A 64,748-nucleotide genomic window follows, 5' to 3' on the forward strand; every position below is an offset into this window, starting at 1 on the left:
AAAATATTGTCTGTTAGTATAGTAGGATTTATACTACTAATCATTTCAAAATATAGTCAACTATAAATGCAATGAATATTTAAAAACATACAAAAAAAAAAATTACATACCGAGCTGCCAGTAGACTTTGTTCCTTCATGTCAGATCATGCGGTAGAGAAGATGTTACCGGTAGAGAAGATGTTCGTTCCTATTGTACATCTAGTCCCTCCCTGACAATCGTCAGAGCAGAATCTGATTTTACCAAATATGACATGTTCCTGGATCAACATCTTTGTTGAACCTGAAACAACATTGTGATGAACCAATCAGATTTGAAAAAAACAGTTTATAGTTTTTGTGAAGTTTAGGCTTACAATCAGTGTTTGGTGCTTGTACATCAGTGTCATTCATCTATCATTTCCTCTGATTTTAGGGATTACTCATGGGTAAGGTTAGGTTTAGGTGTAGGGATGTGGTCAAGTTTAAATTTTTGGATTAAAATGTTGTTCCAGGGTCAACAAAATATGTTGACCCAGGAACACATCTAAATCAGGACGTGCATGGTCAGAGATGACAAAAGTACACACATCCTTCACTCAGGTAGAAGTAAAGACACTCATGTTTAAAAATGCTCTGGTAAAAGCAAAAGTATTGACTACACTTTTTTTTTTTTTTCTTAAAGGAACGATCCACTTTTTTTGAAAATAGGCTAATTTTTCAACTCGGACCTCACATCATATTGACACATTAATACAAAATAACTTACATTTAAAATGTGTTAGCTAATGAATGTATCAAGGCTAAACAACCACCATGTAAAACAGGTGCCAGGCTGGGACAAAATTTCAGGCCGGGAAATCTCATACTCATCCAGGCCATCCCATACACCCACAACAAATTCAGACAACCCTATTTTTTGTATAGCCATCATTTTTAAATAAATGTTTAAACCGTTAGGCTGGGGCTGTGGAAAATAAGAAAAAGGCTCCCTCTTGAACAGCACCTTCACTTCTATTTTCCTTTTCAGTCTCCTCAATTTCCATGATATCTCTCTGCATCTCACTTTGTGTGTTTGCTTTTTTCACAAATTTTCTTGTACCTGTCACTTTTCCCCTCAGCCATTTACTGTTATGAGCAGAACACAAATCGAGTTTGACCTAAAAACAATGTTTTTGTATTCAAGCAGTCTGCATGTTTATAGGTAAAACAGGTTAAAGATGAAAAGCGCCTATTTTTTACATTCCTTACTATAGCAGACTTACCAAGGGGTTTACGGACAAGAACTTTGCTGTGAAAAAATCACAGATCAAGCTGGTTAAGATGACACTGGTTTCAGTCTGCTAAGTTTCCAACTTTCAGAGCTATAAGCATTATAAAATTAAGAGACGCATCGGAAAAAAAACTGATTTCGGCCAAAAGGACAGCATCACCAGAATTCACAAATCATAGAGAACGACATTCGGTATTATTTGCATGATTATGACAGCGCACTGTGTTATAGCCAAAAGAAATCCGAATATCAAACAGCAAACTGTTTCGTTTTAAAGTACTGTTACTGTATATTTGTCTTTGTGTACTTAGTTAAGCATTAAACTGCTAGCAACTCTTAGCAGCCTGTTTACAGATGAAACTGACCTGCACTTGAAGTCCTGAACAGGTCAATAGTTTTGCCTCTATGATCCACCCGGGCGCTTCCACTTCTATTCTCGAGTCACTTACAGTGATTACTCTGATAGAAACCGTTTGCCGAAGACGCAGAGCGCGCGAGCCGTTGCCAGTAAAGACTAACCCAGTTAGCAAATTTCCACAGCTAAAGTGTGGCCCAGATTAGTTGTTGTTCGCTGGGCCAAAATTGGCCCATATGTTTTTAGCCAGAACTGAACCAAACCAGAGCCATAACTCCACCTATCATTAGCCAAGTAATACATTTTTATGTGGCCCATATATGGGCCTTATGTTTCATTTTAGTAAGTCTGAGTTCTGTTAAGACCTCATTGCCCTAATGTGGCCAAAATGCGGCTGACTATATATGTAAAATTCGTATTAACTAAGGAAAGGAAAGGACGTGACGTGACGTGTGGCCAAGTATGGTGACCCATACTCAGAATTTGTGCTCTGCATTTAACCCATCCAAGTGCACACACACAGTATTCACCTCAGTCGTGGTATTGAGAGTGGAGAGAGTGCTGGTTATTCACTTGAACCCACAACCTTTCGGGTTACAAGCCCGACTCCCTAACCATTAGGCCACAGCTTCCCCCAGAGAGAGTAAATGAGGGCAGTGCCCCCACTAGAGAGTAAATCACACACTCAACAACAAAAATGCAAATAAAATAATTTACTTTTGTGAGTGCAGGTTAGTGCAGGTTAAACGCGCTTAACAGTTACTCAGTATTGAGTTAGAAAAGTTCTTATAAAGATATAACAGATATTTAATATTACAGTTTGAGTTGGAATCAGTTTTTAAGAATATAAAACAAACACAATTAATATTTAAACCAAAAATGATGAAATGAACAAATCTGAGTTGGAATCAATTTTTATGAATATTCAACAGATATACATTTACCATTTTACATAGTTGCTTGAAAGTGTGTTGGTGTAAGTAATGCTGCAAACTGTCTAATGGGGGTCAGCAATGCACTGTTGTTTATTCATTCTCTCTTTCTTCCCAACATCTTGGTCTCCAGACAGGTACAGCCACTTTATAAAGTTAATTTCAATGTCTTTATCTGAAGCCCCTCCAGTCAGGGGATTCTGCCTTAAAGCACCTACAGTGAAGAGAAATGTAATAATTATTATCAGTAGTACAACCTGAAAGGTGGACCTGCAGGATTACACTAAAAATCAAAATGCTCAACAGTGTGGGGTAACCAAATTTGGATTATATGATCAAATTGTTACATTTTCAAATACATTTTCAAACTATACTTACATTTTACTTATTACATATTATTCACACAATGGCAACAAATTATTCATGATTATCTCTTGAATTCTTTTTTTATCTTTAAAAATGTCTTTCTTACTGCTAATATAAAGTCTTCAAGTTTTGTGGAGATTCACACAAACACCCTTTACTAGGCTATACTTACCTCCTGGGCACACAGCATTTGACTTGAAATACAAAAATTATTTCAATTTTCTAAGTATTTTCTCAACATTGCATCCATTACTGATGAACGGCAGAGTTGTGGCTCTGGGGTGCGTTTCCCAAAAGCATCGTAAGCTAACTATGGTAGTTAGTTCCACTGAAATCTATTGGTAACGACGGATCTTACGACCATAGTTGCTTTCGGGAAACGCACCCCTGGTTTGGTTCAGTCCTGGCTAAAAACATATGGGCCAATTTTGGGTTGGCAAACAAATACTAATCTGGGCCACACTTTATCTGTAGATTACGGCCAGATCCGGGCCAAAGGAAATTTGTTAACTGGGAAATCTATAGAAAGCTTGACATGTCTACTTTTAAATGAAGTAAGCCTCTCAAAAACAAATATCCTGTGTTCAAGTAATTTGCATGAAACCAATACCATGCCCAGTCTTTCTTTTTTTTTTTTTTATTCTTAATTAGTTTGAATACACGTTATTGCAGGCTCTTACATTAGGTCATTTGAGATAAAACGACCATTCAACAACAACAATATATATATATATATAAAATGTGTATGTTTTACCACACCTGACAGAGCAGTGAAAAACACTGAAAACGTGAAAAATGCGTTATAAACGTTTTCACAAATCAATCTCTATCTAAAATATGTGATTTTGCATTAACCCGGATTGTGTGATTATTGGAATGTATTGGAAACACCACATTCAACAAAGTAAAATAATCTAACTCGACGCTTTTCTCAATGAAACAAATAGCTAAACCTCTAATAACCACAAATGCTGATGTTGTTATCTGGACCATATACCTCAAAAGGAGCTGTGAACCAAGCGATAATTTCTCACAAATTCTAAACTTATGGCAAAACATATATGGTAACAATCTGGCCCATATCTGTTCAGCCATGCCATATCTAAGCCATATGTGCCAGCTATCTGAAAATTTGGCCCAAAAGTTCTTGCTGTCTGGGAACCGATCCATGATTTATTAGAGATTTCTTATCCAATGGTGATCCACCAAATGCTGAATAAAACTAAAGTAACGAGACTGGTTTGAAAATGTAAGTAGAAAAAAGTTTTAAACATGACTGGGTTTAAATTATTTTATTATGAGAGCAAAACTACAGAGAGTCGAGACATTAGAAGCGCAGAACAGCACATTTACACTAAACGACAGTCATTATACAAACATTTATTACCACAGAATGGAAAGACAAGTTATCATAAGTGTCCTCAACGTTAATGTCTAACATACGACTGTCACCAATTTCAAATGGACGACAACGACTTTGGTTGATCAGTTCTTTTATTCACCGCAGCAACGATGATCGTGTCTGAGAAATACATCAAAATGTATTAATACACCGATACAGACACAGACATAACCACAACAGCGTTAACCATTTTCTGCATTTTCTGCGATAACCTCTGCAATGTATTAACCACTAGAGGGCACCAAAACATTATTTGATTTAGTTCACCCTTCTAATTTCATGTAATTCAACAAAATGAATATTGTTAGTATTAATGTTCTTTTTAACTGCATTACATCAAATGAACACATATAAAGCATCGCAATAACATCTAGTGAGCTATGTGCTGCCTGGAGAGATATCTACATGATACCACATACTTTATCAGACTGAGCTACATGGAGTCTGTGGATATAGCAGGTCTTGTTTCCGGCAGCTGTAGAAGTGCAGAGTTGCAGGACTGAAACCTTTTACATAGCGTGGAAAGTCGACTGTGACATACTGAAAAAGCAAAGGGAAGCAGCGATACCATTTAATGTGCATGAAAATGTCCTGCAATTTCTTTAAACAGTCAGATATGCTCCAAAATTTTCTATACTGTCAGAAAAATAGTAGCTTTAATGGTTTAACAACTTGTCATTGTGGATCATTTGCCATATCTACCCCTAAAGGGTGCTAATTTAGTACACACTTTTTAAAGTTATCCTGTTACATGAATCATGGTCTTACTTGTTTTACCTGCACTTGTGTTGAGTCTTGAGATTGTTCAAAATCCATAACTTGAAGCTCTTTAAAATGTTTGTCTCTGGTTCCATATATTAAAGACCTTAATAATCCTTAAAGTGACAAAATGAATTTAGATTGGACATTATTACTCTGCTTATTACAGTTAAAACACATATTCTGTCAAATAACTCACCTGTGATTACAGTGATCAGAAGAACATTCAACAGCGCAGAGATGAGGATAGTAATATGCCAACGTGTCTGATTCTCCTCAGTGCACTCCACCACTGTATGAGACCATATCTCTGTAGTTGGTTCTGATATATAATACATTCATAGCTGTGTTATTCATTAGTGTCTTAAAAGCATACATTGTATAACATGATCACTGAATGGTCACTCACCAATGATGTACAGTCTCGTGCCACTGCTGTATTTTTGAGGAGGGTCTATTTTCATACAGTAATAAACTCCTAAATCATCAATAGTGACATTAATTATAAACAAATTGTTTTTACTTTGCACTTTATATTTGTCTCTAAATGTGTTATTTAAGTAAAAAGGAGCTGTAGTTGTGAAGGTGCGCAATATCAGAACTGGAGAATCTAGTTTCAGCAATGACCAAATAACCTCATTTACATCAAGATCACAGTTTATTGTGACATTTTGACCTAAATCTGTTAGCTGATCTGTTAAAGTCTCTGCAGCTCGACACCACATGAGCACATCTGTGAAATAAAACACGCACGCACACACGTACACACATGCAAAACATTTTGGAATAAAATTGTCATGAAACAATAAATTGATTAATTTCCAACGCACACTGAAAATAGTACAACAAACTCACAGAGAAGAAGCTGCATGATCTTCAGGATGTTCAAACACTTCAGCATGATGCAGTTTTGTTTCTTTCACACGACTTGAGAGGTGAAACTACTGTAGAGCTTTCAAGATACTGTGGTAATTTGAACCACAATCAAGAGGAAGTTAAGGCAGGTTTGCTCTGACCACACATGTAGTGTTTGCGTTATGCGTTCGAAGCTCATCCATTTTTTAACTATTAATTTTTAATTTCAAGACTGTAACAGGCAGCAGTGTGACCAAAAACAGTGAGTACAATCCAGATTGTCATCTTTCAGTTGTTATACAAACACTAATATGATGTTTTCTTCAGCTGTAGATCTTTAATAACTCTAATAATATCTTTATTAACTTTGTAGATTAAGTTTTTGGTTTCTGTCTTTTGAATTTCAATGGTTTCAGCAGTTAGAAATTTGCTGCACAAAACGTGCATTCTTAAACCTAGCATAGTTTTGTTCATGACTAATGGCCACGTTACACAATTTCCCCACTTATTTCTTACTAAAATAGTTGTTCATTTTGACAGTTTTGAGGAAATTATTAAAATGCAACAGTATAAGAAATGTGAAACTCATTAGAAAAACAGTCCCAAGTGAACATGTGTTTATAGTAATTTTAAAATGTAAAAGTTTCAAGTTCCACTGGATCCGTGTAACTAGTGTATATAATGTGATCAAAGAGTGGGAATCTTGTTTAAACCATGCTGTGTGTTAACCACAAATGAAACAGATTAAAAACAATTAACATGCATGTCAAAAATCTCTTTAGTACATTTATTTTGGTTTGCCCTCTTGATTTCCAGCTCTCTGACAAATGTCTATAAAACTAGCAGAAAATTTCAGTTTTATAAAATTTTTGCAGGAAATTTGGGGTAAAATGGTGAAAGGAATGAAATGTTTGTTTACAAAAGCCAGCTGATGCATGATTTAGGATGAATTATAATTTGCTGCATGAAGTTTCATGAAAGCTATTGCGTAGGGTAAAAGACCCAAAACACCTAATTTACCCTGTAATTTACAACTCTTAGTACTATTGTAAACTTGTCAGCACGCTTATGATAGATAAAAATGATTTACATGTAAAATGTAACATTTGATTCATGTAACAAGAAGACGCAAATTTCTTATTACAATATTTATTGATATTATTTTGTACATTTATTTATATATTTATTCATAATGATTATTACATCGTACACTGACTGTAGACAATCATGCTCTGCTCTGGACAATATCTGGTGTTCCCAGGAAAATTCATTTCAGCACACTGAAAAAGGAAAATATTAAATATCAATGGCCAGTATAGGTAAGACATGATGTACAGTCAGTTGGTCATTAATAATAAATCCCCACAATATGAAGGGGTTTATTTTGCAATAATAACAGGCTGACTGTACATTATTAATTTAGTTATCAATATACACATATAAGTATTTGAGTCATTTTTAGTCATGTAACAGCATAGCATATCTTAAATATTTCAGTTCAGAAAACAAGATAACATTTACTGAAGACATGTCTTTACCTGTAGATTATTTGAGTTTTTAGCTACAGTGTAATTTTTAGATCTTGCAGTTACGTCAATATAACGCTTTACCAAACCTGAAACAATGAATGAGCAAAGGCCACATGCAATATTATTACATTAGTGTAGATTTAGTTTGTAGTATAGCTCAATGAGACCCTTCACCTGAACATACCTGTAAATCTGTACGAGAACAACAATATAAAAAATATAAAATCTCAACTGTTTGTTTGTTTATATTCTTGCAAAATTACCTCACATCTGCTAAATGTGACTGTACTGCATGAAAAAATTAAGATATTATAAACATTAACGTTATAATTTTCTGTAAAACTGCTTTGAAACAATGTGTATTGTGGAAAGTGCTGACAGATAAATCTGACTTGACTAGTTACAATAATCATGAGTAAACTGTTAAAAAGTAAATTGTGTGCTAATGTGTCATACTTGAAGAACAATGACATTCAGATATTACAGTCTAAAGACAGTTATATTCTATATGGAGCCAAACGTTATCAAAGAACTCACCTATGATCACAATGATCAGAAGACCAATTATGAAAGCAGATATGAGGACAATAATTGGCCATTGTATTTGATTATTGCTTTCAGTCAGTTCTATGAAACATAGAAATGTTTATTTACAATTTACATAATGGACAAAAAGAAAAAGAAAGATGGTCACTCACCAGTGATGTGTAGTCTTGTGCCATTGCTGTATTTTGGAGGAGAGTCTGTGGTCACACAGTAATAAAGTCCTAATTCATCAACAGTAACATTATGTATGAACAGATGAGGTTTACGTTGCACTGAATATTTGTGTCTAAATTTATTGTTGTAGTAACGAGCTGAAGAGAAAGTGCGTAATATTACAACTGGAGGATCTGGTAGTTTCAGTAATAACCAGTTAACCTCCTTGACATCAAAATCACAGTTTACAGTCACATTTTGACCCAAATCTGTTAGTTGATCTGTTAAAGTCTCTGCAGCTTGACACCATATGAGCAGATCTGTGAAATAACACATGCACACATATATACAAAACAAACTGGATTATAACTGTGTCATAAAACACTAATTTGATGTATTAAATTACAAAGCATTAAAAAGTATTTATGAAGTACTATGAACTCACAGAAAAGAAGCTGCATGATGTTCAGGATGTTAAAACACTTTATGATTCTGTCTTGTTTCTTCAAGAGTTCAGAGAAAAAAAAAAACCCTCTTTCAAAATAGCATGGTGATTTTAACCACAATCAAGAGGAAGTTAAGGGAGGTTTGCTCTGACCACATGTGTAGTGTTTTCTTTCATTTGTTCCAAACTTAACAGTTAATGATTGCCTTTTCTAAATGTATTAATCTATAATTCCATACCTGTAACAGGCAACAATTTGACTCAAGTACAAACCAGTTTGCAATTTTTGTTACGTAAACAGTAATGTTTTCTTTAACTGTAGACTGCCGTTTTAACTAATCTCAATATTTAGGTGAGGTTTGGCTTCTCTCCCTTGAATCTCAATGGTTTCATGTGATCGGCAGCTGCTCATCTTTTGCACAAAACACATTGTTATTGAAAAAAAAAATAGCAACTGAGTATGTATTTTAATTAAATTAAAATGTGTTTTATGGTGTAGTTCAGTTCTTATTTATTTATTTATTTATTTATTTATTTATTTGTAGTTGCAGCACGTTACACCAGATTCTTGTTTCCTACTGAAATGTTTGTTCAGTATATGACAGTTTTTAAGAAATCGTTTGGATAGAACAGAGTAGAAGTGTGAAACACAGTAGTAAAATAGGTTAATGGTTTATAGTGTATTTGTGTTGCATGTTTATGTTTACTTGGTTAAAGTTTAAACCACCTGCTGCATGCAAGTGTGTGTGACTATGATCATCAAGTGACCAAACCAGTGGAAAACTTCATCTGCACAAGCCATGGTGTGTTAACCACAAACAAGAGCTGTGCAGAAGTAAATCAAGTATTAGAAGTTTAAAAAACACCCATAAATGAAAACAAAGAATAAACATGAAGTATCTTCTCTCTGCAATCTATCTATCTATCTATCTATCTATCTATCTATCTATCTATCTATCTTCTATGGTGCATCTATCTATCTATGGTGCAGCAGAAGTAAGAATAGTTTGAGTAAAGACAGATTCTGTAACTAAATTAACTTAATGATGCATTTATAATTATCTTCCCTATAGCTGTCTGCTACCTTTTGTCAAACAGACCAGCAAACATTTGTTGGGTCACTCTTGAAAATCAAATGACAGTTAATTACATATGACATTTAAAGGCTAAGCTAAATGTAATAAAAATATGCGCTCTAAATATACACTTTATAGAATATTATATTCACTGAACAAAAGCTCACACTACACATAACATGAATGCTCAACTGTTCCAGTTTAATGGAGTTCAGTGCACAGTAACGAAACTTCATAGCACATACAGCACATAGCAAAAAACTTTACTAAAACAAAGTAAGACTGAATAATCCACAACCTCTCAGAACAAGACACACCTGCCATTCTCAAAAACAACACTTCCTTTATTTTTACTGTAGTCCCTCCTTCACAAACATAAAGGATGTATAGTGATTTTAGAAGGGACAGTGCAAAATATATGTCAATTTAGCAATAGCATGATTCTGTTGTTCACTGTGGAAATCACTTTTTGCTTAGAGCTGTATAACTTGTTTTGCCATTTAATTTTAGATTAGTTTAATATTCTCACTTAGTTGTATTTACTTGAACAGAAATCTAATTTACTTGCTAAAACCATGCAAACCGATTGCCTTAAATAAATCAAGAAAGCGTTACTTTGGTGCTAGAGTAATGCTTACTTGGTTTATGTAAAGCTATCGGTTTGCATGGTTTTAGAAATAAATAAGATTTCTGTTCAAGTAAATGCAACTAAGCACTTAAATTACTAACTATTAATTTAAGTAGTAATAGTAGTAATTTAACTAGTCTAGTAACTTCAAAAATCTATTACAAATTAATGAAAACAATGTTCCATTCATATGACACATAAATTTAAGGCAGTGACAATTCAAAGTTAAAGGTAATGTATTACACAAACCAACAACAATCTGATACAAACCAACAACAATCTGATTTAGGGTATGCTTAGTGTAAGAAGTGGAGGTAGCAGTAGGAGGATGAGTTTAAGTATGGCACTGGGTAGGCTGCACATGTTACCAATGGATTATATAATTAAAGTTCAAATAGTCACTTTAGTTTCTGGGTTTTGTTTTGTCCCAAGTAAAGCACCACACTTTGAATGAATCTCCAAGTGTTTTTCATGGTATTAGGTCAATCCAAATGTAGCAGTAATCCAAATGTACCAAATGACATTCCAGAAGCAAACAGTTGATGTAGATTCTACAGACTGTTCTTTGCAATACCACCCTGAACAATGATGGCAGAAGACACAGGGTCAAGGCAGAGAAGATTTGGAGAAATACATCATCTTCAATGATGGTCAGCAATCCAACACATATTAGTGTCCAGACTGCATCAACATCAGACACCTGCATAAAAAAAAAACAAATACAATATTAAGTAGGGCAATGTGATGGTTATTTGTCAGTGTTATCTGTCCTGCCTGGTTCACCAAAAATTAAAATTTGTTATCATTTACTCACCCATGACTTTTGTTCATTTTGGAATGACATGAGGGAGATTAAATGGCATAGTTTTCTTTTTTGGGTGAACAAGGTATATAATCAACAATAATCTTATAGAAGTATCTCAGTAATATAAGAGCAAATACACATTACATTTTCCCACAATTAAGTGTTTGTTTAAGGTGTATTTTTTTTTTTTTTTTTTTTTTTTTAGAACTTACAAAGCGGGTTAGTAGTAGAAGTATCTGGGGTAATCGCAAAATGAAACAGGAAGGCCCGAGATGGGTGTGCAGTGCTGTCAAATCTGGGTTCTAGAAGAAAAAAAAAAAGAAAAAAAAAGTTTAAGACATTCAAGTGTTACAGTACAAATGTTTTTGTCAAAGTGTCAATAAAGAGGTCATTAACTGTTTATTTTAAAAATTTTGAAAACAATTAACGTAGCAACATACATTTTAGGGGTTGTAGGGTGTGAAGTGTCCTCCTAAATCTGCAAAAAAAAAAAAAAAAAAGTGGTTAGAGGTATACTGCATATGCAAGACTTTTTTTTTAAATGAAATTGTAAATAGTGTAGCGCAATGATTACTGAGTAAAAAAAAACTGCTGTACTGCTGTGTATTAGCTTGAAATATCTTACCTCCAATGTACTGAGGCCTGTGCTGATGAGACCGCTGTTCAGAGAAGGCAGTTGCCACAAACACTTGTCCTAAATATGACAAATAAAAGTAAGTTACACTAGTGTTGTGGATTCTAGATTACAGACACATTCATTCCTTGATAGTTGCATGTTTTAGAAGGGTTACATTAAGAAAGAAAGAAAGAAAGAAAGAAAGACAGTGTGCACATTTCTATACATATCTATTTGAGGCCACAGTCATAAAATCAATTCGGAAGCAGCATTTCCTCTGTATTACTGTAGAAATAACAATTACTGTGAGACAAAGAGCTCATTTAATTTAAACCACAAAGGTGTAATCATGCAATGGCAATAACTGTGACATATTAAAACATATATGATGATAAAATTGTAAATTAAAAAAAAAAAAAAAACTTAAAATCGACATGAGTTTGCTGCATCAACTCTGGGCAAAACAGAAAACTAACTACAAAGTTTTACATTTGTGACAGTAAAAAAGCATCTAGTGTAAACAGAATCACTTGTCTTTTGTCTACTTTACATGCAGCCCATGCACAAAATAGGGCTAAGTCAGTTAAAATTAGCAGCAGACAGAAAGACACATTTACACACAATTATTTTTTTGATAACTTACCTTAGTGTCTTTGTCCAGAGGTAAAAATGCAAGCAGTCTCTGCTTCTGTTCCCAGTTTCAGCAAATTCTTCGCCAATTAGCTGGAGCCAACCGATGTCAGCACAAATTCAAAACATTGCTTGTTGCGCATGCTCTAACCGTCCTCATTTCTTCTTCTGTGGTTTTGTTGCACATTAGCAACACATTAGCACACTGCTGCCTCTCACTGGTGTATTCATGTCATTGGTTTTGTTGTGACTACTTGAATATTTTAAGTAAGCCTTACTCAAAGCAGCAAGTAAACTGTTTTTTTCGCCTTGAAATTAGCTGTAATTTGATAAAACCTAGTAAGTAGAGCAACTAAGTAAAGATAACTAATTATATACAAGTAAAGTACACTATTGGATTTTACAGTGTTGAAACACACACAGACATCTAGAATCAGCATTTGAATCTCAACAATGGTGACATTCAACAGCTGAATGCTGGGTAGCAGCAGAGTTCAAAACTCACCCATGACTCCCAGCATGCAGCGTTTGAATGTCACCATTGTTGAGATTCAGATGCTAATTCTTGATGTCTGTGTGTGTCTAAGTAATGCTGGAGATTTTAGAGTAGTAATAGTAACAGTTCATGCAACTGTTGTAAATATCATGAAACTAACAAATAAACCACTGAATTAGATCAGTGAAGCAGGCCACTGGATGATGACTGCACCATTAATAATAATTAACCAAGAACATTTAACAAGACTTTGTTTTTTTTTTTTTTTTTTTTTTTGGCTATAACAAATGTGTTTCACACACAATTACAACAGCCAAAAAAAAAAAAAAAAAAAAAAAAAAGTTAAAGGTCAAGAGTCAAACTAAAGTAAACCCTGATCGCCATGATGGTAAGGTCAAATGAAACCTTTTTTTTTTTTTTTTTTTTAAAATAAAACATCTAAACCTCTGTTTTTGTTGATATATGACAGAAATCAAGTCAAACTGTAATGTTGTTTGTGTTTAGTTGTTTAATCAGAGATTTAATGTCTTCATTTATTCAAGTTAATTTAATCTTTGGCTGTGGGTGATTCTTGTGTTTCTCTTTCCTTCTGTGATTCTGCTTGTAAACAGCAGGTGTTCATCATTATTGGTCAATCATGACATAATTATCTCCTTAACTCCAACACTGTGTCAATGCTACTTGAACACCCTGTAGTGTGGAAACACATGAACACTGAGCAGGGTTTGTTTAACACTGGGAACTATTACATAAACTTTACCTGTTTCATTCACGTAAGACTGATGCATTTGATTCACATTAAGTTTAACTGACTTGTTTATATTAAAACTATGTAATCTAAATCAATGTTACAGTACTGATGAAACACAAACCAGCATCTGTTAGGCTTTTTTTCTAGCTTTAAACAGTTTCAAGATGCTCAAAAGAACAAGTTGGCACTTTGTGGATTTGTGTGTCAGCAAACATGTCTATTGGGTCAATAATGTGTGAAAAACATCAGCATCTTTAAAGGAAGTGAATTATCTGTGAGTGAGAAAATAACCACATGTACCACTCCATCTTACTACCACTGGCTTTACTATGTTTTAGAGGCAAACAGTCACAGCATATCTACATCAACATCATCATCTCCTGTAACAGGTACAGACTCACTGATTTCTGTCAGTCGGTCAGTTTTGACTCTTCAAAGTGATTGAGCGAATCTGTGGTGTTTTCAGGCTCTCCTCTGATCATCAGTGTGCCTGTGTTTCTGCTTCTGATCATCACGGGGATTCTGTGATCGTGACTCTCTGAAGGAGGCATCAGTAAAACTCCTGATCATTTATACACTTTCATATTCTTTAAATAATAAATGTATAGAGATAAGATATGATTTGATCTGATGTACACAGATATGAAATTTTGTTAATTGTTTATTTTTGACAATTGCTGATTCCTCATCCAAAACATCTCACATGACACCAGCAATCAGTGACGCGGTTAGTAGAATTACTGTAACTCAAAAAAGATGTTTGTTTTGATCAAAGGTAAGAACTAATTACAGTACCCTTATCCTCAGGTTTCTCATTATCATTGTGATTATGAGGAGATTGAAGATAATCAGAGACAATTACCCACAAACCCCTTTGATTCTACTAATACAGTCTATAGGTGTGTTCGACTTAACGCAGCGCTGCGCAGCTCGATCAAATTCTGACTTGAAGCAGTGCATGGCGGTTAGAAATTTTGTCCGACTTGAGGCGGCGCCGACGCCTCGTGACTGTCACGTGTGGCATCAAAGTACCGCGATAGCGATTCGAGAGCAGCTGGCTGACTCAGCCGGAGCAGATTCTTTAGAGCGGCTGCAGGAGCTCTGATGACCACATGGCTGTGTTTTTAAAACAATAAAAGTGTTTTTACTGTAGTTGCAATGTTATATTGAGTCAGATTTATCATAAAACACTGATAAAAGCATATATAACCCCACTTTATTATAGTATATATTTGTGTTTATCATTATTCTTGTTCAGATGACGCTGTATTAAGCAGTATATGAAACGTGTTTCAGTTGCTCATGAAAACGGTTTTGAAAAGTCGGTGCATTTGATAAATATTGCATTTAATTCACTTCGTCTGTGATAGTGCATGCAAATACCACGAGAGCGTCACTAACGAGAGCAGAAAGTGTTGACAGCTCCGTTTTCAACTCCGTCCTGGCCACCCTTGGCTGCTCTCGTTGATTGCCGTCTGTAGCTGTGGATGAAGTCAAACACACCTAATGCTACTCCACAATTACCCATAAACCCCTCTGATTCTACCAATACAGTCTACACTCAAAAAAATGATTTGTTGGCAAACTTAACATCACTTAGCAATACATCCAGTAAAAGCAAATATTCTGAGAATTATGTATCCACAGACCTTAGTCGGGTCATATTAATTTCAGATGGGAATAAATTAGGCTGTAAGTAATAGTTTACAGTGCATTCAATGAATTGTACTGTTATTTAACAACATACATTTTCAAGCTGAAAAAAAAAAAAAAACACTTTTAGTGGACACAAACTGTCTACATAGATTGTAAGGTTTAGTACATAAGACGAACATTCATACAGCAATTATAAAAACCATGAAACTAATAGGTTAACCACTGGGTGAGATCTGTGAATCAGGTTATTAAATGATGATTACACCACCAATAACAGTTAACCAAGGACACTTAATCAGACTTCTTTTCTTGGCTTTTTAGCTATAATAAATGTGTTTCATACACACAATTACAACAGCCCAAAAAAAGTCAAAGGTCAAGAGTCCAACTAAAGTAAACCCTGATCGCCATGATGGTAAGGTCAATTGATTTTTTAAAATAAAACATCTAAACCTCTGTTTAGATGTTCTCAAATAATATTTGTAGATATATGACAGAAATCAAGTCAAACTGTAATGTTATTTGTGGAGTTGTTTAATCAGAGATTTAATGTCTATTAAATTTATTTAAGTTCATTTAATCTTTGGCTGTGACTGATTGTTGTGTTTCTCTTTGCTTCTGTGATTCTGCTTGTAAACAGCAGGTGTTCATCATTATTGGTCAATCATGACATAATGATCTCCTTAACTCCAACACTGTGTCAATGCTACTTGAACACTCTGTAGTGTGGAAACACATGAACACTGAGCAGGGTTTGTTTAACACTGGGAACTATTACATAAACTTTACCTGTTTCATTCACGTAAGACTGATGCATTTGAATCACAGTTTAATTGATTTGTTTAAATTAAAACTATGTAATCCAAATGCATGGAACTTTCGTACGTAATTGAATTACATAAAGTTTAAGTTCAGGCTAAAATATTTTTTTGAGTGCAATATAAACATGCAATTTCTTTCCTAGCTGTTTACATTCATACGCAACTTACGTTTTTTTCTCCTCCTGTGTGTTTTTAACATAAACTTGCATGTTTTGGCAGTTTAAGAGCAATAAGACATGAAAGAGTTAGTTTAGTACTTACATGCCGTGTAAGAGCCGCTTTCTGTGTGCATGCCTCGGATGTGTGCACTGAGAAAACCAGATATCAGAAGTTTAAACTAACATGGCATCAAAACGCATGATTTTAGCATAATAGACATGATGATCAAAGCCAAACAGATGTGTTTTGGCAGAATATCTGAGGTATGAGTTGTAAAGGTGTACACTGTAAAAAACATTTTACTCCCTGAAAAGTAACAACTATAAATTTAACAGATTTATGCTGCCTGGCTTACAGTTGTAATTTTGACAAAACTGTTTTGCAGTTAATTTCAAAAACAGTATTCAACTTGAAATTTTACAGTAAGACTTAACATTTCCAGTAGAATACCGTTTTTTATTTTTTTACAGTTTGAGTTGAATGGAAAGTAATTGTTAAGTTACTTTTAAGTTACTTTTTAAATCTGGGTTGCTTCTTTGTTTTTAATATTTTAAGTAAAAGCCCCTTTACACCAAAAGTGAAATGAATTCACCTCAGGCTGAAAGAAAAGTAAATTTATGCAGGAGATTACTCTTCAGCTATAAAAAAAATGAAGCACAAATGTTAGTTTATCTAAAGTTGTTTTGAATTAGTATGGCTGAATTGTATCATCAAAGGTCAGCAGCAAAGACACTGGTTAACAAAATGGGATTAAATACATAAAGGATATTTGTTTCATTAAACATATTTAATTATTGCAGGGTTGCATCATATTCTGAGTTTGCATTTCACTGTTTTTAATTAATTTTGAGGAATACTGAATTTGTTTTTTGTGAGTGAGATGAATTAATGCATGTTCACATTTAGTCCAGAATACAGTAACATCATGTTTACTCCCAATTTCCCGACAGTAGACTTGTCAATTAATAAATGGGGAAAAAAGTAACTGGCATTACTTATGTGAAGAAGTAACTCAGATATTTTGTTAGAAATTCAAAAGTAATGCGTTACTTTACTAGTTACTTAAAAAAAGTAATATTATTACGTGATATGACTTTGTAATGATTTCAACTGTTTATAATAAAACGAAAGAATATGTAAAAGTATGCTATCTGGGGTGACAGTATTTTTTGGGGCTAAAAGGCACAAAATTAAAATAATAATTAATAGAAGGTTGACTTTTCCATTTGTTGACGTAACATTGTTAGATTCAGATGGTAAATATCATATATTATGTTGGGCACCCATCCTAGAGATAATCACCATGTTTAGAAAGAAACCATCATATTTAAAAACATGCTATTAATCAGATCATATAATAAAATATTATTTGTTGTTACTAGAAATCTAAGAAATTATTAACTGGGTGCTTTCAGAATCTTTACATTTTTAAAAGATTTTGTTTCTGTATTTTAAAGGGGTCATCGGATGTGAAGTTCAGTTTGAACATTAATGTGTGTTGGTAGTTTATGTATACATTTTCCCGTATAATGATAAAAATACATGCATGGCTTTTAATTGATCTTTAAAAATATATCCCTTTTTTCAAATCGAGCAAAATTGTCTGATCCTTGACATGATTGCAGGCAGCAGTGCAAAGTCTATTCTGTGCATACTTGCTTTAACTAACCCTAACCCTAACAAAAGAATATGTAAAAGTATGCTATCTGGGGTAAAAAGCACCCCTGCTTTTGGGGCTAAAAGGCACAATAATTAAAATGATAATTAATAGAAGGTTGACTTTTCTATTTGTTGATGTAACATTGTTAGATTCAGATGGTAAATATCATATATGATGTTGGGTGTCCATCTTAGAGATAATCACCATGTTTAAAATGAAACCATCATATTTAAAAACATGCTATTAATCATATCATATAATAAAATATTATTTGTTGTTACTACTGTAAATCTATATTAAATTATTATGGGATCTCTCTCAATGCTTTCAGAATCTTTACATTTTAAAAAGATTTTTTTTCTGTATTTTAAAGGGGTCATCGGATGTGAAGTTCACTTTTACATGTTGTTTGAACATTAATGTGTGTTGGCAGTTTATGTATACATTTTCCCGTATAATGATAAAAATCCATGCAGTGGTTTTTAATTGATCTTTAAAAATAATATCCCCTTTTTCAAATCGAGCCGTTCTCAGATGCCTGTTGGTGTGGCGTCACATCCACAGAGGCTGCTCCCTCTCTGTGTGTGGGGTAAAAGGCCCCCCTTGGGCCATTAGAAAATTTTTAAAATAAACAACTTTTATGATTTATTTTCACACAAAATCTGTTGCTCCATAAATGATTAATACAAACATATGTATTTTTCTGCAATCATACACTTTGGGCACAATCAAAGCACATATTTTTTTTCCTCAAGGGGTGCCTTTAACCCCGTTGTACACTATATATCTCCATTTCACCCAAAATTACTCACTTCACTTACTCCCTTCTGGTCGTCACCCCTCAATATTGCAGTTTGCTCTACACACATCTGCAGTCCTCGTGTTTCCCTGCAGCAAAGTAACTATATTTCTTCTGGTGTTTTTTCACACTAAGACTGCATCCAATTGTGCATACTATCCATCCTAAATTTTATGTGATACTAGTAGTTTTCAATACTATTTAGGGCAGATAGGGTGGATAGTATGCACATTGGATGGAAGGTAACCCTTTAGTCTAATGTCAGTAAGAGTGTTTTTATAAGTCCTGCGATTCTAGCTCAACACTGCTCTCTTGTGGTCAGAAGTATTTCTGTTAAGCTGTGGCTGTGATAGTAGAAATAGACAAATGACAAAAGTGCAGAACAAGGCCAACAAAAAACATGAAAATCATATTATTTCTGGTCACATATAGACTAAATTTTAATGTAACATATAATAAATAAACTGTTCACTCCAAAAACATAACTGTCTAATGTTTTTGTCCATTTTGTAGCAAATGCATACATCACAATTCAGAGACTGCATCCTTCTAAGGCTGTAAACGTCAGATCATTGCTAAATGGCACAGCCTAGCCTACAAAGGATTGATCTTGTCGTCTAGCACCTATGACAGCTGCCATGACGAGCATTAGTAACATTTGTACTGGACTTTTTTGAAGGTGATATTAATCTGAAAATGAAACAGGTAATTCATCTGAAAAGTAAACTATTTTTTGCAATAGAGTATGAACTTCAGGATTTTTAAACGCTTCATAATGCATTCTTGTTCCTGTCACACAACTTTTAAAACAAAGAAACTTTACCTTGCAGGTTTCTAAATAGCAGGGCGATTTTAACCACAATCAAGAGGAAGTTATGGCAGGTTTGCTTCTGATCTAGTGTTTAGTCTGTTTGTTCAAAACTCAACCATTGGCCTACATATAATTTGTTGTCTAAAATAAAAATAAATAAATAAAAATAAAATACAATAAAATAAAAACAACCCAACTGCAGTTTGATTGAGATTAATTGGAATGCACAATAAAAAAAAACATGATTTTTGAAAGATTTTTGAAAGATTTGCTGTTTTTGGATTCTGTCTCTTCATTTTATTGGTTTCATACTGGTTTCCTCTGAGGAGGCAAGGGAGGCAGTATATTTGTCAAGTCAGAATCAAACTTCAAATGGCTGACCATCATAAAATATATAATTGTTTAAGTAAAATGTATTGTTTAAATTGTTAAGTATTTATTTATTTATTCATTTATTTATTTATTACAGTAGTTAATGAAAATACAACTGTTTATTGTTAGTTTATGTTAATAAATGGAACGTCATAGTAAAGTATAGCCATAGTGTTTCCTGTCATGTTTGTTTGGTCAAACCACATGATGCATGCAAGTGTATAAGATCTTGCTGCTCATCAAGCTGCTCATCAAGTGGAAAACTTTATTTGCATGAAACCATGCTTGTGTTAACCACACACAGAAAGAAAGAAAGAAAGAAAGAAAGAAAGAAAGAAAGAAAGAAAGAAAGAAAACAGAAGTTAGTTTTTTTTTTCTTTTTTTTAATATGTGCAAGAATATTACAAATAACTAATATGCATGGCAAAATCAATCAATCATTCAATAAATATATGTAGTGTGCAAAATAAGTAAGTAAGTAAATAAATAAATAAATAAATAAATAAATAAATAAATATCTGTAGTGTGACACAAGAAGGGAGACTAGGCGCAGGTGTATGGGAGTGCAGGGCACAACCTAACACTTTTTGACTCTCTCAGTTCGTGTAAATCCACGTGAAGTTCAGAAAATAATTTTTTATGCACATTTATTTCAGACTTGCCTAGTACAAATATGTCACTTTTTTCATAATTACAGTGTATACACTGTATATACTGAAATGAAAAATTTACTTTATTTATTTACCAGAAATGTACTTTTTCTGTGGTAAAACAAATATTCAGCGATATATAATTTAAAAGTTTTTTGAATGTTGACAATTTTTTCCTCTATATAGTGTTGATATGGCAACTAGCATATAGGGTACGACAGGACTAAAGGTACACCCTATGAAAAAATGTGTTTTTCACTGTGCCCAAAGTGTATTTAATGGAGCAACAGATTTTGTGTGAAAATAAATCATACAATTGTTTATTTTGTTTAAAAATCTTAAAAATCATTAGTTTGTGTCCTGCACTCCCAAAAAAGAGAACAGAGTCACAAGCAATTAAAATGATTGACAAAGAACAAAGAAAACACAATAACTATATGTACACAGGAGCTAATCAGGCAAACAAGACAAACCTGGGAACAATCAGACTATTTAACAGGGAAAACTGCAAAGGACTACAAATATGGCGCTAGAAACAGGAAGTAGGGCTGCAGTTTATGACAAAAATCATAATTGTTGATTATTCCCTTGAAATTGTAATTGGGATTACTAATTACAATTATCATAATTTTCACTGAATGATGTTTTGAATAGCTTTATACAATTGTTTGAAGCAACTGCATGCCACATTTTTAGATATATAGTTTCTTCTTTAAATATATAAAACATACAAATTTAATTGTTTTGTTGTTGTTGCTGTTTTTTTTTTTTTTTTTTTTTGTAATTGTGCCTTTGAATGATTACATAATTGTGGCATCTGTAATTGTAATTACGATTAGAAATTTGATTAATTGTGCAGCCCTAACAGGAAGTACAACAAAAGGCCACACGTGGCACAGGGAGCATAACATATAACAATTAGTATTTTTTTTTCTTGATTTCCAGCTTTAAATTTGCAAAACATAGCTAAAAGCCATCTTGTGAAAAATGAGAACAATATAATCTCTAAAAATGTATTGAAAATATTTTTACATCCAAAAATACTTTTTCTTTAAACTCAAAAATACCAGCCTCAGCCCAATCAAAGTCCATTTCTTTTTGTACTTACATAGAAACTACATCTGAGCCTGATAAAAATGCATTTTTTTTTAAGAAAGATAGATGGCTTTTAGCTGGTTTTGCATCTGAACTCTTCATATAGATGTTTATAATGTATATTACATCATACATTGTCTGTAGACAGTCGTGCTCTGCTCCTGGATCAGCCTGGTGTTTTCAGGACACATGGAAAAATCAATTTCAACACACTGAAAAAGAGAAATATTATATTAAATATCAATGACATTTCATTATCACAAATAAATTTTCTCACAAGGGATAAAGGGGTTTATTTTTCAAGCATGAAGATGTTGCGTAACATCTTAAACATTTTAGATCATTCAAATGATGAATCTTGTTCATGCTGTTTGAAGTTGAAAGGACTTGCTGCAAGAATCACTATAATGGGTATTTTAGGAAAAAAATAAAACAACAGTTACTGAAGGCGTATCTTACCTGTAGATTATTTGAGTTTTTAGCTGCAGTGTAATTTTTAGATCTTCCAGTTGCTTTAATGTTTCTCTTCAGCAAACCTGAAACAATGAATGAACCATCACTCAATTCACACATTATAACAACTAAAGAGAAACAAACAAAACATATTTGCAGTAAAAGCAGTACAAACCTATTAATGCGATGATCATAAGCACATTCAGCAGGACAGATGTGATGATGGTCAGGTTTCTCCATGGTTTCTGGTGTTGTGGACACCCATTTGACTCTGTCTGGTTCCTGTGGACTAAGTCTATAAAACAGTTTTGGTTTTATCAATCTTTGTTCAATTGCAAACTATAACAGAACAAAGAAACTGCAAAAATATTATCTCTACATATATTCAATGGAAATCCATCATGTGGAATAAAAATACTGAATCTGAATGACAAAATCACTCACCGCTGATGTAGATTTTGGTGCTGTTGCTGAATTTTTGTGGTTCACTAGTTTTGACACAATAATAAACTCCTAATTCATCAGTGGTGATATTTCTGATGAACAGACGACTGTTAGTTTTCACTGAGTATTTGTCTTCAAAGATGCTGTTTTCATATTCAGCTCCTTCATATGTGCTATCAAAAGTGCGTAAGATCAACACTGGAGGATCTGGTGATTTGTGTTTGTACCAGTAAATCTCCTCTATATCAAGATCACAGCTTATATTCACATCAGCTCCTAAAGTTACTGCTATGTTTGTTAGACTCTCTGTGACTTGAGACCACATCAACAGATCTATGAGAGAAAGAAAAACACATTTTTTAAAGATAAAAAATCTAAAGAAACCCAATTTATTGATTCAATCAAATGTGATGTGATAAACTTACAGATGTGAAGCTGCACAATCTTCATGATGAATATTCTTATTTTGTGAAACAACTGAGCAAACATCTTTTTCTGTGAGCGGAAACACCACAGAGCTTTAGATGAAACCTCGACCAGAGAAGAGGGGAAGTCAGAGGTGGGCCTCTCTGATAGACTCTAATTAAAACCAATGTAGGAGATACTATGCCATTATTATATAAAACCATTTTTCCCTTTGTACAAAGTTGGGACATTTTGTAAAATGCAATATAAAGTAGAATATGTGATTTGTTAATTTCTTTGACCTTAATTTAACTGACAATTGTTCAGAGAAAAGATCGCTAATGTTTTCATTTATTCATTTATTAATTTTTCATTCTCTGACTTTATTGTATTTTATGGTACTTTCTCTTTGTGCAACAAAGATTTAAACTTGGACATTTTTTTTAGTTGTCTTTAACAACTGAGGTTGACTCTAATTTTTAATTCCAACCACCAGTATTTTTGTTTTTTGTTTTTTTATACTTTCTCTCCTGAATAAAGATTGAAACTCATTTTAGACTGCTTCTTAACTGCTGGTTACTTCCTGTTTGCCACATGTGTAGATGTTCCATACAGATGTGTTGGGGGCAGAGCATTACATGTAGTAGTTACATAATCATAATTTTTTTTTTTTTTTTTTTAATTTACAAGAAAATATCTGAGATACTGTTTCAAATGCCAGTTGTTTTCTCATTTATTGACTGACAGCTCTCCTGCCCCCATGTTGACAGAAAACATAAGTTCAGAGGCGTTGTGTGCACTGTGTGAACATGATGTTGCTGTAGTTTGAGACTAAATGTGAGCATTTACTCATCTCATTTGCACAAAAGCAGATTGATTATTCATCAGAATGAATAAAAACAGTGAAATGCAACTCAGAATAGGATGCAAACCTGCAATAATTAAATATGTTGAATAACACGTTTTATGTATTTAATCACATTTTATTACCCCTACTGTACACATGTGAATTTACACCTCCTTCAGCCTGAGGCTTATTCATTTCACCTTTGATGTGAAAGGGCTTTTACATTTGCCAATATATAAAAATAAACAAGCAAGCCCAGTCCAGAAGATAAAAAGTAACACAAAAGTAGTGTAACACATTACTTTTCATAAAAAAGTAAAACTATTAGTTACCTTTTTTAAGGAGTAAAGCATGTGTTACTTTTAAAAGTAACTTTTCCCCAACACTGCATGCCTCAATACTTTGTGAAGTATTGCCAGTTTCTACTGCCTTACTGAGTGTTTGGATTAGTCTACTGCATTAGTTTAATAAACTTCCAGCAGAAATTCTGCCTCCATGCATGCCCACTTCATAACAGAAAATACTATTGTTGTGTAAATATGAACTACAGTAGCTACTTCATATATTTTAGGCATCCCTATCCTTATTTTGGCTTTAGTCTATTAACTAAAATTTGCATTATGTTTCTTCAGTGTTTCGTTGTGTTATTTGTTTTTTTTTTTCTTTGTCTGTCTGTTTATAAAACAGACAGACGAAGTATTAAGGCACACAGTATTGGGGAAAAGTTACTTTTGAAAGTAACACTTGCTTTACAGTGTGTGAGAACAGTTCTTTGTTTTTATTTGACCAGATGAGGCACGTTAACTGAACAATCTCTTGCTGTTTACTCTAGATATTTTTAAATATATATATATTTTTTTTTTCTAATGGAGTGATGTTTTTTTTATTATTATTATTTAAAAAAACAGTAACAACCAATGGACAAAACCCTGCTTTTATGTACAGGGGTTGGACAATGAAACTGAAACACTGGCCAATATAGTGTTGGAGGTTTCATGGCTATATTTATGCAGCCTGGTGGCCAGTCTTTACTGATCGCACATTCCACCAATAAGAGCAGAGTGTGAAGGTTGACTATGTGCACCCAATAGCTCAAACATTGTACCCTGAAGGTGGTGCCGTGTATTAGGATGATAATGCACCAATACACACAGCAAGACTGGTGACAAGAGTGATTTGATGAACATGAAAGTAAAGTTAAACATCTCCCATGGCCTGCACAGTCACCAGATCTGAATATTATTGAGCCACTTTGGGGTGTTTTGGAGGAGCGAGTCAGGAAATGTTTTCATACACCAACATCACATAGTGACCTGGCCACTGTTCTGCGAAAGGAATGGCTCAAAATCCTTCTGGCTACTGTGCAGGACTTGTATTTGTCATTCCCAAGATGAAATAATGCTGTATTGGCTGCAAAAGGAGGCCAAACGGCATACTAATTGTGGTCTAAACCCAGGTGTTTCAGTTTCACTGTCCAACCCCTGTACTTTTACCTAATAATAACTTCAAAGATGTATAATATAAAAGTTATTTTTCTGTGTGTGTTTGTGTCTATTTTCATGAGGCATTTTTGCATTTTAAAAAAAAACAACAAACAAACAAAACCCTTCAAACTATTTAAATCACCGAGATTTATTCAGATTATATAAAACATGAAAAGCACATTGTTATTGTATAATTAGAAAACATAATTGTTAAAGATTTCCACTGGTAACCCAAAGATTTTAGACTTAAACATAAGATGGTGATTTATAACTGATTAACATCAAAGAAATTTAGTTGTACTGTAAGTTTTTCCTGCAGTACTTTGTTAAAATCACTCTTAACTGCTAAAAATGTAATTAACAATAAACAAAAAATATCAGGAGATTAAATCTAGTATCACACTTAAACAGTATTATTAAAAAGTGGAGATAAACAATATCTTGTTAATAATACTGTTACGGTCATGCTGGATGGACGAGACGGGAAACGAGATACGATACAAACAAATAAATTTAATATAAATCTACGTAGGAACAGGCAGGAACACAACGAGACATCCACACACTTCCAAATAACGTTAAGGACCGACAGCAAACTCAAAACTCAAGCAGACTTATAAAGGGAGAGACTAATTACAAACACAGGTGTAGGGGATGACGGTAATTTGGGTTAAACCAAAACAGACAGATCGGGGGGGAGACAATGGGAGGAACCAAAAGACATAAACAGACATAAATGTGACATTACGCCCCGCCTCCGAATAGGCGCGTCTCGCGCCGTACAACATACAAAAAAAAAAAAAACAAAAAAAAACAAACAACCAGACAAACGAGTAGGTGGGCGGTTCAGGAGGCCATGGCCGGACAGACAGTTCAAATAAACATAACATAGTCCAGGGGGTGACGAAGGTGGAAGGAGCCAAGGAGGAAACAGGAGGGACCCAGAGCAGGAGAAGCAGAGGGAGACCCAGACCGCAGCCATGATGACGACCCACGGTGGAGCCGACGGAGGGAGGAGCCATGGTGGAGGAAAGGCTGACGACTCCAGGGGGCCGACCGACGGAGGCGGAGCTGCTGGCGGAGGAGCCCGAGGCGGAGACGGAGAGCCGGAGATCCAGGGCGACACAGAGGATCCGGAGGGCCAAGGCGGAGCCCTAGGCTCTGGCGACCAAGGCGTAGGCGGAGATCCGGAGGTCCACGGCGGAGCCGGAGCGACAGAGGATGGAGGCTGTGCCGGAGGGATGGAGGAGTCCTTAGGAGCTGGTGGGACGGAGTGACGAGGCGCAGCTGGAGGAACAGAGTCCTGAGGTGACGGAGGGATGACGACCGACCAGGGCGGAGCCAAAAAGACGAGGGAGCCCGGTGGAGCTGGTGGACCGATGGGCGACGATGGAGACGAGGGTGCTGAGAGCCGTGGTGGAGCCGCAGGGTTGGAGGGCCGAGGTGGAGTTCTGGACTCTGAGGCTGGAGGCGGAGATGAGGGATCCTCCAGCCCTGACGCCGATGGAAGCTGGCAGACCCGCGGCGAGCCCACTGCACAGGTGGAAGACTGAGGGTGAGCAGAGGGGCTGTCAGGGGACAGCGGTGACCAGACAGACGTTGTCATAGGCAGAAGAGGGAGGGTGGGTGGGGATTCCATACAGGCAGGTATAACGTGACAGGTAGATATTTCCGTAAAGAAGTCTATTAAATCCCCAGAGTTATTTTCTAGAACTTCTGTAGAAAAGTCAGTTAAATCCCTAGAGTAGTTCTCCAGCTCACCCCCAGCAGTGGTGCAGTGGGCAGGGCTCTCCGTAGCCCTCACTTGCTCCATCTTGCACACCCCCTTCGTGGTAGTTGTAGCCGGCTCTCGCACCTGATCGGACGTGTAAGGCTCTGGGGCGATCTTTGACTGTGTCGCTCGTGGCTCTGGCTTGTCATCCGCGGTGGGCTCGGGCTCAAACTCCGCGTGTCGGGGTGCTGGTTGGCTGGGCTTTGGGTCTTGAGTGGGGCTGGTGTCATTCTCCGCGGTCAACGAAGATCTACAGGACACCAGCACCCACTCGATGTAGTCGGCGAAGCTCTCTCGTGGACCCTCCCCGGACAGCTGCGCTTTCGTGGCGATGTTCAGTCCTGCACAGTAGAATGTGCAAAGGCTGCTGTCCGGGTAGTGTGTGAATGGTACGAGGTGGACGAAGTCTCTAGTGTGGTCCACGAGAGAGCGATTCCCCTGCTCCAGGAGAAGGAGGAGGACGGCGGGGTTATCCATAACGAAAAAAAAGACAAAACACTCAGAAAAGCAGAAAATAAAGCAGGGAAACGCCGGGAAAAAACTGTATCGGTCGGTCCTTTTGTTACGGTCATGCAGGATGGACGAGATGGGAAACGAGATACGATACAAACAAATAACAATTTAATATAAATCTTCATAGGAACAAGCAGGAACACAATGAGACATCCACACACTTCCAAATAACATTAAGGACCAACAGCAAACTCAAAACACAAGCAGACTTATAAAGGGAGAGACTAATTACAAACACAGGTGTAGGGGATGATGGTAATTTGGGTTAAACCAAAACAGACAGATCGACGGGGGGAGACAATGGGAGAAACGAAAAGACATAAACAGACAAAAATGTGACAAATACAGTTATGAAGAATAAATGTGGACTCAAGCAGTCCCCTCCCACATATACATTTTAGATGCAATGATTTTCTTTTAAGATATATATAGTATTTGTGCATTCATATCACAATCAAGTAATCACTTGATATTAGACAATTAATATTTCTTAGCAGGACAACTATAGAAACTACAGAAGAGGGAAAGGTCTCAAAAAGGTTACGATCAGGCAAAAGGTAAGACCCACATTAATATCAAAGAAGTTTTCCAGAGCTGGAGATCCTTAAAGAGCAGGAAGGCTTGAAAATGAATGCTTTGGTTGCTATAGGATATTTCTTCTTGAATCATGAGATATGCTGCATTTCATAGAACTAAGATATGCTTGAATATACTCATGTGTCGTCTTTGCTTATTTGTTCATTTGCATTATTTTTTTTCTTCACTTCAGCTATGATAATTTCCATGCTTTATAAGCCTTGTCCACTGCCTGTTTTAAACGTCGACTCCCATGTGTGTCTAAAAAGAGAGATAAATAACATACTCTTAATTTAATGATCGCTCTATAAGTCGTTGCCTGTGTTGTGTGTGTGAATATGGGGGTATGGAGGCATCAAGAGGTGCAATCCTTTTGGGTAGGGGCATGTTTGTTTTAGTGACTTCAGTTATCAACAGTATTTTCCAGAAATCTCTTACTGCATATTTAATTGAACTATTACTCAATGGAGACTTTTATGGAGGTACCTGAAGAGAAAGTTCAAATTTCCAGAAATATCAATGCCTTTGACTGAAGATGTGTTTTCCAAATCTCACTAATGCATTTTTTTTATATATAACCTTCTAATAGTTTGAATTTGAGGTGCGTGAACGAGGTGTAAACCACGCTAAGATCTTTCTAAAGACTGTAAATGTGTTTTTACTCAAAGTGTGCTGTTCTTCTAAACTCTCAATTGCATCTTCTTTTCTGTATTTCTTCCAGTGTCCTGGGATTGTACGTTTCCCCTGGAATGATTTCTCATAGTACATTTCCAAATCTTTCTGAAAACTTGGGAAGCCTTGGGAGTGAAAACGGGTAGCATGTTTTAGACACAGTTATTAAATCTAATTTCATTTTAAATATTACATTTTTACTGCCATAGTTGGTTACATATGACCATGACATATGACCATATCGTGTGATGACAAGACTTCCTGAGGTTGAATATGAGGCTAAAACACAGAAATAAAAAGAAAAACACTGAAAAGAAGTAGTATGTTAATTTTAACAGTTAAATGAAGGTCATCTCATTTACTTGTCAACTGTTACTTATTTGAGATAAGTCAATAATAATAATAATAATAATAATAATAATAATAACAAAACAACATGTCTAAGACCTTGAGGTACCGATTCAGTTATATATTTTTATTGCATGTTATGTTAAATTCTACTTTTTAATTTTTACATTTTATTTATTTATTTATTTATTTATTTACTTACTTACTTAATTACTTACTTATTTTCAGATTCAGGTTCTTGTAACGAGGACGCTGAGGCGGCGTTTGAATCCAATTGCGGAAGTTTACTACAAATTACAGCACACATAAACGTGGAAACAGGCAGAGGGTCGATTACCAGAAAAGCAGTCCAACAGCATACAACACATAAACGTAATCCAAGCAGCAGAGAGATAAAGCAGGCAGTGGGTCAAATACCGTGAAGTCAGTCCAGAAACAGCAAACAATCCAAACAGGGGTAATCCGTAAACTCAAGAGTCCATAAACAAAGCAAGGTAGCAACAGGTAATCCAACAGAGTAAATATAGAAACGCTCGGTAAGGCAGGTGAAACTGGCAATACTTCGCAAAGTATAGAGCACATGGTCAGTCTTTAAATAGTGTCAAACAGGAAGTAACAGTAGAAGCAGCAGAGGGAGCATGCAGGCAGTCCTAGGGTGAGGGCTCCCTCTGCTGGCTTGGCGTTACAGAATCCCCCCCCCTAGGAGCGACTCTTGGCGCTCAAAACAACAACAGTCCAGGTGGGTGGGGGAACAGAGGCAAAACAGGGGGTGGGACGGAGGGCCAGGTCCATGTAGAGCAGGTGGGCCTGGATCGTGGAGCAGGGACAGACAGTGAAGCACTGGAGGACCTGGATCGTTGGGCAGGGACAGACAGTGAAGCACTGGAGGACCTGGACCATGGAGTAGTGGCAGACAGTGGAACCTTGGAGGACCAGGGCCATGGAGCTGTGACAGACAGTGGAACCTTGGAGGACCTGGGCCGTGGAGCAGTAGCAGACCGTGAAGCACTGGAGGGCCTGGGTCAGCTGTGGCTTGACTTGGTTCATGAAGGTCAACTGTGGTTCGACTTGGCTCGGGAATAACAGCAGCAACTTGACTTGGCTCATGAAGATCTGCTGTAACTTGGCTTGGCTCATGAAGATCAACTGTGACTTTGCTTGACTCAGGAACCACGGCTGTGACTTTGCTTGACTTGAGGGCTACAGCTATAGCTTTACTTGACTCAGGAGCAATAGCTGTAACTTGACTGGACTTCGGAAGAGCAGCTCTGACCTGACTTGACACAGGAAACACAGCTTTAACGTGACTTGATGCTGGAACAACAGCTGCAGCTTGACTTGACTGTGGAACAACAGCCGTGACCTGACTGGACTTGGAAACTTGACTTGACTCAGGAAACGCAGCTGTAACTTGACTTGGAAACTTGACTTGACTCGGGAAACACAGCTGCAACGTAACTTGGCTCAGGAACAACATGGCTTGGCTCAGGAACAACATGGCTTGGCTCAGGAACAACATGGCTTGGCTCAGGAACGACAGCTGTAACTTGGCTTGACTCGTGGGGCAGAGCTGTGACTTGGCTTGACTCGTGGGGAACAGCTGTGACTTGGCTTGACTCGTGGGGAACAGCTGTGACTTGGCTTGACTCGTGGGGAACAGCTGTGACTTGGCTTGACTCGTGGGGAACAGCTGTGTCCTTGCTTGACTCATGGAGAACAACAGCTGTATCTTGGCTTGGCTCGTGGAACACAGCTGTGACTTGGCTTGGTTCATGGGGAACAGCTGTGGCCTTGCTTGACGCTGTTGCTTGACTTGACTCTGTTGCGTGACCGGGCTCTGTAGCTTGACCGGGCTCTGTAGCTTGACCGGGCTCTGTAGCTTGACCGGGCTCTGTAGCTTGACCGGGCTCTGTAGCTTGACCGGGCTCTGTAGCTTGACTTGGTTCTGCAGCTCGACTTGGTTCTGCAGCTCGACTTGGTACAGGAACAGTAGCTGTCATTTTAGCTGCCCATACAGCCATTAGGGGTGAGTCCAGTACGCGTGCCATCATAAGGCGTGGCTTGGAGACAGCGATTATCTTGTGGAGTGGCTCTGGGATGGCAGCCATCTTGTGAACTGGCTTGGGGAAGGCGGCCATCTTGTGGATTGGCTCTGGGACGGTGGCCATCTTGTGAACAGGTTTGGGAATGGCGGCCATCTTGTGGACTGGCTCTGGGATGGCGGCCATCTTGTGGCCTAGCTCTGGGACGGCGGCCCTCTTGTGGACTGGCTCTGGGAAGGCGGCCATCCTGTGGACTGGCTCTGGGACGGCGGCCATCTTGTGGACTGGTTGTAGGAGGGTAGCCATGACAGGTGCAGACTCTGGACAGGCAGGCATGGCGTGAGCAGGCCCTGGAGCGGCAGGCATGGCGTGAGCAGGCCCTGGAGCAGGAGACGTGACGTGAGCAGGCTTTGGCTTTGCAGGCATGACGTGAACAGGCCTTGGCTTGGTGGATGTGGCCTGAGCAGGCTTTGGCTTGGCAGGCATGACGTGAACCGGTTGTGGTCTGGCAGATGTGGAGTGAACAGGCTGTAGCTTGGCAGACGTGACGCTAGCAGACTTGGTTTGAGGGGGTTCTTGCACGATGGTGACAATACCAGACATGAAGGTTGTGGTGTGAACGGTCTCTGGTTTGTTTGATGTGACGTGAGCTGGTTGTGGTGTGGTGGTTACTGCGGGATTGCGGGGTCCCTCGTCCGCAACCCCCACAGTAAATGTGGATCCACTTAATAGCAGGGCATGATCAATATATCTCTCCAGTGACCAATGAATCTTTCCCCCAGGTAGCCACGAACGAATGGGATCATTCAAACCCACCCGAAAAATGTCCTTCAGTGCCACGTCATTAAAATCAACAAGGTAACACAGTCCACAAAATTCCTCTACATATTCCTCTATAGCCTTGTCCCCTTGACGAAGGCAGAGGAGACGAGATACTGCTGGGTTCATGTTGGCTGATCGTTTCCGCTGGATTCTTGGTAGGCGAAGTATTCTGTAACGAGGACGCTGAGGCGGCGTTTGAATCCAATTGCAGAAGTTTACTACAAATTACAGCACACATAAACGTGGAAACAGGCAGAGGGTCGATTACCAGAAAAGCAGTCCAACAGCATACAACACATAAACGTAATCCAAGCAGCAGAGAGATAAAGCAGGCAGTGGGTCAAATACCGTGAAGTCAGTCCAGAAACAGCAAACAATCCAAACAGGGGTAATCCGTAAACTCAAGAGTCCATAAACAAAGCAAGGTAGCAACAGGTAATCCAACAGAGTAAATATAGAAACGCTCAGTAAGGCAGGTGAAACTGGCAATACTTCGCAAAGTATAGAGCACATGGTCAGTCTTTAAATAGTGTCAAACAGGAAGTAACAGTAGAAGCAGCAGAGGGAGCATGCAGGCAGTCCTAGGGTGAGGGCTCCCTCTGCTGGCTTGGCGTTACAGTTCTACAGGTTCTGACTATTTGAAAACAAATAAATTATTTTATTAAGAAATAAAGACAAACCTGAGTGTGGAAATCTCAGGTGTGCATATCACCAGTCCATCTCCTATATTTAGAAACAGAAAAAGAATGTCCTCTGCTGATAAACAGTATCTATAAAATAAAGCCACATGCTGTACGGTAGGTGTGTTTAACTTCAGTCTGTCATACCAAGATTTGTTTTTTGCAGTCTGGGGTGGAGTTGAAAATGGAGCAGCCATTTTAAACTATGTAAAATAGACTGGTGCAGTACTTCTCCAGTAAACTTTATTTATTTATTTATGTTATAATTTAGATATTTTAGATGCAATGCTGGCAACCTGTATATTACCTACTGTATATTTCTGTCACAAGACTAATATTGTCAATATTGAACATTTAGCTAATTACTGAAATTCATATTCAGCTTCTAAAGCATGTCTTCTTTGACTTGATTCTGGTTGTTCATCTAAAAAAAAAATCTAATTGACAAGCACTGCTAGACATTAAAAGCAGACCATCCTAATAAATTAACTTTTAAAGATTTTTGTCATGCTAACAAGATAGAAAACAGTGCGTAATGCATGCAGCAGTAATATCAGATAATTGGGGGAGCTTGATGCCTACTGTCAAGCTCCAAAATGTTTAGAAAATTGCCTCAAATTAATCATAAACTGTAACCACAAACATCTTGTGCACTATATTTCAGTGGCCGGTTGCATAAAATTCTTAATGCCAGATTTACTTTAAACAGGTTAAATTACCATTAGAGCACAATTCCATACTGACAATGCCCACATTAAAGAACACAGACACAGCCAGATCATGTCGCACAACCAGCTCACATACCACCTGCTTTAAGAAAATGCTTTTTTTTTTTTTTTTTTTGGAGTTAAATAATGGAGCAAATACAGTAATTTGACGAGCATAAACGTTAGTAAATTGCTTTGCATGATTCATTTTAATACTCTTCTATGATAAATTTTGCATCCTACATATTCAGTAAGTTCAGGTGCAAAAAGAACTGTATCCATGCCTTGTCAGCACTAATTCTTCACTGTGCATCTTTAGTAAATCTTGACAGTACTATTTTAACACCAAAAGATGGTTTGCGCTGACACAAGCTGTTAGTAAATCTGGCCCTTAGACTAGTTTTACAAGTTAGTCATTCATTCATTCATTCATTCATTCATTTATTTATTTATTTATTTATTTATTTATTTTTCTTATAGACTGGTCATAATTTTTGAATCAACTAAATAAAATGTAGACTGGACTAATTGGAATCCAAAAAATAAGACTCATTATTCCTTGGCTAACTGCTAGTTGGTCAGAATAGTTTACTGTCTTCTCTGTAATTTCAAAGTAGTCAACAGTTTTACTGTTTATTTTACAGAATGTTCCTGTATTTTTAATATAAAGAAAATATTAATAAAATTACAAAATAGACTTGAATTTGCATGGCTAATTTACAATAACATGAAAAACACTCTAACTGTGAATAACCAGAAAGTCTGGAAGGGTCTAGTTTTGGTCTGGGTTTTGGACGGTCCCATGCAACAGCTCTGCATAAACATTCAAATGAGAAAGCAATTACGTTACATCATGAAATTAAGACAAGAAATAACAACACATAATCACACATAATCACATAGTCAGCTGTAAAAGATGCTAATAAAACAGTTTGCTATTTCATGGGAGACAATTCAAATGATACCTAACATGACTGTGAATATCACTGATGTTTGTAAATGGCATGAATAAAGACGCAGCTGTCGGACGTTTCAGAGTTCCTGCTGCCACCAGGAAATGCAACCAGGAAAATTGGTTTGCTAGGAACCACCATGTTGGCTAGTTTCTAGAAGCCCCTGTAATGGTGATTAGTGTTCACATTAGTTGGGCTCTTGACAGTGTTTAAAACACATACATTATTGCATACAATTTATTTTTTTTATTTATTTATTGCATATGGGCCCAGGGCTGACTGGCTAAACCACTGCCCTCAGGCCATTCAAGATGCCCTCAGATACACTCAACACCTAAAAGGACCTGATTGTGGACCCCCACCAGACTAGGAAAGACCACACACACACACCCCCTTATCTACACTGATGGGGCTGAAGTAGAGCGTGTGACTAGTTTCAAATTCCTTGGTGTCCATATTTCTGAGAATTTTTCCTGGACCCAAAACACTCTCATCAAAAAAGGCAGTGCCCTTACTTTCTCAGGAAGCTAAGGAGAGCTCACCTGTCCTCCCTCGTTCTACTGAACTTTTATAGATACCCAAATGAAAGCATCTGAACAAACTGCATTGCAGTTTGTGGTATGGCAACTGCACTGTCTCAGACAAAAATGTCCTTCAACAGGTTGTTAAAATGGCTTATTACACGGCTCTGTGGAATACCCGATTCTGGTTGGTCAGACACCACATTCCACATTCCAGTCGGTGCTGTTCACTTGCTGGGATTTTTTTTTTTTTTTCCCAATCACAAAGATCTTATACTTATTTAGAGAAATAAGTATTCTTAGAGACTGCGATGTGTAGTGCAACATCTTACACAAACTCAGCTGTTAATGGACAAATTAATGCATGCATGACAGTTCAATCTTCTCCCATCATGTTTGGACTTAATGTGTTCAGAACATTGCCAAATGTATTCTGGTTGTGGTTTGGTAAGTGAGAAAGGCACTGGTGAAATTTTAGTGACAGTTTTTTTAACTTTGTGTTTGGACTATGCAAATAAGTTCCACAGGAGAAAAGGGGGTGGGCCACAGCATGTTCCCCCACTCTTATGGAAACAGCCAATCACAGCAAGGAAGTGGAGAAGCACCAAATTGCAATCTCCGCTTCATCAGAAAAAGATAAAGGTACCCATCCAAAAGACACTCTTTGAGTCTTAGTCCTGCAGTGGAAAAGACGTTAACAGATACACCTTTCTGAGTCTCCTTATTTGTTTTAGAGTTGCAACAGTCTGTCTTTCCAGATAATGTAGCTTTGACATAGCGACATTCAACATAATCACAGGAGGATTTAATGGAGGACTTTCTAGAACTCTGCTATCAGGTTTGTTGGAATGAGGGCATGTTGTCAATTTCCTCCTCTAATCTCAGTGGGGAATAGCAGATGCTCGCTGCTCCAGTACATCAAGTATGTGCTCTGTTTGACTGGCTCCTGCTTTACAGTGGAGGAGTTCCAGGAAAACACCTGTTCTGCTTGTTTAATGTCCCTTTCATCCCTACCTGCCTCTAATCATCCAGTGGACCTCACAGGCCAAGAGCTAGGGCTCATGCCTACCAAGGACCCAGAGCCAGAGCCCCAATAATTAATTCCCACCCAACAAGGAATACTTCATCTTTCACTGATCCCGTCCTGCCTCCTAGATTCCCTGACTCCATCCGGTTCCTTGACCCTTACTCTGCTGATCCCTGCTGATCCCAGCCAACCTTCCAGCTCCTTCATACCTGCTGGTTCCCCACAGCCTCCAGGCTCCTTTGTCTCCAAGCTTTATAGCTTCATCTTCCTTGCTTGTTCTGCCCAGTTCCTATGTTTTGCCTCAGGTCTCCTGGCCCCCAGCTCTACCTTGGTCCTCAGATCCCTAGGCTTCACCTCAGTCCTCTGGGTCCAGGACTGTCCCTCAACCCATCGATCCATCAGCTTCACCATGTGTCCTCGATCTTTCAGCTCCATTTTTGTCTGTCAGCCCTTCAGCTCAACTGGCATTCCTCATCCCTACCATCTCAGCCTGGGTTTGTTGTTCCCCTTGGCTCCACTGTGGACTTCCAGGCCTGTAGCTGTGCCTGGACCTTACAGTCCTTCGTCTCCACCATCATCCTCATCATCTGCCTCCAGCTTAACTAACTTCACTGTGATTTTCCATCTTCACATCTTCGACCTGTGTACAGTGTCTGTGATTCTACTGTGGCCCTGAACCAGCTTCCTCCTTGGTGGCCCACTCACCAAGTACCTAACTAACCAAGTTTTCATCTCGGGGTCATTGCCCACTTTCCCAACCCTGTATATAGTAGCTTTCATCACCTTCTCCCTCGACTTGTTTATGGCACCAGGAGTGTCCTACCAGGAGGGGATGTAATGTCATATTTTGTTTCTGTTTAAGACTCTTTTCATTCCTTTTGTTTTTATTTTCATATTTCCTGTTTTTAGTTCATGCTTTCTTGGTTACCTTAGTTTCTGATGATGTCATTTGTTTCTATACTTATCTTATCACTTGTGATCTTGCTTAGTTGCTAGTTTAGTCTATATTTATAGCTCTTAGTTTCAGCTGTTATTTGGTGTCTATTATTGTTGCTTTATAACGTGGTTTTCTGTTCTCCAGCATTTTGCAACTACTTCTGAGTGTTTTGTTTTCATTTAATAAAGACAGCCTGCTGCAAATTGATCTAAACTCTATTCATTGAACTGCACTATGATAGAAGAACAGACCTTTTAAGGCCCCTAGAGAATTTTGTGGAGGACTTACTAGAACTTTGCCATCAGGTTTGTTGGAGCAGAATTAAGACTACCTCATCCTCCAATCTATGCCAATGTCGAATACCATTATCTCATTGCTTCAGTATTTAGAGTATGTGCTCTGGTTCTCTGGCTCCTCCCTAACAGCAGACGCCGATGTGTAGAGCTGTGGGCCCCGAGGACTGGAGTTGAGAACCACTGCTCTAGTGTACCACATATCCAGAGTCCACGCCAACTTATGGTGCTTATGGAACAGGATTCGCCTACCAGGATGAGGTATAATAACACATTTTGTTTCTGTTTATGACTCTTTTCATCCATTTGTTTTTGTTCATATTTTCTGTTTTTAGCTCCTGTTTCCTTGGTTAATTTGGTTTCTGATGATGTCATTTGTTCCTATGGTTGCTCATTTTATCACCTATATTTTTAGTTGCTAAAATAGTCTGCACATTTATAGCCCTTAGTTTCAGTTGTTATTAGTCATTTCTTGTTGCTTTAAAGCATGGTTTTCTGTTCTTCAGCATTTTGCCTGTACTCCAGATAGTTTTGTTTTCATTTAATAAAGACAAAGGCAAACAGATCTTCTAATCTTCTTTCATTGTAGTGCACTTTGACACAAAGTTAAAGTAAAGCTAATCTGAAAAATTATATTTGGAACAAATGTTATGAGAAATTAAACTCAAAAAAATGTCAGTCGTCGTCAAGTGTCAGTCATTGTCAATTCATGATTTTTGCTGCTGTTCTGGATTTTTATTTATTCATTCTTTCACTGATTGTTTCTGATTGTATTAGTTCACATTTTATTGGTTCATGTAATGTAATAAAATGTGTTTTGGTTGAGTCTTGAGGTTGTTCAAAGTAGTTGGAGAAACTTAAATATATTTTTAAGTTGAGTACTCATGCCTTGGTAAACGTTTAATCACTTATCTACATGCATGCAAAGTTTTATGTTTGTGTCATCTATCAAGTGACCAAACCAGTGGAACATTTCTTTTGCAAAAAACCACACTGTTTTAACCAAAAAAAAAAAAAAATAAGTAAAATAAAAAAAAGAGCTGTGCAGAAGTTACAAGTTTTAATATGTAAGAACAAAATTATTCAAAACAATTAACATGCAAGCCCCCTTCCCCCGCCCCCTCCTATCTATTTACTATATTTATAAAGCTTTGATCATGTGATTTCCACTCCAGCTGTATGCCAAATTTCTGCAAGATGAAGTAACACAAAACTGCACAATACTGTAAGCATCACCTCTAACATGCGAAAAACCTCACTACGTTAATTAGTGGTTTATGTTAATTCTCACTGCTAGCATGAACATCTCAGCACACAAAAATATTACAATTTTCAAAAAGGATAGGGATAATAATTCTTGAATGAATAATATTTTATACAGTTTTTACTGGCTGTAGAACAGAGTAGGTGGTCTCGTCCTCACAAGGTCTGTTTCTACTTTGGCGCTTGATGAAATGAACTTCAGCATACTGAAAAGGACAATATTACAAATAAAAATAATGTACAGTCAGCCATTCATTATCAGAAAATAAGCCCTGACAAGATGATCAGGATCTGAATATGATGCGTCATAAAATTATCTTACTTGTGGATCATTTGTGTTTTGAGCTGCTGTGGTACTTTGAGGTTTTTCTGAAGTATCTTTAGATCTTCTAGTTGCATCAAGACAGCACTTCACCAAACCTGAAACAGCTCTGAATTAAACATCACTGTAACACTCTAACACTTTTTGACAGTTTATCTCCTTCAATCATACTGTAACTGAAAAAAGTAAATAAATAAATAAATAAATAAATAAAGTACACACCTATTACTGCAACGATCAAAAGCACATTCAGCAGAACAGATGTGATGATCAGAATTGTCCATAGTTTCTGGTTACTGTCGACTGAGTCTGTAAAACATTTCTAATGCCTTCAATCTTTATTTAATTTCAGGCTTTAACAGAACAATGAATAAGCATGAATGAGCATAACTTACCGCTGATGTAGATTTTGGTGCCATTGCTGAATTTTTGTGCTTCACTACATTTGGTACAATAATAAACTCCTAATTCTTCAGTGCTGATATTACTGATGAACAGACTACTGTTAGTTTTTACTGAGTATTTGTGTTCGAAATTGCTGTTTTTTTTATATTGAGTTCCAGATGTGCTATTGCAAATGTTTAAGATGTACACTGGAGGATCTGGTGATTTCTGTCTGTACCAGTAAATCTTTGTTATATTAAATTCACAGGTTATATTCACATCAGCTCCTAAAGTTACTGCTATGTTTGTTAGACCCTCTGTGGCTTGAGACCACATCAACAGATCTATGAGAGAAACAAAACAAGTATTAGATATTATAAATAATAAGATATAAAAATTAAATAAACCCCATTTACTGATTCAATGAAACATGATGTGATAAACTCACAGAAGTGAAGCTGTATGATCTTCATTGTCTGATCCAGATGAATCTTCTATACTGTGATCATTCAAACATCTCTTACTGTGAGCAGAAACACTATGACTCCTCAAACACACAGACAAAAGAGGAAGTCAGAGCTGGGCTTCTCTGATTGGACTAACTAATTTTGCTAAACTATTGTTGAAGGTAATTGGTAGATATGTGTGCTGTACACAGGGTTGAGGAGTAACAAAATACATGTAACTGAAAGTCAACGGAATGAAAACACAAAGACAATTTTACAATATGGAAAAAAAAAGGATGTAACATCACAGTGCAAATCTAATTTTGTTCACCTGTAACAAAACATCTTTTGGCTGCAAAGGAAACCTAACTTGAAAAAGCATTTTAAAATAAGCTGTTCTCAGTCTTTGACTTCCACTGTTCTCAAGACACACAGCCATTTTCTCATGCACTGCCTGTGATTTTTTTTTTCTGTTCTTGTTTTTCTGTATTTATAACAATAATGATATAGTTAAGCAATATCAGTCGAGGAAGAAATAATGATGTTTTCCTGAATATTATAATAATTGCAAATGTGATAATGATTTAATGCAATTCAAAAACAAAATATTTTTTAAAATATACAAAAAGTGGAAATAAGGCGGCATCCATTTAACTATTTTAAGAAATATGATACTATTAAGTGACTGACTTTAAAGAACCATATGAAGGAAACAACACAGCTTAATGCTCATTGGTTCAAACAACCGTGATGTTGTGTTCTCTTCAAAAATGTTTGCTTTGTGATGCAATATCATTTGATTATGTGTTTAAATTATGGCCTTGCAGGAAGTGGTGAAGTCACGCAGTCTGTGATGGACAGATCATTAACGTCTGGTGGTAATACAGTGCATCAGCAGGACAACCAAATACTCACGTATTATTCATCTACCTCAAATATGGCTTTTCATCTGAAAGATGTATGTAGTAGCAACTCAATCTAATGTTAAAAATGTGCACTATTGAAGTGTCTGTGTGGAGTGTGGAAGTCACTTGCTCTTAAAATAATTCAATATTAATTTTTGGCAATATGGATAAAAGTAATACATCTTTTGAATCTATAGACTCTACATTTATTTGTGTGCACTCAGAATAACAACAAAACGTTGTGCTTTTGTAAAATAATGAAAGCAAAACAGGATGCGCTTTCTGCCATTTTGGTTTTGGGGGTTTGAACTTGGAGCTCAAGCTGAGCCTTGGGTTAACAAATGTGGTCACTACTTTCGGAGGCGGATGCCAGCTTTTTGGGAATGCACTCTTGAAAGACAGTTCTGTCAGGCCATTAAACAGAAATACTTTGACGACAGACTTTGCTTTGGGCATTTTAGAATGACCAAGTTCATTTGATCATAGTGTTTCATGTTCATGTTCACAAACAAGAGATGTGCAGATGTTTCAATATGTACAAAAATGTTCAAAACAATTATTATGCCAGCCAACAAAATATTTTATTATGCTTATTACTATTATATATAAACACAAAAAGTCTTCATTTGAAATAATGTTCATGTTCACCAACAAAAAAATAAATGTTTCAATATGTATAAAAATATACCACATATATTACAGCATACAAATGGCTGTTAGATTACAGTTATGCCCTGGTGTTATTGACGAACATGGAAAAAAAATCAATTCAGCACACTGAAAGACAAAGATATTATATAAGACATAATGTACAGTCAGTTGGTCATTATTGCAAAAAAATAAAAAATAAAAAATAAATAAATAAATAAAAATTGTGCTATAGCTTGTACTATAGAAATCAATCAATCAATCAATCAATACATGAAAAAATAAAGATGCATATACAGTGATGCAAAAAAAAAAAAAATAAATAAAAAATAAATTAAAAAAGATCTGTGAAACCTGGCCATGGTGTTATTCCACTACCAACTATTGCGGGGCACTGTTTGTTCCTCAGTGTTAATTTTAAATACGAGCTGGTAGAAGTTTCTGAAACGGAAGGCTGCATCCTCCGGAGGTCACACTTGTAGGCTGCATACGTCATTACACTGTGTGCATAATTATTAGGCATGTTGATAATCTGGTCATATTTTTTTTCCAAACACATTTTACCAATTCCAAACGACAACAATCTTAATAACTACTATTAATTTTGTATTTAATCATTTGTAAGTGATATATAACTGTCCGTGAAGGCTGGAAGTGAAAAACTCCTTATATTCAGGTGTGCATAATTATTAGGCATGTTTTCTTTTACAGATAAAATGAGCCAAAAAAGATATTTAACCCAGACTGAAAAGTCCAAATTATTAAATGGCCATGAGAAGAATGCAATACTAATGCATTACAAGAATACCTGACACATTGAACTTCTGAAGACTCCAGGTAGGTTGCAGTTCTGGAAAATGGTGGTGCTGGAGACTAAACGGTTCCTGATGGTGTCACACCTAATTCTTCACCTTAATTCCTAATTCTTTTGCAGTTAACATGCATCTTTTCTTGTCCACCTGTTTTTTCTGACCATGCAGACTCAACAAGCATTTCTCTGTCCAATGGTCAAGCCTTAACTTTGCAAATTCTTGTAATGCATTAGTATTGCATTCTTCTCATGGGCATTTAACAATTTGGACTTTTCAGTCTGGGTTAAATATCTTTTTTGGCTCATTTTAGCTGTAAAAGAAAACATGCCTAATAATTATGCACACCTGAATATAAGGAGTTTTTCACTTCCAGCCTTCACGGACAGTTATATATCACTTACAAATGATTAAATACAAAATTGACAGTAGTTATTAAGACTGATGTGGTTTGGAATTGGTAAAATGTGTTTGGAAAAAAAATATGACCAGAATATCAACATGCCTAATAATTCTGCACACAGTGTAAGTAGAGCTTATTTTATAAAATTACAGTTATATTGATCATTATTTAATCATTATTCTTAGTGAAGTGTAAAGTGTTGTAATATGCTTATTGAATGTAATGCTCAGTTAACTGAAATAAAGCAGGCTTGATGACGTATGCAGCCTGCAAATGCGACCTCCAGAGGAGGAAGTAGAAAGAGTGTTAATATTTAGGTACCTAGGATTATGGTTTCAACGCAAAGACACAAGTCATGGAGAGCACTTGAGAAAAAAAAAAAAGGAAGAAGAAATGCTACTCGATTTAAGAATAAAACAAAATATCTCAGCCATATTGAAATGTATCAGATGTGGGTTGATGTAAGCTGATATTATTTTTTTAGCAGATAAAGATAATTAAGCCGCTCAATGTAATGAGGGGCGTTTTCTCTCTCTTTACATGTAAAGCACACCGGCGGATCAGTACCGGGGCAGAGTGAGCATGCGGGCTCGTTGCCGGTGTGTAATCACTCAAACATGGTTTCTCAACTCCGTGGCGGTCAAAGAAAATGATCAAACACCAAGCAAAAGATCTCCTGTCAGTTTAGTTTTCATTCTCATTGACGTTTATTTTGCTCATTATTTCCTGTTGTCTTTTAGTTTCCTGCTCTCTTTAGTTTCCATGGCAATTCATTTGATCATCACACCTGTTCATCTTTTAGTTTGTTTTCTGTGTATACTTGCGTTCATTTGTTTCCTCAGTTCATTGTGATTTGTTGTGTATTGTACACACTGTGTTTGGATCATTGTGTTTATTTAATCATTAAATGCCTTTTTGTTGGAAACTTTGGACCTGTCTTCATCTTTGGACTTATATTCTTGTGATAAATAATTAAATAAATAAACATTGAGTTGTTAAAAAACACCTCAGACAATTGAAATCACAGAGATTTATTTGGAATAGATGAAACATGATAAATGCATCATTACTTTATAATTATAACCCAAATATTCTAGGCTTAAACATAAGATGGTGATTCATAAAATGATTACCATCACAAAGAACTTTTAGTATAGATGTACTGTAAGTTTCTGAAAATAGCTTGCAGAAATATACATCAAATTAACACGAATATCTGTCAAACATTATAGCATACTGCTTTATGTTAGGGAATCATTACTAACTGCTAAAATGTAATTAATAATGAACAAGAAATGTCAAGAGATGAAATAATCTTAAGTATCACACTTAAACAGTATTATTAGAAAGCGGAGTGAATAATATAGGATAGTACAGTATATTACTACAATAATATAGAATATATAGTTGGTAATAAAGAATAAATGTGGACTCATTCAATCCCCTCTCATATATACATTTTAGATTTATTGATTTTCTTTTAAGATGTAGCTACATAGTATTCATGTATTTATATCACAATCATGTAATCACTTGCTAATAGACAATTAATATTCATTAACAGAGAAAATACAGGAAAAAGTCACGAAAAGGTTACAGTCTAGCACCCACGATCTAAGACCCACTTTTATATCAAAGAAGATTTCCAGAGCTGGAGATTCTTAAAGAGCGGGAAGGCTTGAAAATGAATGCTCATGTGTCATCTTCGCTTGTTTGTTCATTTGCATTATTATTATTATTTTTTTAAAAAAAATTTCACTTCAGCTATGGGCATTTCCATGCTTTATAAGCCTTGTCCACTGCCTGTTTTAAACGTCTGCTCCCAAAGTGTGTCCAAAAAGTGAGATAATTAACATACTCCTAAAATAATGTTTTTTTTTTTTTTTTGGTCCCTTTTTTAATGGTCGCTATATATGTCATTGTCTGTGTTGTGTGTGTACAATCCTTTTGAGTAGCAGCATGTTTGTTTTGGTGATTTCAAGTAGTGACAGCATTTTCCAGAAATCTTTTACTGCACCTTTTACTGAACTATTTCTCCAAAGAAACTTTGATGGAGGTTACTGATGAGTAGGTTTAAATTTACAGAAATGTCATTGCCTTTGACTGAAGATGTGTCTTTGATCACATTTGCAAACAGCTGGCTTTTTTTTTTTTTTTTTTTTTTTTTAAGAATTTAAGGTGCGTGAACGAGGTGATAAAAACATAAACATCCTTTTAAAGATTGTAATTCTATTTCTACTCAAAGTGTGCTGTTCTTCTAAACTCTCAATTGCATCTTCTTTTCTGTATTTTTTCCAGTGTCCTGGGATTGTACCTTTCCCCTGGAATGATTTCTCATAGTACATTTCCAGATCTTTCTGAAATCTGCACACAAACCACTTCCAGTACAGCAGCTCAGAGAAGTCAGGTGTGATCCTCCACTCTGCATAAACTCCTCCTGCTCTTCTGTATTCTTTATATGGAATCCACTTATCTGATGATTTAAACGAGTTTTTACTGGCCACTACCGTTGAGCAAAAATCTGCACACAAACTATGTGTGTCATCATAATAGTATCCATTGAGGCCAGTCACCCGATGGAAAGGAACGCTGTGATCTCCAGGATGGTTTTCTACACTGTTAGTGCAGGTGGCTCCACAGAACGGACATTGAACCCAGCAGCACCGGGAGAGCTCGGTACTCAGAATCTCATCTGGTCTGTCATTGAGGTTCAGTTTTTGAACAAATGTCTCTGCAGTGATCTCTCTGTCTACATCAAACAGATTAAGTTCTTTTTTTATAACTTGTGCTAGAAGTTTGAAATCATCCACACCATCACGACTCACTCCACTGAGGTCTTTTACAGAGAATATCAGCACATCTGAGAGCTGCTCTGTGAAACATTTCAACCATTCACAAACATCCCCGCTGTTCACTTGAACATGTTCGGTAGATTCATGTGCTGCTTCCATGATCTTTTTTTGCAGGAATTCAGTGTTTTCCTTAATCTTAGGAAGAACACTGTCACTAAAATTATCGGTGATGTACTGACTGACAACAACATTGATGAAGATCTTGAAGAAGTATCTGGGATTACGAATGTATTTCATGTATAAAGAAAACATCTCATATTCAGCCAGAAAGTTCAGGATGTGTATCTCCAGTTCTGATCTTCTTTCTCTGAGCTGTGGACAGTTTTCTCTAATATTACCTGTCAATGTTCGGGCAGTATTTTTGTAGACACTTTGTTCAACAGGCTCTTTAAGTTTCTGACAGATGATTTCGCCAAAAATGGCGGTTGATGTTGCTCCACTAAGGTGTTTCTGGAAAATACTATAGTACTCTTCTCTCTTCTTTTCAACATATAGTACAGGATCATTGGCTTCTCTGAAAAGTCTGTGCTGGTCAGTAAATGTCTGGTTTGCTATCTTACAGATGGAATAAACTAAATCCATGCAGAATTCATTCTTGAACACATATTTCACTGGTTTGTCCTGATGTTCTTTTACTCTATTCATAATGTAATCTATGAGTTCTTGAATGTAGCTTTTGTTGTAGCCTACTGCTGCAATGTTATGCAACATGATCATTTTTTCTGTTTGATGAGCAATGTCATTGACTAAGGCTCTTATTTGGGTTTCATCTTCTTTAGACAGAGCGTAACCAAGCTTATCTTCAGCTGAATTGATGGCATGTTTAACATGTCCTTTAATTCCACTAGATTTCTTGAACAGTACATAATCTGAATAACTTGTCAGAGAGAAAATATCCCTGCTCTTCGTTGAGGTGTCTACAGCAACACTTTCATGGTTGTTACTGAGGAATTGTTTCATGTCTCCAAATACATCAATGTCTCTGATTGAAGTTTGCTTTGTTTGTGTTGATCTTCACCATACTTTGTTCCCAAAATAAATCAAACTCTTTCTTAAGTGTTTCATCATCCTTTGCTTTGTCTTTTAGTTTCAAGGCAAGTTCTTTGCTCTTTTCAAAGAGAGTGTTTATGTGACGTGTCTTCTGAGCATCAATCTCTTTCTTCATTTCCCGCTGTCGATGAATCTCATTTAATTTCTTTGTTGTATCTTCCACAATGTTTTCCTGAAGCTTTTTGATTTTGATGTCACATGATGCTTTCCACTGTATCAGTACAGCTGCATATGTGTCTTTTTCAAAGAATTCTGTCATTGATTTTTTCACTTCTTCACTTGTCTTCTTCAGTTCTTTTTGAAGATCAGTTTCCTCAACTTTATCAGTCACTTCATTTTCAATTTTGATGTGTAGTTTGTTCTCAATTTCCAGCATGGCACTGCAGAGACTCCAGGACCACTTGCTGTATTCTGTCTCCAGTTTCCTGTATGCTGAAATCTCCAGTGAATTTTTGAAGCTGAACACAAATTGTTCATTCATTAAAGCCTTCCAGAGATCTCTGATACGATCTTTTAAGTCGATCAGCATCATTCCATCTGATTTAGAAACATGAGAAAGAATAGATTTCTTTAGGTCTTGAACATTTTCAGAGTAGTCTGGGTTTGGTGGTGCCATTGGTGGACTTCCCTCCCACAGCTGTGCAAAATATTTCACATCCTTTTGAATATCAAAAGTAATGACATTGTAGCATCTGGACCAATCAGACATACAGTTATTTGTTACATTTAACAAATAATCTTTAAAACCAACAACCCAGCTATATGCTGGAGTTTTGAAGACAAGTTGCCACGGTGACTTTAAGAGGTTTTATTGCTTCAAGGAATGCATCTGCCCATGCAGCCTATAGACTCTTTCCTATTCATTCCCAGACAAACCTTTCTTTGACCTTCCTATCACACATAGCCCAGGTCATTCAGTATTACATTGTATTTTAATTTTGTCTGTTGTATTTTTATTTGTCTTTCTACTGTTTTATGCATGCATGATAGATGACTAGTTGTATAAAGCACCTATGTCATGTTTGGTCTCTTTTAATTCGTATGTTGATGATCTAAAAGATGGTGTAAATTAGATGTTGATACCTATGCAACATATTAGTGTTTTAAGAAACCTAGTTTTGCATCAACACCCAGTCGAATTACATATGCAAAATACCATGCTCACGGACAAAGAGTCATAAACTTTCTCTCCGATTACCATTGGTTCATGGACCTCCTGGAGGCGCAGCCTCCAGAGAGCTTAAAGGCAAACGGTTGACCGCCTCCCTAGTTCTTCCCTTTCTTCCCTCTCTTCATGTCTGCAATCATCTAGTGATCTGCCCGTGAGGAACCCACGGGAGCCTGAGCCGGCACAGGGCGTGCCTGGCAGGCCCGACAGGCCCAACACTGGCTGAAGACACTTCCACTCAACTCCTGAATTCATTTTCATGACTGTGGTTCTGAACCTAAGAAGATGAGCTCTTGCATCCCTCTCAGCTCTTGGTTCTTCTTCACTTTTCACATTGAAACTCCCAGTCACCATCGAGTCAGAACATCTTTGGAGTTCATCACTCTTCGGACCCAGAAGAACGTGATCACGATTCCCACTGCTCCAACCATCAAGACCTTCACCAGAGACTGCATTTGGACACTTGTTCAACGACCAAGGCAATGCAAGTTCGTACATTTAACTAAACAATACAGAGGTTTAGTATAAGCTGTAGACAGCACTGATGGTTTCAGCAGGTGGTTAACTGACTTTTCCATAGCTTCATGTTCCTTCTCTCTCTCTAACTGCTTCTCACTGACCCTTCCCCATGTAAATGATTTCATGTTTGTTTGTTTAGATTAGTTATGTGTTAGTCCTTCCATTTACATGAGTTTTGATTCTGATTCTGCCTTGCAAATTAATGTCCCTTTACGATTCCGATTCGAGCTACTCTCTAATGCAATGGTACTTTAAGAAAGTTATTTTCTGTGGCCAAGAAAATATCATTTCTTAGAGTTGATATAAAGATTATCTGAATGTTCGCAAAACAGATTAGTTGATGGAAAATTGATTCTGCTACAGTTACTACTGGCAGCTATAATTAATTGTAATTATTTATATATATTTCAAAAGCTAAAATCGACATCATTGAAACATTCTGCATCATAGACTTCTTCTTTAGCAGCAAGTTTTGTCATTTCATCAAGTGACTCCTGCAGCCGTCTCCTTCCCTCCATGTTTTTCTCTCCTGCTGTGATGTCTGAAACGTTCTGATGCACAAACATGCAGCAGGGATTCAGTCTGACCTTTTTCATCCTCATGAAGGCCTGAACAACGATCTGAAGAATGTCTTGCATCTCAGCTGGGTTTTCTCCAAAGATGTTGATCAGTGTCATATTACCAAGACCAACAACAAATGTTGCCAATTCATTGTCATGATGTCTTGTTGATCTTCCAGATAGTTCTAGTGCATGAATCCCCTCAGTATCAACAACCAGAATATAGTCAAACTTCAGCTGTTCTTTCATCTCATCTGAAACTCTGACCAGCTGCATGAAAGCTCCTCTGGTGCATCTGCCAGCACTGACGGCAAACTGGAGTCCAAACATGGCGTTCAGCATAGTGGATTTCCCTGAGCTCTGAATCCCTAAAACTGACAGCACAAATACTCTCGGGTCTCCCAGTTTCTTGATGAGTTCATGTAGAACAGCAGTGACCCAGACCACAGGAACATGAGCAGCATCTCCATCCATCAGCTCCAGTGGAAATCCAGAGATCATCATCTCTGCTGCAAGACTTGGAAGAGAAGAAAAATCACATGGCAGGCCTTCCTTGTTTTTATTCACTGATTTACATGATTCATAGATCTGACCGATCTCCCTCAGGATGTGCTCCAAGCCAAAGGTTGCAGCTTGAAGTTCTTTTGATATCCTTTCAAGTTTTGCTCGTTCATTTCTCAAATTTATTCCCAAATGCTGCTCCAATCTGTCATTGTTCTCTTTCAAATTTAAGACTGTTGTCCATGTATTTTTATATTTGTGCTGTAGAGTAGAAAGGTCAGCAGAGGTATATTCATCCAGGAGGATTCTGAGCAATTTAAGAAAATGGATTTTCTTATTTGCATGCTTTGAATTCATTTCTTCAATAAAGAACTTCATAAACTCACTGATATTACATTTATACTGCTCATGACGGATTTTCTTCATTTCACAGTGTTTTCTACATATTTCTGTTTCTGTTTCATTTCGAAATCGATGTAGTTCTTTGTTCTTTTCACACCAGTGATGCCACAGTTTCCCCTGACAGGGCAGAAATGATTCTTTGATTTCAGTCAGCTTTTTCTTTTCCAGTAAACTCATCATCTTCTGGGCTACTTCTTTTCCTGTTCTGCAGTCATTATCATGTTCCTCATCTACTCTGATACCTGAGTATTTGGACACATCTTCAAGTCTGAAATTGGAGCTTGATTCTGAGAGACAATCATTTATAGCTCTTCTGAGTTCTTTACAAACATCTGACTGGTTTCTGTCTTTCATACCAATTTTGTATTTTCCTTTCTTTGTCTTAGTTGCAGTTGACTCATCCTCTGTAAAAAGGCAAATTAGTGGCTTTTTGTCCTTGTACAGGTTTTGGATTTTCATTGCATCCTTGTCATTTCTGTCAAGTCGTGGTAGAATAACAACATTAACTGAGGCCATTTCAGTGAGGATCTGCAGCTGTTTCTCATGGTCTCCTGCATCCCCGTGAAGGTTACAGAATGCAATACACTGAGTGAATTTATCTGTGTCTTTTCCAGAGGGACAGTACCAGGCGATCTCCACCACTCCATCCATCAGTAGTCTGGCTTTGTTGCTGCCTGGGCAGTTCCTGTGGAAGAACGTGTTGTGTCTCTCATTGATCAGATTGTTCATCAGCTGAGATTTGGATAAAGACATTGAGCCAAACCTGAAGAAAAACACCATAGGTGTTTCTGCCTTCCAGACTGGCTGGATTTGATTGATTTCATTGTTGGCATCGTTCATCTTCCAGCTCTTGTTGATTTGTCTGAATGTCCAGAGAGGAAACTCAATCTCTTGTGTGAATGGATCAGGAACAAGCAGAGGCAGAGCATACTGACACTGAGACAGTTTAGTCACCATCAGCTGCTTTAGGATACTATCAGCAGAACGAAACACGGCCATCTGAACATCCATTTGGTGAACAGTGTCAGATTCACTTGTCACTTTGTTAGGTGAAGACATATCATTAAAAACATCACTCTCATCTTCAGAGGTGTCATTGTCATTTTGTTGTGTGAAATCCTGTTCATTTTTAAGCATAATGTATCTTGCTCTGTAGTTCATCATCAGTAGTTTTTGTAGGAAAGTTTGAATCAGGTCCTCCTCAGCACAAGACTCTTGAGACTCTAATGAATGTGTGGTTAGTTGAAGAACATCTGCAGCTCTCAGTTTTTCTTCAAGATGAAGTCTTTTGATTAGATCATTAATTTTTTGACTGTTGTCTTGTTGTTGGCATTTATCTGGTCTTTTCCCCTGTTGAAAAAAACACATATACTTAATTTGATCTTTGACTGTAAGAGAACAATACTGTCATTCTATTCTGACCTTTTACAGTTTGTTAGAATGATAGTCAGCCTAACCTAATTTCATGTGTTAATACTGAAGAAGAAACGTTTGTGTATCACACAGACTAGGCCTACTGAGTCATAGTCAAAAGTTGTTGATTATCAAAAAAGTGTCAATATAGCAACAAGTTCTATGTTTCACAAGATGCATCTTATACCCCCTTTCACCTAAATTGCTTTAAGATCATATGCTCATGTGATATTTGCTCACAAAGCAAATAAATATGTAAATATAACTTTAAAATAACAAAAATAATAATAATAATAATAATAATAATAATAATTCAATATATTTGAAGTTTGGAACATACAATTTTAAGTTTGGTCAATTTTAAGGTTATCAGATAACTTGCCTGTTTACTTTCCTTATGGCTATTTTTTTTGTTTATATTAACAGATGATAATGTGAGTTCATAACACTTGACTCGTTAGGTGGCTAATTGTACTGGCTAAGCACCTTCATTCAGACCCTGGGCATTCACCTGTTGCATGTTGCCTCATTATCACTGCAAAGTGACAGAGAAAACACATGGCTTATCCACCTTATTCTTCCCATAAGAGTGGGTGAGGCCATTTGTAAATTTAATGTGTCAGGCTTCCGGTTTCATTTGCTTCCAGCTGTTTTTAGCTGTACAAAACAGCTAATTTTGCTGCTTGATATTGCAAACTGGTTTGTCTTACCATATTATTTAAATGCATTATCTTAATTATGAACAGATTGGACAAGTGATTTCTACGTTAATAACACAAGCCTTGAGTCAAGGGTTCATCTGTCACACCCCTTTATTCTCGAAACAAGCTTTGATGGCTTGGTTCAAATGTCACATCATTACTTGTTTGCTCTGTCGGTTTGTGATTTGAACACAGTTGTGGTTTGGATTGTTTACCCCATGTTTTTGATCTCTTGCCTGTTTTACTGATTGCCATTATGGATTATTCACAACAATCCTGTGGCCACGGAGCTTGGCCCACCATGGTCACCTGCATGTCCATTTATAGTAGTTGCTAATCCTGTGCTTTCAGCATCTTCCTGTCCTGTGATTCCCACACCAGAGCCAGTTAACACCATGGCTACCACATCAGAACCTGTTCACCACATGGAAAGCACCCCAGAATCTCGTTCTGTCATGGGCACCACTCCTGAGCCTTGTTCTATCATGGGCGCCATTCCTGAGCTGTCATGGAGGCTGCATCAGTGTTTCCAGTCGTCATGAACATGGCATCTAAAGCTGTCAAGGTGATTCCTGGACCCACCACTGATGTCATTGCGAGAAGCTGGCATCTGAACAGATGGGGAGCAGTGGTCTCAGCACACTCAAGCCCCGTTGCCACAGCACCCTCCAGCCCAGTGGTCTTCAGACAGTCAGCGGCACTGCCTGTGATTGCAGTTGCCATCTTGTGTGTTTGGGCCGCACAATGTTCTCCAACCCATGAAAGTCTTTCAGAACCCACTCCAGCCCACAAGTCCACTCCAGAACCCTTTCCAGCCCATGAGTCTGCTCCAAAGCCTACTTCAGTCAATGGGTTCACTCCAGAGCCCACTCTTGCCCCAGAGTTTCCTGTCTGCTCTGGCACGACCACAGAGGTCATTCTTGAACTACCTGTCTACCTTGACACAACCACAGAGATTGTTTATGAACTTCCTATCTGGCCAGAAATGACTCAGAGGCCAACCTGGAACACCCTGCTGTTTTGCCTGATCAGCCGTAGTGGTCTCCAGTTCCATGAGGTGTGCCCTGTTTTTTTTTGGATCTACTGTGGTTGTCATCTGCTCTGCCCGCTCCACCTTGGTGGTCATCAGCTATGTCTTAGTGGTCTCCAGTCACATCAACCTAGGTGTGATGTTATCTACTCCCCCGTGGGGATCTTTGGTTCTTCATGCACTGCTGTGGTGGTCCTCTGCTCTGCCGTGGGAATCTTCGGTCCTGTCTGCTCTGCTGTGAGGATCTTCAGTTCCACCCTGGCTTGCTCTGCTGTGCCAGCTCCACTCTGGCTTTCTGCTTCGCCAGCCCCACCCTGGCATCCAGTGCAACTCTGGTTACCAGCTGCTCCAGCTCCACCCTGGCTCCCTGTTCCACCTCTGTTTCCAGACCCTCCCCCATCTCCTGCCCCTCTGTCCCTCCCCCTGATCCGCTTCCCTCCCAGACTTTTTTTTTGCCTAGGAGTGTCTGGATGGTGGGAGGTTATGTCATGACCACCAGCTGGAGGGTCCTGGTCATCCACCAGAGGGCACTCCTTTTCTACTACATTGCCATCCAATCCTGGACTGAATTTCAAATAACCCATTGATTGGACTCATCATGCCTGTTTGTTTTCACCTGCTTGTTACCTCATTACCTCTGTATATATAAACCAATATAAGTGTTAATACTGCACGTCTAAGCATTCTGTCTTTCTTTTTTTTTTTTTTTTTTTTTTTTTAGACCTGTTTTTTTTTTTTTTTTTTTTTGAGCATTGTAAGCATGTTTACCATGGAAACTACAAAAAGGTCACAATGTTAAGAAATGCACTCACCTTGTGTTCTTCTCCAGGCTCTGTTGCTGTCATTATTGTGGGTTCATTATCTTTTGGGAAGCAGAAAAGAAACATGCTATTTAAAACAATGTCTTTCTTCTATTCTAACATTTAATGATATCAGCTCAGGTTCCATGCAACTTGTGGAGAAGATGGTATTCATCTCTTTTCCTTCTTCTTCTTCTTCACCCCCCTTTTTCTTGCTGCATCCAAAATTGCATACTGTCTGAGTAGATACTTCCTTTGAATAGGTAGTATTTACATACATACAGATCCTCTAGAGACCTCAAGTGATATAATAATAATAATAAAATTTATAATAAATTATTCAAAGCAAGAGTGTACAACAGACATATGCCATGTCTAATACCTGACTAGACTGCTTACCAGCTAATCTACCAAAGAAAACAATTATTGAGCTGGTGTATCAGATGAAGGTCTAAATTAACAGAATATTTGATTCTTATAATTGTGGGGTTACTGAATGGCAAACAAATCTGTGAAACACTGGAGAACCTAATATGTATTCTTACCACTTTGACATGTTCTGTTTTGCACATCTTCTCTCTCTCTTAATGCAGTGTTGTACATCTCACTAGTGTAGTGCTGCTGCTTATTATCAATAAACAGATGCTCAATCCTGTTCATCAGGTCTCTCATCTCTGACTGGCTTTTCATGTTCATGTTGCAGGTGTGATATCTTCCACCACATTTCTCAATCAGCCGCTCCAGAGCAGAGTTTTGCTTCAGATCATCTATTATAGAGTCAGACTCTTCCTCACTCTCATAGGTGAAGAGAATCATCACAAACTGAAGAACTCTGTCACCAAATACTCTCTGAAGCCACTCAAGACCCATCTTATCAGCATCTGTTAACTGGCCCAGTCGCACAACAAAGATGAAGGTGATGATTTCATTTTGATTCACTAGTTGGTCAGCGAGAGGATCCAGGTCAAGTGCAGTCTCGTGTAAGCCAATCATATTAATCACTGAGATGTGATGTCCTGATATCTTCATCTGCAAAGGAACAGTCCTGGATATTTCTGCATTTTCAATATTTGGCTGTATTTCTCCAAGAAGAATATTGTCGTGTTGAAACTGGACTGACGTGGAGTTTCCAAATAACACAATGGCCAGACTGTGATCTAGAATAAACACAGAATAACAGTTCTCAGATTTACCAATACACTGCAACATAAAAACAATTCTCATTCAGCAATGAAAAAAAAAATATTTTTGTTACCCATGCTGCTGATTGATGAATCAAAGTCACACGGTTCAGGTTCTCCACCTATGCTTGCACACCCATCATGTTTGGAGTTGCTTCCTTCTTCTACAGGTTGTTATCCTAAAAGTACATTTCATTTACATTCAGTTTGGTTTGTTTTAGGAGAGTATTTGTTTTTAAAACTGGGGTCTGTGTTTATTTCAGCTTTAGAGGCTTTATCTTGCATATGACTTAATATGAAATGATTTATTTAATTGCAAACAATATTTAAAGCAACAAAAATGCAACACACTCAAGGCCACCAGGCTTGTGTAGTTATCAGGAATTGTAAAATGTCACCGCTATGTAAAATTATCATATATTAGTAACTGTCAGTTATATTTGTGGACACTATCTGCTTCCTTTTGGTTCCTGTGTTTTCTCTCAGTTAAGTTCCTTTTTCCTAAATATGCCCTAATGGCTCTTTGCTGGGATGCTCACTGGCTAATTCATCAGTTCCCTTTGTTTACCCTGTGTACATTAGCATCTGTAGCATTAGCATTTGTCCTCATTTGTGTACTGATGCTTGTTCTCCTGTGAGCTCACCATAAACGTTTGTTCTTAGTATTCTGCTTCATCATGTGCTTTGTTTTACACAACCATTCTGTAAAAGTAGGATGAACCAATACCCTAAGCATGGACCAGCTGTACAGCTGTTTTGCCTGGAGCAGGGACAGCAATCCCTTGAGGCCCACACAAGTGGATTTTTCAATCTGGCATTCCTCATCACCTTTCCATATTGTACACTGTGCACCTTCTTACTCCCTAGCCAGAGCATCGAGACAATGGCATGCCATCCCATTGTGGGTCCTTGGGGGAATTTCGCAGAGTTTGTTGATTTCAGCCTGCCATCACCCCTCTGCACATAACGTTTGCCAGAGCCCAGCACAGATGGAGAGCTCAAGCCCACCACGACACAAAAGCCAGTGCTAGAACCTGCGACTGAGACGTTATCACCCAGGAGCCTTGGCCCCATCTTACGCCTGACCAGATGTACAAGTCGGCTGTCCCTGAGGGAATACTTGTGGAATATGAGGGGATAGAGGGAAGCCCTGCTCACACTCCTGCTGCTGAGGGTGAGCTGCACTGGCTTCTGATTTAATATTTAAATATTTGGTAGAAGAAAATTTCCTGTTTCTTCTGAACTGGCTGGTTCCATCAAGCCCTGAATCCCAAGCTTTTGTTGATGTTAGGGGGGGCAAACTATAAATGAAAAGATGGTAAAGTTTGACTGTTGACTGGTTCTTCGTTCAGTAACATAAAATAACTAAAAATGTGTTTTTAAAATTGAATATTATAAGTGAATGCTTCAACAGATTCAGCAGTTTGGTTCATTAAAATGTACTGCCTGTTTCTTTGACCAACATGACTTGATCTAGGTCTTAGGAACAGGTTTTGGCCTGGATCTGAGACTTCAGTGGTCTTGTATAGGTTTGGAGGGGTCTAGTCTTCATCTAGGTCTTTGATAGTCTCAGCCTCAGATGTCACGCCCACGGTCCACTGGCTGAACGTCTGATGCATACGGCACATTTAGCTGGAAACACTTCAGGAGTTGCGAAGTCGTCGTCAGATTGGTTGAATTATAGACGTGTGTGTCACATTCTTTAAAGTTCTGCCTGGAAACAAAAATGCTGGGGCGCCAAACCCCCTCACTAAAAGAAAAAAATCCATTGTGTTACAACTGTGATGACGACCGCTTATCAGGATCAACTAAATGCTGGATTTTCAAAAGTATGTGAAAATTTTAAAGTTTGTGGTATAGACTGTTTAAAATATGTCAGTTTTACAAACTGGTCTTATATTGTGACGACATTTCCATGCCCCTAAACATGATGCAGCACAAAATGAAACGTGATTGGTTTTCTTTACCTGTCTGTGAACAATACCAATTAAACAGCTTTTATCTCAATAAATAAATAAATAAATAAAACAACCTGACAGTCTTGGTGCTTACTTATGAGCTATTCTATGCTGTTTTGAAGTATGAATAATGTAAGTAGAGTGTTTACACTGAAAATTAAAAAAAAAAAAATCAAAAAAAAAAAAAAAAAACTCAAACGCTAAATTAACTGAAAATACAAAATGTGTCTGATGTTAAAGGACAAAATAACCTTATCAGATTCATACATGACGTGGTTGAGTACACAAATATATAGTGTACTGTAAGTGCATATTTTATAGTGTGTCATTTGGGATGCAGCTTCTGAGACTACTGAAGTGATACGAAAGGTGAATCATCACAATGTTGATGAAGGTAAAATATGAACATTCCTAGAATACCTCAGAGCCAATCAGATTAAAGATTCAACAAAAACTGCTGTATATTAAAAGCCAAGCCAAGGAGACTGAGGCCCATCTTCGCCCCAGAGCCTGAGTCCAAAAAATAGTGTGACCAGGAGTGTGAGCCAGCCATGTCTTCAGTGGAAGTCAGAGGGTCCTTCTCAATATCCCTCTTCGTCTCCTCGCTCCGCTGTCCTCCATCCTATGAACCGGAAACCAACTGAGCTCAGCCATCTTGTATGACATCTCAATTCTCTAATTACATCACGAGGAAACGTGGATCAAGGAGTGAGGATGCTTCCTAAGGAGTCATGAGCAAGGATACTGGGGTGCTTCTCATTTTGTATTTGTGCATCCTCGTTTCCTTTCCTTGCTTCCTCTCCTCACGTCTTAGCTCCACCCCTTCAGGATGCGAGGGAAGGACTCAAGGAAAAGACTCAAGGACGAAGGAATCAAAGCAGATGAATATTGGAATATTCTTGACCACTCAAGCATCACTTCAAAGAGTCATCAGCTGCACTAAAGGGATCTGCCCATATGTTGCTAAAGTTTGTTATTTAAGGCATTCATAATAAATATGAATAAAGCAAGATGTCCTGTTTAAATATATGACATTATTTCAATTGCAAGGATAAAATATAAATGTAAATTATTACATCAGATGTGAAGGGGAAGGATAATTTATACATCACGTTTAGTCAATAAAACACTTCCGCAAAGGATACACTTGTGTATCCTCACTCATGACGCCTCAGGAAGCCTCCTCACTCCTCGATCCTTCTTGCGGTGATTGGTTTCCGGGTCATAGAACGGAGGAGCGAGGAGATGAAGAGGGATATTGAGAGGCTGAGCTGCAGCTGTCTTCTGTAGATCTACTCTCTCTTTTTGACCCTCTCTACTACCCTAAATATTGTCTTTCATATTTGTTGTCTCTGTCCATCAGGGAGTCTTCTGAATTTTTGTTGGTTCCATCCAGCCCTAAATCTCTTTGTTTCCACTGGTTCTATCCAGCCCTGAATCTTCTGTTCCTCTGCTGGATCCATCCAGCCCTGACCTTCCTGAATCTCTCAAGCTAACCTCCTATCCTCCCAATCCCACCTCCACCTTCTAGTCCTGTTAAATACTCAGTCCATTTTCCCATGTCACCTGTCAGCCCATCAGCTCACTCTCAGCCAGGCCACCTATAAGGCCAATTCACCTCAGACCCTCCAGTCTTCAGCTCCACCTCGGTGTCTCTACCTCCAACCACTATATCTCAGATTTCACCTCAGCCATCCATCTCCAACTCCACTGCATCCTGTCATCCCCTCAGCTCACTCTCACCATCCTAGCTCCCTCGTCTCCACTGTGGCCCATCACCCAAACAGCTCCACTGGGCTTCCTCATCCCTCCTGCTCCGCCCTTGGTCAGCCATCAACCATATGTTGCCTCAAGATTCTACTCCTCCGACTTTGTGTTGTCCCTTCATCCCTCTGGCTCTGTCAGGCTCCTCCACCTTTGTCCTGATGCTTCAACTTCATCTAGGTTGCCTGAGCCATCTGCTCCGCCTTGGCCCTCTGGACCTTCAGTGTCCACCCGGGCTCTGTGTCTCTTTGGCTTTGCCTGGGTCTTCACTGCTAGTTCCAACGTAGATGACGTAGTCATCCCCCCTGGCTCATCCTCCCAGGACACCACCATGGCTCCTCCCTCTTGTGACTCCATCTTGAGCCTCCTTCCCAGCTGGGTGCTGGACCTCCACTTTCTGGCTCCTACTATTCCCACCTCTTGATTTTGTTTTTTTGGTTTTTTAATTTGAACGTGTTTTTAGGTCAAAGTGGGATAAAATGATGGGGTAGGTCGCATATATTCCAGTTTCATTTATCAAAGGTGTATGCTATGCAGAAATGTTAATTGTCAAAAAAACTGATGCATGTATAAATTCTTCTTCCCCCTTCACATCTGTCATTATAATTTTAACTTTTGTTTAATTTCACCAGAAAATTATATAGAAATTTAGATTAAATATATTTAGGTCAAGAATGTTCCTTGAAATTTAACTCCATCCATCATCATATACACCTGAAGAATTTAACCAAAGTCTTCAGGTTGACTTGAAAATTGCAGGCAGGTGTGTGTTTGTTCAGGGATGGAGCTTAACTCTGCATGGCAGCAGCTTGTCAGGTCCAGACTTGCCCATTCCTGATCTAGATGTGGATCCAGTCCAAAAGAATTTGAAGTTTGGATAAATCTCTTGGATAAGTCTCTCTGATCTCCAGTAAATTGTGTAACATACAAAATATCACCTGCATAATATTTCAACAATAGCAAAACTGTGAAGTGTTTTATAAATAAATAAATACATATATTTTGTTAAAAATCTCTAAGAAATATTTTCATGTTAACCTTTTGTAGGATATCAGAGCAAATCAGAAAATTTATGATTCGATCAGAGCAGTCTTGAAACAACACAAATAGCCGAATTCCACAACAAGGACCAACAACATGGATGATCATGAATCAGATACCCTGGGGCGCCACAAGTCTGAAGCAAGTCTAACTAACTAGCAGATTTAAACAGCTTGCATACAACACATCATGACCATCACAAGTAAACCAATAAGAAAATCATGAGTTAAGATCTCCCTGGGTTGGTTTCCCCCACCCAGGAAAGAGACCAGAGACAGAGATCTTTTGAACTGTTGTTTTGCTCACAGAACACATCTCTTATATATGTAAATGCACCAGAATGATGCTAAAAGGACTTATGAACAAATATCATTCCATTGCTTAACTGCATATCATATATGCAACTCACACATTTGAATATCATGTTTTAATCTTTCACTATTTCTTAACTATAACTATTAAATAGTTTATAGGTTGATATTTGTGTTGGTATGTATGTTTGAATATTCCTTCTTGAAACACTTCTGTCAATCAATTCTTCAGATTTTTGTTATAGAAACCATAGTCTAAATTATACTCTGCAAGAGCATGAAAATTCTGACCATGTGATCATGTGGTAAAATTCCTTATAAAAATCATAAACGATTCCTACACTTTTTAGAGCAGTCTATCTGGAGTTTGTAAAATTGATATATCAATTTTATAAATTAAATGCTATGCCATGTAATCTTAATCTTTTACATTTTATAAAGAAATAAAGACAAACCTGAGTGTGGAACTCTCGGTGTGCATATCACCTGTCCATCTCCTAGGATTCAGAAACAGCAAAAGAATGTCCCCTGATGATAAACAGCATCTCTAACATGAAGCCACATGATGTACGGTAGGTGTGTTCAACTTTTACTTGCCATATCAATTGTCGAGATTTGCTCTTTGCAGTCTGGGGAGGAGTTGAAAATGGAGCAGCCAAATCAAACCTTCACTTGCTTCTGTTTGCTTTTTTTTAACCACAGTAAAGTGGACTGGTGCAATACTAGTACATTTTTTATTTATTTTTTTTTATCTTGGAGGTGAAGATGCTGGATGTGGAGGTCCTGGGCTGGTGTGGTTACACGTGGTCTGCGGTTGTGTGGCTGGTCGGATATACTGCCAAATTCTTTGAAACGCCTTTGGAAATGGCTTATGGTAGAGAAATGAACATTCAATTCACGGCCAACAGCTCTGGTGGTCATTCCTGCAGTCAGCATGCCAATTGCACGCTCCCTCAAAACTTGCGACATCTGTGACATTGTGCTGTGTGATAAAACTGCACATTTTAGAGTGGCCTTATATTGTGGCCAGCCTAAGGCACACCTGTGCAATAATCATGCTGTTAAATCAGCATCTTGATATGCCACACCTGTGAGGTGGATGGATTATCTCAGCAAAGGAGAAGTGCTCACTAACACAGATTTAGACAGATTTATGAACAATATTTGAGAGAAATAGGCCTTTCGTGTACATAGAAAAAATCTTCAAGCTCATAAAAAATGGGGACAAAAACAAAAGTGTTACGTTTATAATTTTGGTGAGTGTATATATCAGTGGTGGACAAAGTACACAAATCAAGTACTTGAGTAAAAGTACAGATATGTATAATAAAATATTATTCCAGTAAAAGGATTAGTACAATAGTACAAAGTACTCAATTTTTTATGTACTTAAGTAAAAAGTGCAATTTTATATAGGCTACTTAATTAAATTTTATATTAGCATATGCCTTTTTATAATCACAATGCTCAAAATACTTGGAATTTTCCCAAAATATCCTTTAGATGGAGTCAAGATATATTTTTTGTTGATGATATGGACTATGTTGACGAGAATGATGTAGTAGTGTTCCCTGTGAAGCTTACACTGCAATGTACCTGAGAGAAAACAGATTTGACCATCATATTTTCACCTGTAAGAACAAAGTGCTTTAAAACTTGTTTTGCAGAACATCATAGTTATATATGACAAGAATAAGGCCTGAAGTTAAGAAGAACATCTGAAGGAAAATATAAAAAACACCCCTGGCCAAATGCCCCCAGAGGACCCAAAATACTGCCGCAAGTATCCTCTAATCTGCTTTCATTCAACCGCATCAAAACATAAGAACAGACCTTTTTAATGTGGAGCTAGCAGCAGTATCCCTCCATCCAGAGGACCCTTTATCAAGCAAGCCAGCCACAGGAGGATTTTGTGGAGGACTTTCTATAACTCTATCCTCAGGTTTGTTGGAACAAGGGCATGTTGACAACCTCCTACTCCAATCTATGTCAGTGGGGAATAGCAGTTGCTCACTGCTCCAGTACATCAAGTATGTGCTCTGTTTGACTGGCTCCTGCTTAACAGTGGAGGAGATCCAGAAGAATACCTGTTCTGCCTGTTTCTTTGCTCTTTTATCCCTGCCTGCCTCTAATCATTCAGTGGACTTCACAGACCAAGAGTTAGAGCTTGTGCCTACCAAGGACCTAGGGCCCAATATTTAATTCCCACCCCACAAAGTGTACTTCATCTGTCACTGATCCTGTCTGGCCTCCTAGATTCCCTGGCTCCATCCAGTTCATTGACCCTTCCTCTGCTGATCCCACCCAACCTTCTAGCTCCTTCGTACCTGCTGGTTCCCCACATCCTCTAGGCTCCTTTGTCTCCAAGCTCCATAGCTCCATCTTCCCTGCTGGTTCTGCCCAGCTCCTGGGTTTTGCCTTTTGGTCTCCTTGCTCCCAGCTCTACCTTGGTCCTCAGATCCCTAGGCTTCACCTCGGTCCTCTGGGCCCAGGACTGTCCCTCAACCCATCAATCCATCGGCTTCACCATGAAAAAAGGGGGGTCGAGTATTGCCAGGAGCTAAGTTACAAGTGTGCAATACACAGGCTTGGTCCTATAGTCGGTTTTACAAGGCCTTTTTATAGAAATAAAATCTATTTAGTTAAGCTGGACATGTTACGCTACATATAAGAGGGAGGAGCCGCGCGTCTGTTCAGCTCTGAGCTGCAGAAGTCACGCGACGAGAATGATGCGAAATGACGATTGTTAATAAACGTTTAATTTATTCGTTTAAAATAACTGAGTTGGTCTGTATTGTTGCTGTGTTTTCATTTAAATATAACGCTGAACCACAAATTGAGCATTTGTTTTAAATGTTTTTAATTCATTTTAGACATACTCGTTAATATTTAATTTGGGTACAGACGTGTTAAACAAAAAAATAAAAATAAATAAATAAAATGATCAAAGTCATGACAAATGTTTTTTTTTTTAATTGGTATAATATAAAAGAAAATGTACACACTTAAAAGTTTATAAGATAACAAGTTGCAACGACTATTAGAAGTTAGAAGTGTTCATTTTCCTAAAATAAAAACAAACAAAAAACGTAATACTACTAAACCAAAATAGGATTAATGCGTATGCCTATAGCCAAAGCACAACATCTCCTAAACACAAAGTGCACAACTGCAGGCTCCTGGCGACACTGGCGAGAGAGAGAATAAACTGACTGTATAAACAATTTTATATCTGATTTTTTTTGTAAATTACACAAATAATTATAAAGAATCAAAAGTAATAATGAATTTAATATGATTTTTTTTAAGTGCAAAAACTGAAATGAACCGCGTTGAACACTGCTGATTTTGCTGCATTTCCTCAAAGGAAATATTCGAAACAAAGCCACAGCTGAGCCGCTTCGCATCTCCCCGCAAACACAGTGGTGTTTCGTTTATGAATGAACCAGCGTTTTTTAATGAATGTAGTGAGTCATTGAATGAATCAACTGTTTGAACGAATCATTACCTTGAACCGATTACCTTGAATTAGCGCGGCTGCTGAGCCCAGATCCGGTGCTGATGTGGTGGACGCTTTGGAGTAGCTGTTGTAGCTGCTGCTGGTTGGCTGCCCACTAGGCATAAGCTCCAGGTCTGCTTCCTTATCCAATTGATCCGTCAGATCAAGGCTCGGTCTCTTTTTAGTTTGTTTGGGCTTCGCAAAAAACTCGGAAATGCGTTTTTTTTTTTATCCGCAATGACGGATGAGGACGTGGTGACGTCACACGACCATAGTTATTGTCATTGTTTTTTTTTCCCAATGAATTTTAATGAATTTTCAAATTAATAAAATTAGTTTTATTTCATTTTTGTTACAAAATTTTAATTTATTTATTTTAACACCGCACCCCCAGCACCCCCATTTTTTCTTTAGCTCCAAACTAGGGGGTGCTGCAGCACCCTCAGCACCCCTGCTTCCCGCGGTAATGGGTGGGAATGAGGCACGAATGAGGTAATCTGAATAACGCTAACAAGGCCACACAGTGTCGGCCCGTCCAACAGGCGATTCAAGCGGTCGCCCAAGGCCCTGGCTTAAGGGGAGGTTGTCAATTGTATTTTTAAGTGCGTTCCGTTTTTAAAATCAAAGTTCCGCAATAACTATAGAGCGCAGATAGCCCTGCATACCTTCAACTCACTCTTGCAGTAGTTTAATGTCATCCACCGATTGTGTGTCCAGCGCAATTTAAAGCCGCAAGCACCTTACATAACTAAGGTAACGCGCACCAGTGCTGTACAGTGCTTCATATGTGTGGAACGTATGAAAAAAATCAGTCTGTGCATTCAAAGTTACCTCAGTAGAACGCGTGCATGGATTCTCCATGGGTTTGAGTCTGTTTACAAACCTGTTGTCTATTGAGAACGTTTTAATGACATGATTTTGCTCCAAATTCATTTAATGACATCAGTCGAGTTTTTGAAAAAACTTCCTTTTTTGGTCTGACGTGGTTTCAAATCACAGAATGAGGCAAAATCATTATTTTATATAGTATTCTATAAAGTGATAAAGACTGTTGATTAGCATTGCATTGTATATTTATATAAAAATGCCCGATATGGCTCGAAGAACAGAGATGTTCTTCATGTTTCATGAGTTAAAATGTCTTTATCTGAGTTTTATTCAGCTACGCGAAGCCATATACCTTTGTCTATGTTAGGGATTTCCTGTATGAATTAAACATTCTATTACATGTATTACATATATTAACACCTTATTTTGGGTAAAAATAGGAATAATAATACTTCTCTGTAAGTTTTTTTCACTAGTGCAGGAGATTTTTTCCCTCTCTCTCAGTGAATGCATAAGATTTTCTGACAAAATGTTAAATTTATTATATATATATATTTTTTTTGGTCAAAGATTTTTAATCATAATTAATTTTATAATAAATTCTTATACCTTTCTAAAGATTTATAGTTAAGCCTCCTGTATGTTGTATGTTAACAGGTCATGCTGCAGTTTTCTGTAAAATATATTGATAATCATTAACAATAACTATTGTTTTGTTTAATGTTTTTATTTAGTAATAACAATAATCAGAATTAATCATATTGATAAAAAACTACATTTTGGCCAAATTGTGCAGTCCTACACACAGGCACAACAAACTCAGTGTTCTTTATCTTTAATATATGTCAGAAAACTTGTCTTGTTACAGTTCAGATTT

General features: G+C 37.4%; 2 protein-coding genes and 1 pseudogene across 2 annotated transcripts; all 3 read right to left on the minus strand.

Annotated features, from left to right (window-relative positions):
* Positions 1 to 4,729: 4,729 nt before the first annotated feature.
* On the minus strand, positions 4,730 to 6,001 carry LOC127159618 (uncharacterized). The gene is made up of 5 exons (XM_051102408.1): positions 5,921 to 6,001; positions 5,475 to 5,798; positions 5,265 to 5,357; positions 5,084 to 5,181; positions 4,730 to 4,846 (listed from the first exon to the last, which is right to left on the minus strand). The coding sequence occupies exons 1-5, from the start codon at positions 5,964 to 5,966 to the stop codon at positions 4,730 to 4,732; spliced, it is 678 nt and encodes a 225-aa protein (XP_050958365.1). The 5' UTR covers positions 5,967 to 6,001.
* Positions 6,002 to 21,740: 15,739 nt separating this feature from the next.
* On the minus strand, positions 21,741 to 36,318 carry LOC127159619 (uncharacterized). Its single transcript, XM_051102409.1, has 6 exons — positions 36,211 to 36,318; positions 22,941 to 23,010; positions 22,516 to 22,848; positions 22,247 to 22,366; positions 22,078 to 22,154; positions 21,741 to 21,830 (listed from the first exon to the last, which is right to left on the minus strand). Exons 1-6 carry the CDS (start codon positions 36,316 to 36,318, stop codon positions 21,741 to 21,743), a joined length of 798 nt encoding a protein of 265 aa, XP_050958366.1.
* Positions 36,319 to 44,458: 8,140 nt separating this feature from the next.
* On the minus strand, positions 44,459 to 60,030 carry LOC127159620 (interferon-induced very large GTPase 1-like; annotated as a pseudogene).
* Between the last annotated feature and the right edge of the window lie 4,718 nt (positions 60,031 to 64,748).

The sequence above is a fragment of the Labeo rohita genome, unplaced genomic scaffold (genome assembly GCF_022985175.1).
Source record: "Labeo rohita strain BAU-BD-2019 unplaced genomic scaffold, IGBB_LRoh.1.0 scaffold_236, whole genome shotgun sequence".
NCBI classification, from domain to species: domain Eukaryota; kingdom Metazoa; phylum Chordata; class Actinopteri; order Cypriniformes; family Cyprinidae; genus Labeo; species Labeo rohita.

Coding starts and splice junctions, on each gene's coding strand:
- LOC127159618 (XM_051102408.1), bottom strand. CDS start 5,966: ATGCTGAAGTGTTTGAACATCCTGAAGATCATGCAGCTTCTTCTCT. Junction 5,799..5,920: donor GATCATGCAGCTTCTTCTCT/GTGAGTTTGTTG, acceptor TTTATTTCACAG/ATGTGCTCATGTGGTGTCGA. Junction 5,358..5,474: donor CACGAGACTGTACATCATTG/GTGAGTGACCAT, acceptor GGTCTCATACAG/TGGTGGAGTGCACTGAGGAG.
- LOC127159619 (XM_051102409.1), bottom strand. CDS start 36,318: ATGGAGCTGAAAGATCGAGGACACATGGTGAAGCTGATGGATCGATGG. Junction 22,367..22,515: donor CACCAAAATCTACATCAGCG/GTGAGTGATTTT, acceptor ACTGTTTTATAG/ACTTAGTCCACAGGAACCAG. Junction 21,831..22,077: donor AAAACTCAAATAATCTACAG/GTAAGATACGCC, acceptor TCTCTTTTTCAG/TGTGTTGAAATTGATTTTTC.